The sequence below is a fragment of the Arvicanthis niloticus genome, chromosome 22, assembly GCF_011762505.2.
Source record: "Arvicanthis niloticus isolate mArvNil1 chromosome 22, mArvNil1.pat.X, whole genome shotgun sequence".
Lineage (NCBI taxonomy): Eukaryota > Metazoa > Chordata > Mammalia > Rodentia > Muridae > Arvicanthis > Arvicanthis niloticus.
This window is the reverse complement of record NC_133429.1, coordinates 49,564,458-49,635,661: the sequence shown is the minus strand read 5'-3', so window position 1 is coordinate 49,635,661 and position 71,204 is coordinate 49,564,458. Positions and strand designations below refer to the sequence as shown.

Here is a 71,204-nt window from a genome sequence, read left to right as displayed (position 1 = left end):
AAACTACAATAGTGATTCCCCACACCCACCCCCCATCTTTCTAGTTCAGAATCACTGATGTCAAAGCCGTCATGTCCTGAAGCCCTGCAAGCTGCTTGGTGATGGATGAAGACTTACAAGAAATAACCGTGAGCTTTGCTGGCCTTCCTATTGCTGTTTAGGCCTCTCAGGAGGCTTGGAAATCATCCTTCGACAGGAAACATTGTTGCTGAATGTGCTGGAACCCAAATAGGAACGTCTCCACCAGTCTACGACTGAAAAACAGAGCTCACAGTTTGTCTTGGCTCCTTGTTTTCTTTTGGGTCTATAGAAACAAAATTGGAGACCTGCTGGGTTGAGCGCTGCAGAGGTCTCCTCTTGATGGAGCCATCTGCACACAGTGCCCTGAGAGGAGACATGCAGCTATGGATTGGGTGACTGCACTGGCCTGTTTTGGGGAATTTGGTCCAATGTTGGCTTAAAGGGGTAGGGGAGTGGATTTCAGATTAGAGAATGCCGATGTTCAGAAACTGACACCTCAGAGTGAAGGACTCCGAGGCAAGGTTTCTCCCTGACCCCCTCCTGCCCTCTTGCCTCTCCCATCCCTTGTTCTTTCCCAAGGTGAGCCACCAAAACCACAGTGTGTCTTCTTCCAGGCTGTCATCAAAACCAGAGCTTTGCCTTTCCCCAGGACCAGCCATAAAACCTCTGCCTTCCTGCTGATGGGTTGGCTAGAAAGGGATGAATGAAACCCTGAACCCTGGAGGGTCCTGCCCTATCCCTAAGAATGAGATGCTACAAGAAGGGGTCAAGAAGAATCAGAACAGACGTGCCTTGCAGGGTCCCCTCTGTCTGTCTTCAGTGGCACATACATATGTACATGGCTGACCCTGCTCCATTGGTCCCAAGCATCGAAACACCATTCAACTTGTAAGTTTTTGGGTCTTCAATCTGCTGGCTCCTTGTTGTCTATTGTCATAGTTGTCAACTGTCTTTTGTTATAGGGATGTCAGTTATGACTTTTATAATAGGCAGGGAAGGTGTCACCTCTCTCCACCCTTACAGTATTTAAAGTCATTTGGCAGCTGACAAAAAATTTTAAACCACATAAAATAATCCCATTCATTAGAATCCTATTTTAATAATTCTTTATTAGATCTATGAGGCCAGGAGGGGGCTCTGTGGTTAACGGCACTGGCTGCTCTTCCAGAGAATCTAGGTCTGAGTCCCAGCAACCACATGGAGGCTCACAGCTGCCAGTAACTCCAGTCCTAGGAGACCTGAGGCACTCTTCTGGCCTCAGTGAGTACTAGGCACACATGTGGCACACAGACATATATTCAGGGAAAACAGCTAAACACATTAGATTAAAAAAATAAGACTAGAACATGATTCTGCAGAGGAGGAAAGAAGGGAAGATATATAATAGTCAAAAAGTGTCCCTTGCTGTCTAGAGACACATCTGGCTTGCTTCAGTCAGTAGTACTTGTGAGTGGATTATTGGATGTTCAGAATGCTTTCTGTAGCCACATGGATGAAAGAGGATAAAGTAAGCCTGAGAGAGATGCCAGAGATGACAAGACCCCAGTTCTATTCCTAAATTCTGCCCAGGAGCTAAGCATGGTAGCACATGCCTGAGACTCCAGTACCTGGGACACAGAGGCCAGAAAAAGCAGTCATTATCAAGGTCACCCTCAACTGTTTGGTGAGTTTGGGGGCCAGTGTGGGCTCCCCGGCACGTTTTATAAAGTCTCATTCATTTTAGTGAGGATCTGAGCTTGCTATCTGTGGCATCTCCCATTCAAGAATCACTTCCACTTGGTTTTGAATTAAAAAAAAAAGATTCCTTTTATCATACTAGAGGAAAGACAATTACAGGCTGGTGTACCTCTTCTTGCCACTACTGCCGCTATTAACATATATAATTATATATATAATATATATAAAGACATGAAACAGAGACAGAATGTGCCTTATTTACTCTGTAGTTTGACCAGGAACTAGAAGTTAGGATTCTAAATCCTGTCCCATGAGGTGTATGCTTATCTAGAGAAACCCAGACAGCTGGTTTAACATGTTACACTTGGAAACTGCCAGGAATTTCAGGGTTTTCCTCCATCATCAGGTCTAGTGTTACTGGTGTTACCACATGCCCAACTGTCTAAATCCATCTGGCTCAAACGTGTCTGAAAATGAGCCAGGGATGGCGGCACAGGCCTGTAATCCAGAGTGTAGGCTGGAGCTTCCTCAGTTACATAGTTCCATAGTTACTCAGTTCCATAGTTACTGAGGCCAGCTTGGGCTACTGAAAACAAACCAATAAAGAGCTATTGTTTCTAGAGGGTCATACCAATTCCCAAAGGTGGGGGAGGTGAGGAAGCTGATGGAAGGAGGAACAAGTAGGTGAGGGGTCAAGCTGAATCCTCCCTGCTTTGAGCAGCCATCTTTAACATGCAGTGCAAGCCTGCTAGCTTTCTGGTCAGTGCTGACTCCCTTTCAGTCTTAGTCCAGACTGTGATTCTTCTAAGGGTCCTTTGATCCCCTAGTCTAGGCTACCTACCTGTCCTGCTGTGCACCAGCTCCTGTAACATCCTGTTCGCTTTGTTCCATGATACTTACCGAGTGAGTAACTAACTGCTCATTCAACTGTGTCCTTCCCTAGTATCCGAAGTTTCTCCAGTGTGAGAGCTGTGGCAGGTTCAGCATAGGTCCCTGGCCCCAGGCAGGCTGCTGGCTCCTGTCAGATGTTGCTACATAAGTCAGCTGAACAACTGAGTATGGAATGGCTTCTAATTTTTGACATGGAGAATATTTTCAGTAGGTTCATCTAGAGCCTTCACTGGAGCGCCTCAGATATGGGTTACTGGTCTCACAGAAGCTAGAGATGGATTGCTTTAGAAAGTAAACTGCCAGTATACCTGTGTATGCACTTAGGCGTGTACAATGCATATGCACATAGACACACAGAGACACACACACACAGACACAGATACACATACAGGCACACGTACATAGACATGCACACACATATAGATACACAGAGACACAGATACACATATAGGCACACACATACACACATAGACACACAAAGAGAGACACACATAGACACACAAACACACACACATACACACACATAGACACACATGCACACACACATAGACATACACACATAGACACAGAGAGGCACATACAGAGACACAGATGCACATACAGGCACACACATAGACATGCATACACACATAGACACACACACAGAGACACACACACAGACACACATAGGCATACACACATAGACATAGAGAGACACATACAGAGACACAGATGCACATACAGGCACACACACATAGACATGCACACACACATACACACATACACATGCACACACAGACACATAGAAAGACACACATAGAGACACACACACACATAGACACACACAGAGAGACACACATAGAGACACATATACACAGACACACACATAGACACACACATAGACACACACAGAGAGACACACATAGACACACACACACACACACACACAGAGAGACACACATAGACACACATACACACACATAGACACACACAGAGAGACACACATAGACACACATACATAAACACACACAGAGAGATACACATAGACACACATACACACACATAGACACACACAGAGAGACACACATAGACACATACACACACATAGGCACACAGAGAGAGACACACAGACACACATGCACACACTGAAATTAGGAGATAAACTGAATAAAAATGAAAGCATGATACATAATAATTTGTCAGTTGAAACCAAGGCAGTGTTTCAATGGGATCTCACAGCTTGTTATGTGCTCAGTATTGTTTCTCAGTAGGGAAATGCAAATTAAAACCATCATAGGATGACACAACTCTCTTACTGGGGTGACTGTAACCCAAGAGATTAACAATGCCTGGTGCAGATGAGGACACAGAGAAGATAGGGTTGGTGTACGTTGCTGGTGGGAACATAAAATTCACCTGGAAAAGTTTTAAGAAGTTAGGGACACTCCATGACCCAGTTAGGTAACTTCTGGGTGCCTACTTTAGAGAAATGAAAGCTGTGTTCACACAGAGATAGAGCACACACACACACACACACACACACACACACACACACACACACACTATAGACTTTCATGTAGCCCAGGCTGGCCTCAAACTTGCGATGTAGCTAAGGTTAGCCTTGGACTACTAATCCTTTTTATATGCACTTCCCAAGTGCTGGGATTACAGCTGTGCGTTACTGCTCCCTGACACAGGAAGTAGATTTAGGTTTAGATACAGTTATACAATTGCATACGTTTAATTAAAATCATCAAACTAAACACTTGCATCAAATTCAGAGAATTTAATGCTACCAAAATTATACCTCAACAAGACTACTAAAAAAAGAAACCAAGGAATCATGAAGGAAGATACTTTTCCTGACCACACACCCAAAGGCCTGGAATCATCTCCTGGGCAGCGACTGCCACCCTCTTCCTTGTAATTATGCAACTTCTAGTTGAGAACATGGCTGTCTAGAAGGCAGACCAGCTTTAGCCTTTCTCAAGGTGTGACTGAGGTCTGGCCAGTGCACGTGAGTGTGAGTGAGTTGTGCAAAGCATACGGTGCCCTAAGGGAGCAGAAACGTATCCTCCATCTCCTTATTCCGTCTGGCTAGTGCCATCTTAGCCCATGGACCGGCAGAGAGAAAAGACACAAGACATCAGGCCCTCTGGCACATTCATAGAATTTTTTTCTATTTTCAAGTGAAAGAAGAAATGAATGTTATATATGTTTTCATTGGTTGTTTTGGTGCTGTAACATGCAACTTGGGAACCTCATGCTTTACACTGTGGGCTAGAAACACCATTTGCATCTCTGTCTGTCTTTCTGGGAAATTCTCTTACCACATCATCTAAGTGGTAGATGCTGTCAGTTTGGAAATTCCCTCTGCTCTTAAACTGAGGTGATTAATCAGCCTCTCATCCAGGAGAGGCCAGTCCCAGGGGCCTGAACCACTGTGTATTGATCAGGATCAATGGCGTTAGGTATTGATACAAGATAATATTTTTTTGGAGCTTGGTTCTAATGGGGGCAGGTCTGGGCTCCAGGGTGATGAAAATTATGAGGTCCGAGCTGGAAACTACTGTGGATTGTCCCGCCCTGAGCCTCATGGTGGATTTTTCCCATATGAAACATTAAGAGGTCAGACAAGGGAACCTCTTCTTGGTGACTAGAGTACCTGCTCTCCTGAACGGGTTGATCCATCCAGTGACTAATGGGTGAGTGGATTAAGGATTAAATGGGCTACCTGGAAAGTGGGCCTGCTACTAAAACCAGTTTGATTAGTCTCTTGCCATGACAAACACAGCACCACCTCAGGATTCTGAGGCCATCAGGGTCCTGACCTTTGACCTTGGATTGGAATTGTGAGCCAAAATAAATGTCTTTCTTTGTAACGTATCCAGTCTTTGCTTGTCTTAGTTAGGGGTTCTCCTGCTGTAATAAAACACCATGACCAAAAGCAACTTGAGAAGGAAGGGCTTACTTCAGCTTATACTTCCAGGTAAGTCTATCTGAAAGAAATCAGGGCAGCAATTAAGGTGGGAGAAAGCTGGAGGCAGGGACTGAAGTAGAAGCCAGGGAGGGGTATTGATAAATGGCTTGCTGGGTTTGCTCTCTTTTCTTTTGTTTTTTTGTTTTTTGTTTTTTTTTTTTAAAATTTAATGTATTTTAATAGCAAACTTACAGAAACAGCATAGAAGACAGACAACATTAAAAACACGTACTTGTATGTAGGACAACTCAGAAAAGTATAGTGAATGGATGGAATCTACTGTATGATAAAAATGCTACAAACACCATTTAGTTTCTGTCAATAAGAAATTTACTTATTTAAAAAAAATCCAAATGATGGCATCGTCCTTAAAATTTTAATAGGTTTATTTATAATTGTTATAAAGTTGAACTGTTGAAATGTGTTCACTGAAACACTTTGCGTGCATTTATGCTTTACATCTTGCATTTATATTAAAAATTCACACACAAATGAACGTGGGGAAACTGCTAATACTTGGAATCATATATTCAGGTACCTTTGACCCCATGGAAAAAAATATCTAACATCCAGAACTACTGACAACTGGAAGAAGAGGAAAAAGACTTTTTTTTTTTTTTTTTTTTGAGAATGAAATGTTTCCCTTCATAGTGGACTCTTAAGCGCGTTCTCCGCTTGCGCGGCATGCTAGCTGGATGTCTTTTGACATGATTGTTACACGTTTGGCATGAATAGCACACAGGTTGGTGTCTTCAAAAAGGCCAACCAGATAGGCCTCACTTGCCTCCTGCAAAGCATCAATAGCTGCACTCTGGAAGCGCAGATCTGTTTTGAAGTCCTGAGCAATTTCTCGCACCAGACGCTGAAAGGGGAGCTTGCGAATCAGAAGTTCAGTGGACTGATTTCACATGAGTGCCACAGTATCAGGCCTGTAAGATAAGGTTTCTTCACTCTTCCAGTAGAGGGCGCACTCTTGTGAGCCGCATTTGTAGCCAGTTGTTTCCTGGGTGCTTTACCACCGGTGGATTTTCTGGCAGTACGCTTTGTATGAGCCATGGTATGGGCACCTCCTTACTTACCCCCTTTCTTTAGCTAGAACTCAGCAAGTGCTTTCTTACACACCCCAGGACCACCTGCCCTAGAGGCCACACCACACACAGCTAGGCCCTCCATTATTAATCACTAATCAAGAAAATGCCCTACAGATTTGCCTATAAGCAATTTGATATTTTTTTCTTCCTCAACTAAGGTTCCTTTTCCTAAATGACTCTAGCACATGCCAAGTTGATAAAAACCAAACCCCAAACCCAAACAAAAACAAAACAAAAAAAACTCAACTAGGACAATGATTTGTTATTAGCAACAGAAAATAGATAAAGATGGAACCTGCTGGCCAGTGCCTCTGTGAAGAGGCACTCAGTCTTAGGAGGAGGATAAGGGGTGGACAGAAGCCAAAAGCCCTCACTTGTGACATTCTTTTTTCTACTTAAGTATTTTCTCTCATCTTTACAATAAATGGACTCTGTCTCTCTGCATCCATACATCTGTTGGTCTATCCATCAGTCAGTCTGTCTGTCTGTCTGTCTGTCTCCCTCCCTCTCTCTCAGTCTCTCTCGTATGTCTGTTCTGCATCTTCGTGTGTGCATGTACATGAGCAGAGGCTAGAAGACAACTTTGGGTGCTGTTCGTCAGAAACCACCCACTTTGTCTTTTGAAACAATGTTTCTATGTCTCATATCAGCCTAGAACTCATCAAATGGGCTGACCAGCAAGCCCCAGGGAACCACCTGTCACCCCCTCCCCAGCACTGGGCTTATAATCAAGAACGATCACACCTACATTTTTAATTAAAAAAAATTGTTCTTAAGACAGGGTCTCTTGACATAGCCCTGGCTGTCCTGGAATCACTGTGTAGACCAGGCTCTCCTTGGATTCACAGAGCCCCACCTGCCTCTGCCTCCTGACCGCTGGAGTTAAAAGTGAGGAGCACCATGCTGGGTTCATGCAGCTTTGTAAGCTGTGGGTTCTGGAGCTTGAACTTGGGTCCCCATGCTGTCAAAACAGACAGCAGTATCTCCTCAGCCCCGGTGGGTGGATTCTCTTGACTCTACTTCTCTGTTTCTTGTCAGAGAAGATCTCCTTGAAGGAACTTTCAATTCTCAGGAACTCCAGTTCTCCCACCTGTTGGAGCAGGGGATAGGCAACAAGGAGGGACACAGAACAGAAATGATCTCACGATGAAGAGAGATGAAACCTGGAGCCTCAGCTGGGCAGAAGCAAGCGGTGCAGGTGCAGCGGTGTCTGCGTCACTGAGGGGAGGGTCTGTCCATCACAGCCCTCCTCAGTGTCTTCTCAGCCACCCTGAGGCAATCCAGCAACACTTCAGGGTAAGACATAACATTGCTGACTGCAGGCTGTGCCCTGTTCTGTGTACTTTACTTATTACTCGCTTTAATCTTTATAATAACCCCGTGAAATTGATACTATCATTACCCTTGATTTGTGTGAGAGAAAAATGAAGCGCAGAGCGGTTAATACTTTGTTCAAGGTCACAGCGAATAAATGACAGAGGGAGATTTAACCCCAGGAAGTCTTCTTCCATGACTGTGATGTTAAGGTATCCTTTGAAAGGCAAGCGTGGCCTGCTCTGAGGAAGAGGTTTCAAGTGTTTAGTCACATAATCCTTCCTAATTATTCTTACACCTTCCTCCTGTGAAGTCTGGGGCCATCACCACTGCTCACTGCCTTCTTCCTTTTCTAATTGCCCAACTAACATGCTGGATGCTGATCCAGGTATCAGACAACTTTAGGATGGACAAGGGAAATTGTGGTGTGAGTGTGTGTGTGTGTATGTGTGTGTAAAGACAACAGCTTTCTCTCCACATAAACTGGCTCCCTATTGCACAGAAGACAAGGTGCTGATCCTGGCCTGTGAGTTCCAACCCCATTCTCTCTTTCTCTGCCTCTTTCTCTGCCTCTCTCTGTCTCTCTGTCTCTCTGTCTCTCTGTCTCTCTGTCTCTGTCTCTCTGTCTCTCTCTCTGTCTCCCTGTCTCTCTCTGTCTCTCTCTGTCTCTCTCTCTCTCTCTCTCTCTCTGCACGCACACATGCACATGTGCATGGAGTCAAAGGTTGATGTCTAGTGTCTTCCTTCATTACTCATTTGAAACGGAGTTTCTCACTGGACCAGGGCACTCACTGAATTGCCCAGAGCTCTGGAGAGCTGCCTGCTCAGGTCCACCTCTGAGTGTACATTACACACACATGTAGCCCGATGCAGCCTTTGATGTGGGTTTGGAGGATCTGAATTCAGGCTCATGCACTTGCCTAAATGGAGCCGTCTCCCCTCTTCTTTTACAAAGTTTTTTCTGTGATGTGTTATATCACATGGGCTCTACCATTGCCTCCTGGGGAGACACTGTTATTCCTATTTCACTGAGAAGGGCACTGACTCAGGAGGAATTAATAACTTGACCAAGAGCACGCAGGAATCTGGATTTCAACTCTCATATATGATTGCAACAGCATGTGTCAGAGCTATGAGCAAAGACCTGGGATGGGGAGGTAAATCCCATTCAAAAAATGCTCACATTAACTGGGTGTGGCAACTCACGCCTATAATCATAGCACTTGGGAGGCCAAGATGGGAGGTTTGCCTTAGGGTTGAGGCCAGCCTGGGTTACACAGTGAGTTTCAGGTTACCATAGGCTACAGAGTGAAATTCTGTCTCATAAAACAAACAACAGAATACTAAAAAGATCTAGCATGAAGTCAAGTTCCTTTCAATAAGACATGGATGCCGTATACAAAGGTGCTTGATTAAACCATGATGTTCTGCAGATGTATATAGCTTGTACTTATATATGGCACACAATTGTGGCCACATCCCAAAGATAACAGCTATCTGGAATTACATCTCTTCTTGGATCCAAAGCATGCAGTAAGAGCAAAACTCATGGGCAGAGACTGTAGGTCGGTGATAGAAAACTTGTCTAGCATGTACAAGGTGCGGGGTTCAACACTAAGAATGGGGCAGGAACCAAATTACTATTTTGATGCCTCTTTCTTATTATGAACATTGGTGCTATCTCCTTGAGGGGCTGTTTGGAATAAAGGGGGCATGCAGATTAGGAGAAAACAAACCAACATCAGATCTAGTTCTCTCCTCTGTGCTTCAGTCTCTGGACAGCTACAAGTGCCTGCTGCTCGTTGTCTTGGTGACATTCACGGGTCACCATTTCCCAGTCAGCAGCTACAAGCCTTACACGCTCAGCTGTCTGTCCAGCAGGCTCTCAAAAGCTGAGTTGCATCTCACCATTAAACCATCAGTGTCTCCGTGGTGGCTCTCCGGCACCTGCCTCGACACCCAATGTGCTAGAGCATCATGCTAGGCTGCTTCTCCTTCAGTAGTGAGATCCACAAATGGGCTGGTGAGGCAGTTCAGTGGGTAAATGCATTTGCCACCAAACATTCAGATCTGGGTTTAATATCTGAGACCCACATGGTAGGAGAAAACCATCGCCTGGAAGTTGTCCTCTGGCCCCCCGAGGGTGATCCAGTATGTGTGTGTGTGTGCATATGCACGCACACGTGCAAGTATACTCAATACATAAATTGTTTTTAATTTTAAAGAAATAAAGATAAAAAATTTAGATCTTTCTTTCCCAGCAAAATTAAAGAGAATTACTTTCAGAGATTAGTCACCGCTCCTCATGTACAAAGTCATTTGGTAGGTTGTCAGTACCTCATATACAAAGCCCTCTGATAGGCTGTCAGTTAGCGCTCATGTACAAAGCCCTTTGATAGGCTGTCAGTCAACTCCTCATGTACAAAGCCCTCTGATAGGCTGTCAGTCAGCGCCTCATGTACAAAGCCCTCTGATAGGCTGTCAATCAGCTCCTCATGTACAAAGCCCTCTCTGATAGGTTGTCAGTAGGGTCTCAGCTCTGCTTCTGAAATTGTTTTCTTGAAGCTCATTTTCATCTCCTGCATCACATGAGAAATTCCAAAGGGAACATTTTGCTCGCTATTCTGAGTTTGCTGTATGTGTTTGATTGAGTGCAGAGGCAGTGAGTACTCTGTCCTTGTGTAGAAGTATCTAACAAGCTGACCAGGCAGGAGCAGCAGCTTTGGAGCACTTGGGCTTTTATTTTTTCCTTCCACCTTGATGTTGGGGAAGAGTCTGGGAACCTACTGAAGTTCCAAAGGGACCTCATAAACCCCAGAAAAGAGAAGTCCCTGGAGGGTCAGGGGCTCCTAAAGAGTGAGCGGGAAGAACGGCTCAAGAAAAGCTATAAGGGGAAGCATTGTGGAAATAGAAGCGAGCCCCATTACTCCCTGCTGGCCTTAAATGGTTGGACAAAGAAGAAATAAAGCAAGGTATGTGGTAAAGAACGGTGGGCTAGAACTGAGAGTTTGCTCTGCTCGACCTTGTAGGGTAGCTAATGACACTCTCTCTCTGGGCCTAGGCTCTTTCTCATCAAAGCTAGAACATTAACCCTTCCTGGCATGGGATCAGCACTCTGGGGGGACTTGCTGTTGGAGAGTGTCGGGACTTCAAACTCCACAGGGCTAGAGGTGTGACTATGCTCACCAACTCTAAACATGTGCAGATTGCTTAACGACCCTGAGCCTCGGTTTCTTCCTCTGTAAATTATGAGCAACATCCGGGTACTTGTTGCAGAGATTTAAACAATTTTTTTTTAAATGGGTTTTGTGGGAAACAACCTGGTGCTTGAGACCAGCTCTGTCCAATGAATGCTAATTATTATTTATTTTTCTAATTGTGACATATCTCTCATTAGCTCTGGATTTGCTTGTCTCTATAGTTCATTCCAATTCATCCACTCTGTGTGGACCTTCCTAATGGTAAGGTGGTGCAGAGCAAACCTGGAAGGACTAGGGTGGGGAGGATGGAGATCAGAGCTCTAGGTGGACAGGAGAATTTTCTAGAACGACAGAATCAGCCTGCATTCCCATAGGTGCTATTGCTAGGTGTTTTTATATTGCAAGACTTGGGAGCTGGGGTGTAGTTCAATGGTGGAACATGAGTGCAAGGATCTGGGTTTGACCCCCAGCACTGAAAAAGAAAAACAAAAAACCAAACAACAACCCCCCCCAAAATCTTCATTAAATTGTACACTTAAATAAATATATTTGTTTTTATGTAATTTTTTCCTGTATGGATTTTTTTTTGTGTGTGTGAAAATGTCACAATGAAACCTTTTATGCTGTACAACAAACCAAGGGTAGTAAACACATTAATTTAAATATATGTAAATCAGATTACATCACTCTCTGCTTTAAACGCTTGAGAGGTGCAGTGATGTGAACACTGAGTAAGTGATGGGAATGTTAAGTGATGAGAATGCTGAGTAAGTGATGAGAATGCTGAGTAAGTGATGAAAGTGTTGAATAAGTGATGAGAATGCTGAGTAAGTGATGAAAATGCTGAGTAAGTGATGAGAATGCTGAGTAAGTGATGAGAATGCTGAGTAAGTGATGAGAATGCTGAGTAAATGATGAGAATACTGAGTAAGTGTTGAGAATGCTAAGTGAAGAAAGTGCTGAGTAAGTGAAGAAAGTGCTGAGTAAGTGATGAAAGTGCTGAGTAAGTGAAGAAAGTGCTGAGTAAGTGATGAAAGTGCTGAGTAAGTGATGAAAGTGCTGAGTAAGTAATGAGAATGCTGAGTAAGTGATGAAAGTGCTGAGTAAGTGATGAAAGTGCTGAGTAAGTGAAGAAAATGCTGAGTAGGTGAAGAAAGTGCTGAGTAAGTGATGAAAGTGCTGAGTAAGTAATGAGAATGCTGAGTAAGTGATGAAAGTGTTGAGTATGTGACAAAGTGCTGAGTATGTGAACTTTTAAGACAGGATCATGGAAGAGCATTTTTAGGGAGGACTGAGGCTAGCAGGTGAGAATGATGTAAAATGCACTTCTAACATGTATGAAAGTGTCAAAGAACAAAGTTAAAATTAGTAAAAATGAGCCTGAGGAAGGGATAACTAGCACTAAGGGCCTTTGAAAAAGAGCCATATGGAATCTTACTGCTGTAAATGCTTCTTAATATACATTTATAACATTTATTATATGTAATCAAACAACTTGGAGTGGAGTTACACTACTCAGGGAGGATGTGATGCTTAGTCCAGGGAAGCTATTAGGAGGTATGGCCTTGTTGGAGTAGGTGTGTCACTGTGGGCGTGGGCTTTAAGACCTTGTTAGCTGCCTGGAAGACAGTATTTTCCTAGAAGCCTCCAGATGAAGATATAGAACTCTCAGCTCCTCCATGCTTGCCTGGATGCTGCCATGCTCCTGTCTTGATAATGAACTGAACCTCTGAACCTGTAAGCCAGCCCCAATTAAGTGTTGTCCTTATAAGAGTTGCCTTGGTCATGGTGTCTGTTCACAGCAGTAAAACCCTACAGAGGACGATACCTCAACTAGACTCTAGACATTACCAAATAAAACCTCCAGTATACAGAATGGGTTATCGCTTTTTGAGTTGTTGGTCAGCAGGTTCCCAGAGAACCCTGCCTCAGATATTACAGTTAGTGCCAGTGCTATTGGTCACCTCCAGAACCTGATGGCAGGACCCTGTTGCTGAAGACACCACCTACTTGAATCATAAAACGTGAAGAAATCTAGCTGGTACCTACTGGCAAGTATTCACAGTGCTGGAAAGTGCTGTGTAGGTGGCCAGAGGAGAAAAGTCAGCTCTAAATTTCACTCAGCTCTGAACCCTACAGGTTATAATGGCAGCCTGCCTGGTGAGATATGCCCCAATGAAATAGTGGTACAAATGTCATTTTCAAACGGGCTTGAAGGCCTGCATATCTGACGCTGTCAATGAGGCCACGAATCTGTGACTAGATATGTCATGGTCCCTAGGGGAAATCTACTACTATTATTCTGCTAAGTGGACAAAGCCAATAAAACATCTCTTAATAATTTAATGCAATAACCATAAATCATTGCATCATTTAACCCTTATCTTCCTTCAGGAGAAGACAATTCACAGAAACTCACAACTGGTCAATATACAGAGAAAAGACATGGAAATGCCCAGTCCTCCAAGGTTCAGGGATCTACAAGGAAGAGCAGGCAGAATTAAGAGCCAGAGGTGTAGACGACTTCAGGGAAACTTTTCCAGACAGCAGGGTAGGTGCACGTGTGAACTAACAGAGCTTGTGAGAGCACACACAAGACCTGCACAAGCTCAAGCCAGGTGAAATTCCAGTGTGGGCAAGGGGAAGTGGGCATGGCTCACTGAGGAGCTGTCAGCATCTCATCACTGCTGGGACAGGGAGTCAGCTTTCTTCAAGGAGTGACATCTGGCATATTGACCAGTCTCCAGGGCAAATCCTATCCCATGAGTAGTCTGCTAACACAAACTGAATTCCTGTTTTGTTTTAAGATAGAGAAAGAATATGAAGTTGGCTAGGAAGATGGAGAATGATCTGGGAGGAACTGAGGGACGAGATGAGTATGACAGAAATACATTGTATGACACTCTCAAAGATTAAATAAAAACATTAGTTTTTTTTTTCCTAAGACAGGGTCTCACTATGTAGCTCTGTCTGTCCTATATTCACTATGTAGACCAGGCTAGCCTTGAACACACAGAGATCCACCTGCCTCTGTCTCCTGACTTGTTAGGATTAAAGACATGAAGGCTGGGCCACTACACCCAGCCTAAAAATATGTTTAAAAGAAATAATATTTCTTTTAAATGGAAAAACCTGTTCCTTTGTATTCTGATTTAACAATTAGTAAAAATTATACTAAGCACCAAGAAGAAGAAAAGCCACTTAAAACTAGAAAAATAGCTACAAAAAAGATCATAGTCCTAACATGAGATGAAGTAAAATATAACATTGAAGCAGGTAAGTGCCACAAAGTTCAAAGCAATACTTCAACCCTGAGGTGGACATGTATCTTTTCCAGCACTACTTGGTCCTGGAAACTTGTCTGGGGCATGAGAAAGAAGAAAAAGAAACAGAGACAGAAGTACAGAAAAGCTGGTGTTGGACACGAGTGGCACCTGCTATAACGTAACAATCCCAGAATGGAAATCATTTATTTTGTAGTGCACAGGGAGCTAGCTAGCTGTTAGCTAGTCTTGGTGGAGGTTTCTGTAGGGGAGAAGTCTCAGACTGTAAACATTGGAGAAGGAAGCTGAGGTCCCCAGATTTTACACAAGCTTTCAACGTTCATGTGGATCAGAAGAAGACTTTGAGTTACCATTGTTCTTACGCATTGGTCCCCATCAATGATACATGTTCGCTTGGGACTTCATTCACACCGTTAACATTCACTGGGGGCATCCTCTGATCCTCACAGAGGGGTAGCTTTTAGACTAAAACACTGAACTGTTTTTTTCTTGCTGAAGTGCTTGAGGTTGAGCCCTGGATTGCTTGCATTCGAGGCAGGTGCTCTACCACTGAGCTACAGTCTCAGCTTCTACAATGAAATCTCCTACCTACACAGGTTGTTCAGGCCTTGCATATTCCCTCTGCTGAGTTATTCCTGCTGCCTTCCTGCAGTGTAGAATGGGACATATGAATATTTTCTGACGCTACCCAGGCTGTCATATACCTGAACATAGGCACTCAGCAAGCAGCGATTCTCTCTAGGCTCTACACTTCCCAAAGTGCTTCCAGAAACTCCCCCAGAAGCCTTAACCCTCTTTTCTTACCAGCCATGTTTTTGGAGGAAGAACAGCTTCCTGGAGATAAGGCCCTGTCTAGAAATAATATTATTTGTACTTCATTCTCCAAAGTCTATAATTTCTCTAACAACCTCAGAGTTGGGGAAAAGAAAAGCCAAGGAAGGACATCTCCGTGTTTTGTCAAGCATCTCGCTCTAAGTAAAGTCTCACTTTACCTACTTACTTGAGTGGGGAACGGAAAGGAACCTGGGAGAGTATACTCATGAACATCTCAGAATATTGTCGAACAGTTTCCTTACAGTGCAATTGTTGTGTCATTTGTTTGTGACAGGGTGGTCTCATGTGATCCAAGCTGGCCTCAAACACACGTAACAGAGGGTGACTTAAAACTCCAGATCTTCTTGTCTCTACCTTCTCAGAGATGCAGTTAAAGGTATTGCACCATTACCCAGGCTTGAATTTGGTGCTAGGAATAGATGTAACAGATTGTAGTAGATTATACAGTGTGTCCCTTTTCCAGGTCAGATGTATCTATGTGTTAACTCCTAGAAACTGTGACAGTTGCCTTATTTGCAAAGGCTTTGTAGAAAGAAACAACTAAGTCATATTTATCTTCAACCTCAGCCAGAAGTTGATGACATAAATTAAAGACATTTTGATTTTAAATAATCACATTTGACCTTTATTACACAAACAGCAACATTTTGAACTATTTATTTATTTATTTTGAACTATTTATTTACTTTTTTGTTTGTGTCCTGGGGTTTGTTTCTTGAGGCAGTGTCTCATTTTGTAATCTCACAAAAATCCTCCTCTCTCAGTCCCGCAAGTGCTGGGATGACAGGCATGAGGTGCCGTGCTCAGCCTCGTTACACACTCATTTTTAAAAGATTTATCTTCTTATGTGTATGCATGTTTTTGCCTGCATGCGTCTATACACATTACATGCATTTATTTATTTACAGTTATTGTTGGGACTGGTGGCACATGTCTGTAATCATAGCACTCTGGGAGCAGAGGCAGGAGAATCATGAGTTTGAGGGAATATTGAAAGTTATAGCAAGTTCAAGGCCAGCCTGAGCTTCTGAGTAAGCTAATTGAAAATCCGAGGGCTGGGGTATAGCTCAGTGGCGGGTGCTTGCCTAGAATGCTCTGGGTTCGATACTCAGTATATCAGCTTGATCAAAAAAGTAGTTTTTCATCAAAAGCTCATATAATCCAGAAGGTTGTTGTTGTTGTTGTTTTTTTGCTATTTTTAAAGATATGAATTATTTAGTTCTATGGCTTATTTGAAGATGTTACAAACAGTTCATCCCCTGCTGCTGGAAAAGGGTTCTGTTTGGCCACTTAGCTGGGGGCCTTTGGGAAAATGACTTCTCACTCTGAGCCTATTGGCTGCTTCTCCTGCAGGACTATCATTGGCTCCCAGGTGTGCAGGGACATTTAGGTCATTGGTACACAATTCATAGTTCTGGGCTCTGCCTTAGGTCTTTTGAATCAGATTTTCTAACATTGGGGTTCCTATGACTTTTTTGTTTGTGTCCTGGGGTTTGTTTCTTGAGGCAGTGTCTCATTTTGTAATCTCACAAAAATCCTCCTCTCTCAGTCCCGCAAGTGCTGGGATGACAGGCATGAGGTGCCGTGCTCAGCCTCGTTACACACTCATTTTTAAAAGATTTATCTTCTTATGTGTATGCATGTTTTTGCCTGCATGCGTCTATACACATTACATGCATGCTTGGTACCTGTGGAGGTCAGAAGAGGGCATCAGATCCCCTGGAACTGGAATTCCAGAGGCTGTAAGACACCGTGTGGATACTGGGAATCTAACCCAGATTTTGTGAGGCACAAGTGCTCTTAACCTCTGAGCCATCTCTCCAGCCTCCATCTGCATTTTAAGGAACTGAGTGATCATGATAAACATCTGAGTTTGGGAACTATTGAACTCCAGGGTCCTTCAAAAATTTTTTTTTCCTGATTTTTGTCCCTTCTGTCACTGTCCTATTTCTGCTGCTAGCTATTGTAACAAAGTAAACCACAAGATAAACAATAAAAAAAAGTTCATGCTTTCATCATCCTCACATACCCCCCAGAGCTTTGGTGCTGGTAGTAAGTGCTCAATAAATACTCAAAACATTAATCAATGGTGATTAAAGAAGCAAGCGTTATATGGATCCCAATCACCTACAGACAGAGAAATGCAAAGAAAAGAAAACTACTTAAAACCTTCTCTGAATATGCTCTGGCAGGCCTTGCGGCCATGTTACACATTTCATGTATACACAGATCAGCGCCTACTCAGAGGACCTGTGAGGAGGGAGAGTCTCCTGTGGGCTAGATTGTCCCGTGGTGCTTTACGGAGGTGGTGACAGCTTGTCATTCAACAGAAGCCAGCTTTCTTCTCTTTGACCTTTCCAGGGCCAGGACCATTATTAGTACCTGCCTGGGGAGGTGTCTTGGATGCCACTACTCTCTAAATCAGCAGGAGCCACATCAGGTTTCTGGCGACCCCAGCAGATGGGAGGAGACATCAGCCTGCAGTGGAACTGATCCAAGCATGCTGTTCTCTGCCCACAATATAAATATAATAACACCTTGCGATTCCTCAGTCTTTTGCTGTCTCCCCTACTCCCCACTGGCTACCCCTTGAGCTCACCCACTCAAACACTGTCTGCTGGCTTTGGCAGGTATCTGCTGAGGATGAAATCTGTTATAGGGGTGGGCAACTTAGCCAGGGGGATATAGAGAAACTTGACATCCAGGCCAGGGTTGTAGCGGATTCGGGGGCTCCGGGAGACAATGGCATGTTCCATGCTGTTGGTGACATCGCTGATTCTCCGCTCTGCCGACCGCATCAGGTTAACCAACTTTTCAGTATCTGTTTGAGACATTGGGGGTGAAAGGAGGATAGAACAAAAGCCTTTGTTATTATTTTTTAAAATGTGCTTCCCTCACCCCCCCCCTCAATTTTATCCAAGGAACCTGTCTATCAGAAGATCAATTCAGTGTTTAAAGCAAGTCTCCCACACAATTCACAGTATCCCGTACCTAAACACCTATCTACAGGACTATTATAATATCTTATTTTTCTCTCTAAACACTAGAATTGTGTCCTGAAATTTTACTGCTTTATTAGATGATCAACAAAAAGATTCTGCCCAATTCTTCTACAATAAATCACTTAGTAGCTGTCTGACCTGGGGCATAAGCTTTGATTATCTGTAATAACGTGGTCCTTAGAGAACAGCAAAGATGATTGTCATCTTTCTGTCCCTGAGAGGAAAACATAAAGAGAAAGGTTATTTTGACTCAGTCCTGCTGTTCTGCGCCTGCCATGAAGTCAGACATCAGGGCATAATGTGAAAATGCTCTCCTCATGGTGTCCAAGAAGGAGCAAGGGATGGAAAAGAGATGGAGAAGGAGGGATGGAGGGATGGAGAGAATGGGGGCAAGGGCAACATACAGTCCCCAAGTGCATGTTCCTAAGGACACACTCACTGTTTCAAGTAGGGCCCAGATAAGGTCTGCATTATTTCCCACAGGCTGGGGAAGTATGAGCCACCAGAAGATTAATCCTTTGTTTGCTTGGTTTTGTTTTGAAGACAAAATCTCACTCTGTATCTTAAGCTGGCCTGGAACTCACTATATAGCCTAGGCTGATCTCAAAACTCATGGCAATCCTCCTGCCTCAGTCTTTCAAATACTGGAATTACAAGTGTGAGCCTTCACACCTGTCTTCCCCAATTTTTCCTAGTGTGTGTGTGTGTGTGTGTGTGTGTGGTCCTGGGGATTGAGCACAGAGTCCCAGACAATCTAAAGGAATAGAATGACCATAACCACAAAGTTTGAATTCAGATTATTCTTACAGGGACCAGGTGTTTCTACAAGTCTCTGTTTCTGTGTATGTCTGTGTCTGTGTGTATGTATGTGTGTGTGTCTGTGTGTGTCTGTGTATATGTATGTGTGTGTGTCTCTGTGTGTCTTGTGTATGTATGTGTGTGTTTGTGGGTGTATGTGTGTGTCTGTGTGAGTATGTCTCCTTCTGTGTGTGTCTTGTGTATGTATGTGTGTGTCTGTCTGTGGGTGTATGTGTGTGTCTGTGTGTGTATGTCTCTCTGTGTGTGTGTCTTGTGTATGTATGTGTGTGTGTGTGTATGTGTGTGTCTGTGTGTGTATGTCTCTCTCTGTGTGTGTCTGTGTGTGTCTGTGTGTGTATGTCTCTGTGTGTCTGTGTCTGTGTGTGTATATGTGTGTCTTGTGTATGTGTATGTCTGTGTGTGTCTGTGTGTACGTACATGTGTCTGTGTTTATGTCTCTGTGTGTGTCAGTGTGTATGTATGTGTGTGTGTCTTGTGTATATATGTGTGTATGTATGTGTCTGTGTGTCTGTGGGTGTATGTGTGTCTGTGTGTGTCTTGTGTATGTGTGTATCTGTGTGTGTGAACTGAATTCTCACCATAACTCATTATAAATGAAAACAAACTGAGAGGTTAATTAACTTTCCAGCAGACAGTTGAAACCTGCACCTGGATAACTTAGATCTGACCTAAATAGCACAAAAATTACCTCTCAGCCACAGGGACCCAAGCTAATGACATTTAGAAGGAGTGGAATAGGGCTGGGCACATGGCTGCTTCCCTCAAGAACATGCATAGGGCCAGCTCAGCCTTCCTTGGCAGGCAGCCAGAGGACTCATGCCAGCTAACTGTGTCATAGTGTGTTAACATCAAGAGTTGCCCACACAAAGGGCAGTTATGGAGGAGTCTTCCCAGGAGACTTCTCCCCCAAGGCCCTAGTAGTTACAACAGAAACGCCACAGAAGGAAGTCTCATGGCACCTGCCCCTTTTGAAACCTCTGCTTCAGAATGCTCCAAGGGGACATTGGGCCCTCCGATCCTCAGACTGGCTTTCTCCCTCATATTAGGATATGCCTACCACTGGCATTTCTTTCTCCACTGCCACTTCACCATGCCCACTCACGTGCCCTACTGGTTCATATGTCCCTGGACTAGACAAACTACTGAGATTGCCTTCTGCCACCCTCCAGGTTCCAAAGGTCAGAGACGCCTGTTAACTTGGTGAGAGAATGCGAGCCGTCTAGGCTCAGTTCCACACACTTACCATCCTCTTTAGCAAGCTATGTTTACACAGTAATACACACAGCATCTTGAAACAGAGGCATGTGGAGGCCTGCCTGGGATGACACGCCCAGTGGTTTCCTCAACTCTTGTTTCTTTTTGTTTTTTGAGGCAGTTTCTCACTGGGCCTGGAGCTCACTGGCAGCAGACCTTATGGACCCTCCTTTTCTGCTCTCTGGGATTTGAGTTATGTGCTATTGTGTCCTGCTTTTTATGTGAGTGTCAGGGATACAAACTCAGGTTCTCAGTATGCATCTTACTGACTGGGATATCTCAGTCCCATAGGCTCTATGTACAGATGAAAAACTGAGGCATAAGATGACCAGTGGTTTGGAGCGGAGCCTGGTGGACTCCTGTGATTATAGCATTTGGGAAGCAGAGGTAGAAATGTTCAGAATTCAAGGTCATCCTGAGCTACATCCATATGAGGTTTTAAGACAGCTTGCAGGCAGGCAGTCTGGCTTTGGCACACACACTCTTTGTCACTTTGCTAATTCTCTTCTCAGTGCAAGATCTACCTGCACCTGATGGTTGGAGGACAAGTGGCAGGAGCAGGCAGTATCCCTCCACACACCCTACCTTTCCCCACACTGTGGCTTTGCTATGTGGGCTCTGATCTCAAAACTCCGGCTTTGCTACTAACTGCATGTATGATCCCTGGGGCTGGACCTCATCACCTATAAACTTGAAATCCAGCCAGTGACCCCAAACCTTCGTATCTTCAGAGAACCCGCTTCTGCCTGGAGACTCACAGGTTTGGAAATACTCCTCTCCATAGCTATCCCGGGTCTCCTGTGGCAGCCGATCCCACAGCTTCTTCATGCGTGATTCCAGAGCTTCTTGGCCCAGAATGGATGTCTTGTAGTTCCCTGGCTCGATGATGCTGACCTTCACCCCGAAGAAATGAAGCTCGCGCCTGTGAGATTAGGAGTTGCATTTGGTTTGGTCTCATAACAAGCATCAGAGACACATTCGGAAGGACCTGTCTCTCTGGGAACCTGGAAGTTTCATCCTGTCATAAAAGCTAATTTCAATACTGCCTTCATGCAAGTAAGCCTTCCTTAGGGCTTCTGTCCTTTCCCCAACTGATCAGTAGTCTGTGGTAATTTGCATTAGGCAAAAACAACAGGAAGCCAGTGAAGAATCTAGGCCAAGGCCTTCCCTCCTCCAGGGTTCTTCCCACTCAGCCCTCCATCACCCATGTGACGAAGGAATAGGGGATCTGTAAAAGGCCTGCATCTTCTGAGGGCTTCCAGATGCACCTCTGCTCCAGGCCTCCCTCTGTTTGGAAAGTCTGTCTGTCTGTCTGTCTGTCTTCCTCCTTCTTTCTCTTTTCTTCTCTCTCTCCCCCTCTCCTTCCCTCCCTCTTCTTCCTTTCCTTTCTCTCTCCTCTTTCATTCTTTCCCCCTCTTTCTCCTTCCCCTTCTCCTTCCCTCCCTCTCTCTCCTCCTTCCTCCATCCTTCCCTCGCTACTGCTATCTCTCCCTTACAGGACTATCAGGGTTTTCCTCACTCTGGGTCCACCCAAGGGAAGACCCACCTGGTGTCTTCTATCCTCACCCCACACAGTTTTCACTTCTTCTCTTGATCTTTGAAGAAGGCACCAGCCACTGCTTGAGGTTCCTCCCTCCCCCCGAACTACTCTGCCCACACACTGTCACTCTTGGGCCTCCATTACTGTGGTAAAGCCCAAAGATCCCCACCTGGCTTGGTACCAGGACCCAGTCACCTGATGCTATCAGAGAAGGCCTCAACACCAAACTTGGAGACACAGTAACCACCACCGATGACAGCCACAATGCCACCAGAGCTGGACATGTTGACCACCCTGCCCCGGGCTTTTTTGATCATCGGCAGCATGTTCAGGGTGACATCAATCAACCCCACCAGGTTTATGTTGATCACTTTCACAAAGTCTTCCTTGGTCAACCATTCATTGGGACCACTGGGCAGGCCCACTCCAGCGTTGTTCACCAGGGCCCAGAGGCCTAGGGTAAGAGAGATAGGTAGACAGAATCACACAGGGATCAGCAAAATCTCTGAGAAAGTTCCAGGGGCCACTACCTAACATCTCAGCCCAAGGATGGCTGAGCAGGTGAACAGTACACAAGGACAGTGAGCAGATACGCTCAAGGGTGCTGTGGCTTGGGATTCTTATGGTCTGCCAACTAAACCAGGCTCTGTTGTAGCTGTAACCCAGGCTGTGCAAACGGAAAGCATAGGATACAGAGTATGAAATATAGCACTTTTGTACAAACCGATTAATGCATGAATTCTATCACCATGTATTCTTTTTCTCTATTCTTCTAAGTAGAAAAAAGTTCCAGTTCACTATTACCAAATCAGTTCATCTGTGCATTTATCTAGCAAACTTCATTCATTCATTTATTCATTCATTCATTCATTCATGTGTCTGCTCTGGGCCAGTTACTAAGCAAAGGAGGCATAGAATGAGTAAGTCCAGCTTGTACACCTCCAGAGGCTCAGACACCAGAAAGAAAAGTGTGGTAAGAATATTTATAGATAAATGCAAAAGAGTATTTAATAACCACTTGTGGAAAGTGTTATCTCTTCAAGTTAGGTAGATAGGACTGGAGAAAAACAGTGTGGTTACCCAGCTCTTACAGAGCCTCAGGGTTGAAGAACTTCAGGTTCTAGGTTTGGTTCTAGCTCCAGCCTTGGTTAGATTCCTTCTCTCCCTGGACCTCGAGTCCCACACCAAACAAGGCTGGTGAAGTTATTCCCACAAGCCAGCTCAGGGAGGGAGCCATGGGAGAAGGTTCTCTTCACTTGTTTTACATACTGAGCTTTTGAGTGAAATTCCTCCAGGAGAGATTATGGTAAAGACAGTGGAAACTTTTCCCTTCCTCAGGGATCCATGAACCCACCATCCCCTGATCCCTCTGTTCCTTTCCCTGGTGCAGTCCCATTGATTCACACAGACTCTCTTGGTGCCACTGTGCACCCTCTCCTGATCAGGGCAGATCAGGATGCATGCTTCCATTCTGACCTGTCTTTCCCCTAGCTCTGGGGTCTTCACCTAAGCCACACCTCTCCCCATTTTATCCCTTTTTAAAATTAGAGCAGCTACAGGGAGATAACAGGCTGGCAGGACTTAGATCCTTCCCAGCTAAGGGAACTCTCTTGCCTTACAGAAGAGAAAACGAGGCTTTTGAGCCTCAGACCCTAACCCATCAGTAGTCTGTGCTCCAAAGAGGGCTACGTACCACCGGTCTCTCTGATAGTGTGCTGGTTAAGTGTAATGTATTATCTTTGCTTGTTTCCCTATAAAGAAAGATATTCAGAGCTCTAGGGCTGTGCTTACCAGAGCCTCTCTATCCTCCTGCATCAGTTTCCCTGCTCTGAGATGCAGATGTGAATCACCTCACACAATCCCTACGTTGTGCATGAAGAATAACGGTCCTCCAAAGATGTCACCTTCTCAGAACCTGGGAATTTGTTAGATTGTATGGGAAAGAGCTATAGGTGGAAGGAAGGCAGCTAATCAACTGATCTTGAGCTGGGAGACTTTATCCCAAGTTCACTGGGTAAGCCCATATAACCACAGGACACCTAAGCAGAAAAAGAATGCAGGAGCCAAAGAACCAGAGAAATGAAAAACCTTTAAGAGAAAATGTCCTAAGCTTACTGGGAGAGAGAATGAGCCATGAGCTAAGAAATGATAATGTGTTTCTCCATCACACTCTTGGAGGCACCAGTGATATGTGGCCCTCTCTAGAGCACAGACCACTGACTTGTTAGGATCTGAGGCTCGAGAGCCTCATATTCTCCTCTGTCAGAATGTAGGTAGCCTCTGAAGGTTGAAGATCTGGATGTGAGTTCTGCCCTAGAATCCCCCTAGATGAGCAAAGCTCTGTTGGGACCTTGGGGATGTTGTATTTGCTTCCTCAGGAATTATGAGGTAATGCATGTGTGTCCTTTAACCTATTCATTTGCATGAGCTTGTTGCAGCAGCAACAGGAGACTGATACACCCAATGAGTAACAAACAGAGCACAAAAGGTTGGAGGAGGCAGGATTCAGGAAACAGGCTGGGACAGTGTGGTGGAAGAGACTCACTGCCGCTGAATTATTCATTAAGTAACTCATTCACAAAATATCTGCCGAGCACCTTCATAGGTGCTAGGTTTCATCCTCAGGACATGGGGTGGGTAAAAAAGACACAAAGCCCACTCTCAGGAGACTTTCTTTACCCCAGCAGAGAAAACACGATAAAGAAAGAGAGACAGCAGGATAGCTCAGCAGAAAGTCCTGCAGCACAAGCCTGAAGGCCTGAGTTCCATCCAGGGCTCACATGGTGGAAAGAGAGAAATGACTTCCAAAAGTTATTCTTTGGCCTATATACACAGACACAGACACACACACACATTTTTTTTTTTCCTTCTGGCTTCTTTTTCTGTGTCTCCAGATCCACAGAACAAATGCTTTCTTCTGACCTCCTCGTGCATGGTACACACACACACACATACACACACACACACACACCCTAATCATAACAATAACAACATATGTTTTTAAAAGTAAAATGCATTTTGTACTAGATAGGGCTAAAGAGAAAACCAGCAGAGAGCTAGAAGGGTTGGCCGGACCTGGGCAGAGGTCTAGCCTTGACTCTTCAGGAGCCAGCACTTCTCCTAGTTTCTGCACTCCTAAGTAAGCAATCTTATGTCCACACCCTGCAGGCTACACATTCACCAGGCAAGTCCCCACACATTCTTGGTACAGCCCCCAGCACAGTTCATTTCCCCATGGGAGCAAGCCCCTGCTGAAGGCAACATCTATGGTGAGGTACAGAAGAAACCAGCCTGTCATACTCATAAAGTTCCACCTTTTGCCCCTTTATGATTGTTCCTAGCCTGAGCCTCCCAAGAAACATAGAGCCACTAGTGGAACTCCTGAAGACTAAACCACTCCAGAGATTTGGGCATTCAGGGCTTTCCAGCTGCTGCCTTGGAGGGAAGAAATTTCCTCAGGGTGTTTCTTCCTCACTTCAGCTGGCCAAACCATGCAGCAATTCCAGATTCTACTGGATCAGAACCTCCCAGCCTGTTCCTACTTCATCTCTCCAACCCCATTTGGACATGAGGGCCCCAAAGAGAGAAAGAGAGAGAGAGAGAGAGAGAGAGAGAGAGAGAGAGAGAGAGGAAAAAGAGAATGTTGAAGAACACAGTTCACCCCACCTTGCTCGCCCACTTGGTCCCTCACCCACTGGGCTGCTGCCTTGATGCTCTCCGACTTGGTGACATCTAGGAGGAAAATCTGTAGCTGGTAGGAGGTATCCTGCAGGAGTTTCTGAGCACCCTCCTCAGTGAGGCAGGCAGCAAGCACTTTCATGCCCCTATCAACCAGCTGTCTGGCCAGCAGGTTCCCAAAGCCGGAGTCACAGCCGGTGATGAAGACATACTTCTCTGAGAGGTTTTTAACCAGATTGCAATTTTTGAACCAGCGGTACATAAAAGCAAAGTCTGTGAGGGCCGCCATAGGAGCTGATGTCCGAGGATGGGCCCAGGAGATGGTAGGATAGGCTGATCCTCAGAGCTCAGCAGGCAGCCCGGAACCCACAGGAAAGGACAGCTTCTGAGACTTGCAATAGATACGGGCATCTGGGTGAGCCTGTCTGTAATTTTATAGGTGGTTGCACTGCCACAGCAATTAGCTCAGATGCAAGAAATTCAAGTCCAACCTGCAGTGTGTCACTCTGACAAAGTCACTGCCCTGGCCTCCTCATCTCTCCTCTCCACATTTCAGGGAGGGATCCAAAAATGGGGAGATTCATAGTTGTGGGAACTCAAGTGCATTCTGGGAAGGGGCAGAGGAGACACAGAGTGGCTCAGATCTGATCCAAGCTCTCGTAAAAAGACCCCACCCTGGTTTTACCTCCTGCCTAGGGATCAAAACCATCTGCCATGCATTCAGGCATGTCAACAAATTTAATTTTTATTATCTGAAAAAAGAAGACAAAATCATTAATACAAAGCAAACAAGAGCTGAATTCAAGTACTGAGTCCCAGTACGGATGAACACCAGCTTGTCAGCCATTAGGGATCTTTAATTAATTTAGTTTAGTTTAGTTGTTGAGACACTCTCCCTAACAGCCCTGGCTGGCCTAGCCTGAACTTGCCAAGTCGACTTAAAATGGGTGACAGTTCTCCTGCCTCTACCAGGCGCTGGGATTTCAGGCAGGTGCCACCATGACCGAGTTCTCTGGAGATGGCGAGTCTCCATCATGAGAGATGATAAAAAAAACACAGGGTTTTCCCAGGCTGGGTGTGACTCCACTGTGCTGACTTTAGAGTTGTCTAAGGGAGGGGAGGCTGGAGGTATGAGCTTCAACTTCTAAGAAGTAGAAGACTCCAGCAGCCGGGTGTGGAATCACATTTGCTTCAGCTGCTTGGGAGGTAGAAATGGGAGGATCCAGAGTTCAAAGGTCATCCTTAGCTACATATCTAGCCAGAGGCCAATCTGGGCTACATGAGATCCTGTCTCAAACAAACAAAACACCCCAAACCAACCAGAACCTTGGTGGTGGTAGGGTGGGTGATATTCAAGTTACCAGCAAGGAACCTCCACAGTGGAAACCAACCCAGTATTTCACCCATCCTACCCGCTGGTGACCTGGGCATTATAAGAGCCCAATACTGAGCCCTTATCAGCTCTCTGAGGAAAGGGCTCTGGGGGAAGGTTCCTTTCCTTCTATCCCAAGGACCAAGCACATTTTATGTGGTTCAATGAGCTGGAGAGACTGAAGGCAGGGAAGGTAGACAGAGCAAGGGAGAGACTAACATGCCATGTGAGATGATTTGTAGGGAGACCGAGGCCAAGGCTTGGAAAGCATGAGGGGCAGCACTTACAGAGAGTGATTCCAAATGATAGAGACCTTGCAGAAAGTCAGGTGGGTGCTGCTGAAGCAAATGAAAGAAGGAAATCAGCTGGGCGTGAATCTCGATGGGCCACGCCTAGCACTGCGTAAATTGCAGGGATCTGGTAATGCTGTGAGCTTTCTTGGCTCGACATCTGAGGCCATCAGGATGAGAAAGGTCACTAGCTGACCTCGTCCTTGCTTAGAGGGTCTGATACAGAAATCGGGTGCAAAAGTTCCCTAAAGAGGGGGAGCAATGGGTAAATCTCTACTATTTACCAATGAAGGCAGATAAGGAGAGCATCACACCAACCATCCATCTCCCTGGGTGAGAATAACTACTATAATTTTGGAGCCAAATTTGAAGCACGTTTTATTAAATACAGGCCAGGACGATAACAATGCCTGGGTTGACACCTATGGTTCTTGGAGACCAGCCATGAATTACCTTAGTTGCTTGTAAAGGCAAAATCCACAAGGCTGCATACTTCCCACCTTTGTCCAATTGGGAGCAAGCATACACCTGGACATACCTCCCACCTACGTGGGATGAAGAACATCCTGTGCAACTGGGGCAATCAACCTTGCTAACAGAAGTGAGAACAAGTGTCCTGTTGTCTTACGTGAGCAACAGACCCCAACACTCCAGAAAGTTCTCTGTCCTTGGGCAAGTGAGGATTACAGAGTAGAGGTGCTTTTGTTTTATAGATCTCTTGAGCACAGTAATTTAAACTTAAAAAATAACTTTAGTCTTCACACAACAAGGCTGGGTCATTCTGTACCAAAGGTATAGGTGAGAAATAAACTCATCAACCCATCTCTGAGAGGCAGACCCAAAGCCCATGGGTGATGGAGGTAGGCAGTGGTAGGTGACAAACCTACATGCATCATATTTTCCCTGAGTCCGTGGCATATCCTGTGCAGGTCTGGAAGACATCCCTCCATCTCTGTTGGCCTCCTGGGTAAGTCAGTGATCAAGAACCTCATGCCTGGGAGAAGGCAACATTCCTTAAGTGCTGAGCAGGCTGAGGGGCAGCGAGCTCTCTACCTCTCTATGTCTGCCCCAGGGTTTTCCTGAGATAGTAATCTCAATCCTCGGGAATACGAGGAATACAAACTATGTTTTTCAGATGAGGAATTGTATATGTATATGATGTATATGTATACATATACACAAATATACATACACACATATGTATACTCTATATAATATATACACATATACTATATATATAAACATACACATATACACATATATGCCTACTCCCGGTCAGTTCTTGGGGACACAGGTACGTCTGAGGCACCTGGCACCAGAAGAGAATAATTCAGAATTGACCTGGAGTAGGCCTACCCTGGATCCAGTCACCTTCTAGACTTCTCTACTGACTCTTGCCAAGGCAGTGGCTGCCTGGTCTCAAATACAAAAATGTAGGCTTGAGAGCTGTAGTGCCCCATACAAGAGTGGCTCTGCTTTCAAACTCTGGCTTTGCTCACACAGCTGTGCCTGTGAGGCCTGAGATTTCAGGTGGCTGTGTGCTTTTTCAAGCTCACTCAGTGTCCACAGGAGTCTGCAGATGTAAACTGGCCTCATTTCCATCCTGTGAGAGGGCAAGGACTGGTCACACTGAAACATACCCTAAGGAGGTAGGAGGGAGACAGAACATGGTAAATGGCGTTTAGTTCCTTTACCCCTGCTCGTGCCCCAAAAGCAAAGTGCTTGGGGGCAGATGCAGAACGGGACCTCAGAGCCTTGAACCATGGCTTACTATGCGCGCGTGTGTGCACACACACACACACACACACACACACACACACACACACACACACACACAGTCTTGTGTGTGTGTGTTTCCTCATCTGAAAAACATATTTTTTGTTTCTTATATTTCCCTGGATTGAGATTACTATCTCAGGACTTCCCTGGAGCAGACATGGAGAGGTAGAGAGACCGCCTGATCCTGGAAGGCTGCTTTTACCTTTTTGTTCCCCACCCACATATTACTTATCACAGCAACCCACCAGCGTGGATACAAGAGAATGTCTTAAAATGTTATTTTTTTTATTATTTTTTATTAATCATTCCATTTGTTTACATCTCAAATGATATCCCACTTTCCGGTTATTCCCTCTACCAATCTCCTTTCCCATGATATCCCACTTGCTGGTTACCCCTCCACTAATCCCCCCTCCCACAACTGCCCCCCTCCCAAGGTTGGGGGGGAGAGAAAAGACACATCACACACACACACACACACACACACACACACACACACACTTGTAAGAAGGACATAACACTTTCAAAGAATTTGAGGAGAACACAGGTAGACAGGTAGAAGCCCTTAAAAAGGAAACACAAAAATCCCTTAAAGAATTGCAAGAAAACACAACCAAACAGGTGAAGGAATTAAACAAAACCATCCAGGATCTAAAAATGGAAGTAGAAACAATAAAGAAATCACAAAGGGAGACTACCCTAGAGGTAGCAAACCTAGGAAAAAGATCAGGAGTCATAGATGCAAGTATCACCAACAGAATGCAAGAGATAGAAGAGAGAATCTCATGTGCAGAAGATACCATGGAAAACATTGACACAACTGTCAAAGAAAATGCAAAACACAAAAAAAGCTACTAACCCAAAACATCCAGGAAATTCAGGACACAATGAAAAGGCCAAACCTAAGGATAATAGGTATAGATGAGAGTGAAGACTCCCAACTTAAAAAATGAGTAAATATCTTCAACAAAATTATAGAGGAAACCTTTCCTAACCTACAGAAAGAGATGTCCATAAATATACAAGAAGCTTACAGAACTTTAAATAGTCTAGACCAGAAAAGAAATACCTTCCGCCACATAATAATCAAAACATCAAATGTACAAAACAAAGAAAAAATACTAAAAGCAGTAAGGGAAAAAGATAAAGTAACATAAAGGCGGATCTATAAGAATTACACCACACTTCTCACCAGAGACTATAAAAGCCAGAGATCCTGGACTGATATCATACACACCCAAAGAGAACACAAATGCCAGCCCAGACTACTATACCCAGCAAAACTCTCAATCACTACTGATGGAGAAACCAAGATATTCCATGACAAAACCAAATTTACACAATATCTTACCACAAATCCAGCAGTTCAAAGGATAATTGGTGGAAAACTCCAACACAATAAGGGAAACTACAACCTAGAAAAAGCAAGAAAGTAATCTTCCAACAACCCCAAAAGAAGATAGCTACACAAACATAATTTCACCTCTAATAACGAAAATAACAGGAAGCAACAATCATTTTTCCTTAATATCTCTTAATATCAATGGACTCAATTCTCCAATAAAAAGACATAGACTATAAGACTGGATACATAAGCAGGACCCAGCATTTTGCTGCATACAGGAAACACACCTCTGTGAAAAAGACAAACACTACCTCAGAGTAAAAGGATGGAAAACAATCTTCCAAGCAAATGGTCCCAAGAAACAAGTTGGAATAGAGATTCTAATATCAAATAAAATCGATTTTCAACCAAAAGAAATCAAAAAAGATAAGGACACTTCATATTCATCAAAGGAAAAATGTACCAAGATGAACTCTCAATCCTGAACATCTATGCCCCAAATGCAAGGGCACCCACATACATAAAAGAAACTTTACTAAAGCTCAAAGCATACACTGCACCTCACACAATAATAGTGGGAGATTTCAACACCCCACTCTCAGCAATGGACAGATCATGGAAACAGAAACTAAACAGAGACACAATGAAACTAACAGAAGTTGTGAACCAATTGGATTTAACTGATATCTATAGAACATTTCATCCTAAAACAAAAGAATATACCCTTTTCTCAGCATCTCAGGGTACCTTTTCCAAAATAGACCATATAATTGGTTACAAAACAGGTCTCAACAAACACAAAAAAATTGAAATAATCCCTTGTACACTATCAGACCACCATGGACTAAGGCTGGTCTTTAATAATGACAAAAACAATGGAAAGCCCACATACACATGGAAACTGAACAATGCTCTACTCAATGATAACTTGGTCAAGGAAGAAATAAAGAAAGAAATTAAAGACATTTTAGAATTTAATGAAAATGAAAACATATCATATAAAACCTATGGGACTCCATGAGAGCAGTACTAAGAGGAAAACTCATAGCTCTAAGTGGCCACAAAAAGAAACTGGAGAGAGCATACACTAACAACTTGACAGTACACCTGAAAGCTCTAGAACAAAAAGAAGCTAATATACCCAAGAGGAGTAGACAGCAGGAAATAATCAAACTCAGGGCTGAAATCAGCCAAGTAGAAACACAAAGAACTATACAAAATATCAACAAAACCAGGAGCTGGTTCTTTGAGAAAATCAACAAGATAGACAAACCCTTAGCCAGACTAACCAAAAGGCACAGAGACAGTATCCAAATTAATAAAATCAGAACTGAAAAGGGAGACATAACAACAGAAACTGAGGAAATTAAAAAAAAAATCATCAGATCCTACTACAAAGGCCTCTACTCAACCAAATTGGAAAATCTGGATGAAATGGACAATTTTGTAGACAGATACAAGATATCAAAATTAAATCAGGAGCAGATAAACCATCTAAAAAGTCCCATAACCCCTAAAGAAATAGAAGCAGTCATTAAAAGTCTCCCCACCAAAAAAAATTCCGGGACCGCCCTTTCCTCAGCTGCTGCCAAGGTGCTCGGTTCTTCCGAGGAAGCTAAGCTAAGTGAGGGTGAGGCCTTCACTTCATCTGGCGACTAGCATCGTGCCAGCAGTCTACAACATGGCTTCTGTCTCTGAGCTTGCCTGCATCTACTCTGCCCTCATCCTGCACGATGACGAGGTGACGGTCACGGAGGATAAGATCTATGCCCTCATTAAAGCAGCTGGTGTCAGTGTTGAACCTTTCTGGCCTGGCTTGTTTGCAAAGGCTCTGGCCAATGTCAACATTGGGAGCCTTATCTGCAATGTAGGGGCTGGTGGGCTTGCTCCAGCAGCTGGAGCTGCACCTGCTGGTGGGCCTACTCCATCCACCGCTGCTGCCCCAGCTGAGGAGAAGAAAGTGGAAGCAAAGAAGGAAGAATCTGAGGAGTCAGAGGATGACATGGGCTTTGGTCTTTTTGACTAAAATGCTTTTGTTGACATGTCCAATAAAGAGCTGAACCTGTAAAAAAAAATAGTCTGGGACCAGATGGTTTTAGTGCAGAATTCTATCAGACCTTCCAGTAAGAACTAATATCAATTCACTTCAAAATATCCTACAGAATAGAAACAGAACGAACAATATCCAATTCATTCTATGAAGCTACAATTATGCTCATACCTAAACCTCACAAAGACCCAACAAAGAAAGAGAACTACAGACCAATCTCTCTTATAAATATTGATGCAAAAATACTCAATAAAATCCTCACAAACCGAATCCAAGAACACATTCATCATGATCAAGTAGGCTTTATCCCAGGAATGCAGGGATGGTTCAATATTCAGAAATCCATCAATGTAATCCACTATGTAAACAAACTCAAAGAAAAAAACCACATGATCATCTCACTAGACGCTGAGAAAGCATTTGACAAAATTCAACATCCCTTCATGTTAAAACTCTTGGAAAGATCAGGAATTCAAGGCCCATACCTAAACATAGTCAAAGCAATATACAGCAAACCAGTAGCCAACATCAAACTAAATGGAGAGAAACTTGAAGCAATCTCACTAAGATCAGGGACTAGACAAGGCTGCCCACTCTCACCCTACCTATTCAATACAGTACTGGAAGTCCTAGCTAGAGCAATCAGACAACAAAAGGAAGTCAAAGGGATACAAATAGGAAAGGAAGAAGTCAAAATTTCACTATTTGCAGATGATATGATAGTATACTTAAGTGATTCTATAACTTCCACCAGAGAACTCCTAAACCTGATACACAACTTCAGTAAAGTGGCTGGATATAAAATCAACTCAAACAAATCAGTAGCCTTCCTCTACTCAAAGGATAAACAGACTGAGAAAGAAATTATGGAAATGACACCCTTTACAATAGTCACAAATAATATAAAATATCTTGGAGTGGATCTAACTAGGCAAGTGAAAGATCTGTATGACAAGAACTTCAAGTCTATGAAGAAAGAAATAGAAGAAGATCTCAGAAGATGAAAAGATCTCCCATGTTCCTGGATAGGCAGGATTAATTTAGTAAAAATGGCCATCTTGCCAAAAAGCAATCTATAGATTCAATGCAATCCCATCAAAATTCTAAATCAATTCTTTATAGAGATAGAAAGAGCAATTTGCAAATTCATTTGAAATAGACAAAACAAAAAACAAACAAACAAACAAACAAACAAACAAACAAACCCAGGACAGTGAGAACTATTCTCAGTAATATAAGAACTTCTGGTGGAATCACCATCCCTGACCTCAAACTGTACTACAGAGTAATAGAGATAAAAACTGCATGGTATTGGTACAGAGACAGGCAGGAAGATCAATGGAATAGAGTTAAGATCCAAAAATGAATCCACACACCTATGGTCACTTGATTTTTGACAAAGGAGCTAAAACCACCCAGTGGACAAAGGTCAGCATTTTCAACAAATGGTGTTGGTTCAACTGGAGGTCAGCATGTAGAAGAATGCAAATCAATCCATTCTTATCCCCTTGTACAAAGTTCAAGTCCAAGTGGATAAAAGACCTTCACATAAAACCAGATACGCTGAAACTAATAAAGGAGAAGGTAGGGAAGTCCCTTGAATACCCAGGCACAGGGGAAAAGTTCCTGAACAGAACACCAATGGCATATGCTCTAAGATCAAGAATTGACAAATGGGACCTCACAAAAATTACAAAGCTTCTGAAAGGCAAAGGACATTGTCAATAGGACAAAATGGCAACCAACAGATTGGGAAAAGATCATTACCAATCCTACATCCGATAGAGGACTAATATCCAAGATATACAAAGAACTCAAGAAATTAGACTCCAGACAACCAAATAACCCCATTAAAAATGGGGTACAGAGATAAACAAAGAATTCTCAACTGAGGAAACTCGAATGGCCGAGAAGCACCTAAAGAAATGTTCAGCATCTTTAGTCATCAGGGAAATGCAAATCAAAACTACCCTGAGATTCCACTTCACACCAGTCAGAATGGGCAAGATCAAAAACTCAGGTGATAGTAGATGCTGGTGAGGATGTGAAGAAAGAGGAACACTCCCCCATTGTTGGTGGGATTGCAAGCTGGTATAACCATTCTGGAATTCAGTCTGGCAGTTCCTCAGAAAATTGGACATAGCATTACCTGAGAATCCAGCTATACCACTCCTGGGCATATATCCAGAAGATGTTCCAACATATAAAAAAGACATATGCTCCACTATGTCATAGCAGCCTTATTTATAATAGCCAGAAGCTGGAAAGAACCCAGATGTCCTTCAACAGAGCAATGGATACAAAAAATATGGTACATTTATATAACGGAGTATTACTCAGCTATCAAAAATAATGAATTCTAGAAATTGTTAGGTAAATGGATGGAACTAGAAAATATCACCCTGAGTGAGTTAACCTAATCACAAAAGAACACACATGGTATTTACTCACTGATAAGTGGATATTAGCCCAAAAGCTTGAAATAGCCAAGATTCAACTCACAGACCTCATGAAGCTGATGAACAAGGAAGACCAAGTGTGGATGCCTTGGTTCTACTTAGAAGGAGTAACAAAAATACTCAAGGGAGCAAATATGGCGACAAAGTGTGAGACAGAAACTTAAAGAGGGGGTGTTTGGAGGCCATTCCACCTGGATATCCATCCCATGTGCTGTCACCAAAGGTAGACACTGATGTGGAAGGCAGGAAGTGCATGCTGACAAGAGTCTGATATAGCTGTCTCCTTAGAGATCTGCCAGAGTCTGACATATTCAGAGGCAGATGCTCACAGGAACCATTGATCTGGTCAAGGGGTTCCCAATAGAGGAGTTACAGAGAAGACTGAAGAAGCTGAAAGGGTTTGTGGCCCCATGAGGAGAACAATACCAACCAACCAGAGCTCCTCAGGGTCTAAACCACCAGCCTGGGAGCACATAGGGAGGGATCCATGTCTCCATCTGTACATGTAGAGGAGGATGGCCTTGTTGGGCATACGTGGGAGAGGAGATCCTTGGTCCCATGAAGGCTGAGCACTGAGTGGAGGGGGAATTCGAGGGTGGGGAGGTGGGAGTGGGGGTATAGTTAGGGGCACATGAGAAGCGGAGATGGGATAGGAGGTTCCTGGGTGGTTTGGGGAATGGGGTAAGGGGATAAAACCTGAAATGTAAATATAATATCTAATAAAAAAAAAAGCTACTTTAATTCATGCAAGCTGGGTTAGAAAGTGGTAACCATCATATGAGCAGTAGACCTACATCCAGTCCACGGATGCCCTTTGGTTGGTGTTTCAGTCTCTGAGTGCCCCCAAGGGTCCAGATTAGTTGTCTCTGTTGATCTTCCTGTGAAGTTCCTATTCCCTCTGGGGCCATCTGGTTGATCCTTCCCCCAATTCTTCCATAAGAGTCCCCAAGCTCTGTCCTGTTTTCTTTTGGACCTCTGTAGCTGTTTCAGTCAGCTTCAGTCTACTTTTTTACACAGCCCAGGATCACCTGTCCAGGGGTGACCTGGGAATTACAAATGTTATTCCCACATAGGGGATTGGACCTTCCTTTGTCCATTAACGATCAAGAAGTTGGCCCCATGGATGAGTTGTCTATGTGCAATCCAGTGCAAGCATGTTCTCAGGAGAGGTTCTTTCTCACTTGTGTTAGTGGACAAGAACAAACAATGGTAACAACTTACAAGTAGGGCCTCTTGAGGGGAAAGTCATTTCCTTCCCCATATCAACTCTGGAAGTCCCCCTTTTTAATATTTTTTTTTTTAAAAGGGAAGGCTGGGAAAACTTACAGAAACCGTGCCTGTCCTAGGTTGGAACAAAGGACCCCAGCCTCCCTTTCCTGTCCTTGGATACTCAACAGCCATTGGTTGAGCTCCTGTCTTAGGATAGTGAGGCCTCCCTTCTTTTAGGGGCAAGGGTCTCGGTATGCTCTCTTACCCGTCATTGACTATCCAGCTTAGCGCGTAAGTTAGGAGATATACCTCATTAGTCTTGATGACAGAGGTTTTACAATCCCCTACTTCCATCCTGTAATAATGGACCTGTGTGGGTTTCATTTGAATAGCATATATCTGTTGTCTTACAAAAGCCATCAGTCAGTTGAACCACATCAACCCAAGAGACAAGAGACTTAACAATGCCTGAACTGTCACTATGACAGCAACACTCTTTTTAAGGGCAACACATAACTCCCTCTATCAGAGGAGTAAAAAGTGTAAGCTTCTTCTATTCTGTTTATAAATGTCTTATATCAGAGTCTAAATCTATAGAAATACAAAACTGACCATAGCTTTGATCTAAAGAAAACAAGTAAGGAAATCCCTGTTCCTGCTCTAGCCAATCTCAAACCCAAAAAACAACTATAGTAACTGTGGTAGTGGATTTTCTCCTGGGTCTAAACAATCTAAATTCTCACTAAATCTAAAACAATCTAGTTCCCCACTAAATCATAAGTCAGGGAATCAAGAGTCCAATAGAGCCACCCTGGAGATTCAGGTGGTGATGTCTCCTTCGGCACTGATAACTTCCCAAGTCAGGTTTACTTGTTGATCTGTTCCAGTTTAAAGGCAATTGTGAAGCATCTTCATGTTTCCTGAGAAGAAAAAATATGCTTCTCAGGGTTTTTTTTCCTCCCTGGATTTGTTATTGTTGTCTATTTGTTTAATCAGTCTCTCTGGCAGCCAACGTGCAGCATCTGCAGTTTGGGAATATATGCAAACAGAACCTCTTCCCCAGATAAGCACTGGATCTGGCCCATTCCAGGTTCCAGTTAATGGGTCTTTCCAGAGGACTGTCACAAAATTCTTTTTGGTATCAGGATGCCAGAATCTATCTGCAGCAGATTTTCCTTCAGAATCCAAAGTTAAAAAATTTAAAATGAACAGTGCATGATGAAGGATATTTCTGGGGGATCCCTTGGTAGGGTACCATTCCCCCTTTTTAATTTTTTCAAATTGACATTTAATGGTTTGATGTGCCCCTTCTACCATACCTTGGCCCTGTGGATTATATGGAATACCCGTTTTATGTAGTATTCCCAATGTTTCACAAAATTGGTGGAAACTGGAGCTTGTATAACCTGGGCCATTGTCAGTTTTTATCTGTTTAGGCACACCCAATACAGCGATTGTAGCAAGCATATGAGTGATCACATGCTTGCTTGCTTCTCTAGTTTGTAATGTTGCATAAATGAAACCACTGCATGTATCTACACATACATGTATATATTTTTGCTTGCCAAATTCATTATAATGAGTAACATCCATTTGCCAGATACTGTTTGGTATCAGTCCCTTTGGATTTACACCCAAATGAGGAACTGGTAAAAGTTTAACACATGATTGACATTGTTTGACAATTTGTCTAGCTTGTTATCTTAATTTTAAACATAATTTTTAAAGTTTTAGAATTAAGGTGATGTAACTCATGAGCCTTTATGGCCTGATCCAAGTTAGATAATCCCTTCTTTACTTTTTCCTAATCCTTTTCCTGGGGGAACGTCCAGAGTTTATCATTTGAGCCATGATTACTTCATTAGGGCTGCACATAATCAATCCCAACTGGGATAACAGATCTCTGCCCCAGAGATTAATGGGAAGGCCTGAGATGACATAGGGTTGTATATTTCCTGTATTTCCTTCTTTATCCTTCCACGTCAGCACCTTAGAGCTTTGTAGTGGGTTTGACTTTGGCCAATACCCCTTAAATTGGTTAAGGTTGGGGTAAGAGGCCAGGTGGCAGGCCAATCACTTTGTTTTAGGATAGTCACATAAGCTCCTGTGTCAACCAAGCCTTGGAATGCCTTTCCATCTAGCCAAATAGTCATCATAGGTTTTTGTTGAACTATAGGCTGTACCCAGTATGCATCAGAGGAACCAAAACCTTGATCCCCTCTTTTAGGATTCTTATATTTGTGATTAGTAGGGTACAATGGAAGTAACAATAGTTGAGCTATCATCTTTCCTGTAGGAATGGTGACTATACTCTGAATTGCATGTGCCATTACCTTAATCTCACCCTGATAATTATTATCTATAACTCCAGGAAAAATTTGTAGTCCCTGCATAGTAGCACTGCTTTTTCCCACTATCAGGCCAAACACATTTGGATAGAGCGGTCCAAACACTCCAGTGGGTAAGGCCTGAGGTCCCATTTCTGGGCTTAATAATGTGTGGGTGGCAGAACTGAGGTCCAGTCCTGCGCTTCCTGGTGTTGCTCGACTGAATTCAGAAAGGGATTGGTGTTTGCTGGTAGGACACTGACTGCTCCATAAGCCTGTTTTGGCTTGCGTTGGTTCGGGGCCTGGAGCTAGCCCCTGTTCCCATTTCCCTGATTATGGGAAAGGGTGTTACCTTGTGCGTCTTGTTTAGACCTACAATCACTAGCCCAATGCCTTCCATGTTTACAATGTGGGCAGAGCCTAGGCTGTTTTCTGGGCTGTCTCTGGCTTAACTCATTTTCTACCTTGCAATCTCTTGCACAGTGTCCAGGCTTGCCACATTTAAAACATGCCTTTCTGTCTTTACTTGCCAAAAAATCTCTTACTGATTTTCCTTGCATAGCAGCCACCATAGCTAACCCTGTTGGTAAGAGGGACCTATGTCAGAACAAAGTCTGATATACACTGTAAGGTCTGTCTTTTTTCCTGTAGGGTCTAATGGCCGCTTGGCAGGCAGGATTAGCATTTTCATATGCAAGTTGTTTCACATAATCTACACCTGCCTCTGAATTACCAAAAATCCTCCCTGCTGTTGTCATTAATCAATGAACAAAGTCAGAAAATCGTTCATCAGGCCCTTGCCTGACTGTTGTTAAAGATGCACCAGGGTCTCCCTTTACCGGAAGTTTACGCCAAGCCTTCATGGCTGCATTTTGAATTTGAGCATATAAACCTGGGTCATATTGCATTTGGTTATCACTAGAAGCAAATTGCCCTTCTCCTACTAAGGCATCAAAGGACCAACCATTGCCTGCTTGAATGTTTCTCCTAGCTGTCTCTTTACAATTCTCATCGTACTCTGATTTCCAAATAAGATAATCACCACCACTAAGAACTGCTCTCACTAACGCATTCCAATCACTAGGAGTCAGCCACTCCTCTTTGGCAGAGTCTAAAATTGCAAGAGTAAAAGGAGCAGTGGCACCGTATTGAGATATTGCATTTTTAATTCTTTAATAATTTGAAAATTAAACCCTGTGTGATGTCTCCAAGCAACCCCTTGATCATCTCTGGTCTCTGATACAGGAAAAGCCTCAGCGTTTCCCTTCTCTGGATGATCTGTGGCTAATCTTAAGCTAGACGACAGAGACTGTCTTTGGACTCCTGGTTGAGGAACACAAGGAGCCAGGGGATTTTCGCAGTTTACCTCTTGAGACATCTTTCCTGTCTTTAATTTTTGTAGCTGATTAATTAAGTCCTGATACTCTTTTTCTAACTCTATTTGTTGTTTAAGAACAGATATTTTTTCCTGTAACTCCCTTATGGGATCTATAACCACCATCTCCATTGTGGTAGCATTTGGAGGTGGAGGTGCATAGGGAGGGGGCATTTTAGCGTCATAAAATTCGACTTCCTCTTCCTCTTGGTCAGCACAATCTGTCTCTGACAAATTGTCAACCTTTGGTTGTATTTTGGATTCTAACTTACGCTTCCTTTTATTTTGAACAAAAAAGACAGCATTCAAGAACAAAAGCAGAAAGTTAACACATGTGAGCAGCAAACAAAACCAAAACAGAGAGTTGGATTCAGGCTGACTAATTTCTTGTCCCATTTTCCTTACCGTTCTCCATGCCAGATTCCTGCGACAAACAGCAGATCCTTCTTCCGGTAACGTCTCTCACTGGGTCTCTCGTTCTCGCTGCCTCTCGTTGAGCTGCAAAAAATGTTGAGGCCTGAGCTGCCCCATGTTGGGTGCCAAAAAATGTTGAGGCCTGAGCTGGCCCACTTTGGGTGGCCAAAAAATGTTGGGAGCCGCACTAGCCCCACGTTCGGGTGGACAAAAATGTTGGGACCTAAGCTCGAGTCCCTGTTCGGGCGCCAAAAATGTCATGGCCTGAGCAAAATGTTGAGGCCCTGGCTGCCCCGTGTTTGGCAGCCACTCTATCCCGGTCCAAGCTGCCACTCTGGTCCATGGGTCGGGGTTCAGCAAGAGAGAGGGTGAGGGTGGACTCGAAGAATGGAGACCAGACAGAGTGTGTTTCAATCCCGTTTATTCTTCAGTCTCTCTTCTTTGAAGTGTCTCCTAAAAGTGTCTCCTACCTAATGTCAAGTAATCTGTTACTTTCTCTGTCTGCCTCTATCCTTTTATATGTCTCACTTCTAAGCCATGCCTTTTGGTCACACCTATAATCATGCCCTTAGGTCTTATCTCTAAATCTGATCTCTACACTTCTAAGTCAAACTCTTAAGTTACACACCTTTAACCTCACACACCTTTAATCTCACACACCCAAGGTATCTAAACCAAGATTATCAGAGTGTGCTCAGCTGTTGTAGGCTATTGTAATCCAAGTCTCATATCAGGGTATATGGCTCAAGATGGCTGCAAAGCTGATAGCCGCTTTCTGCTAAAAGTCGGCCCCCAACATGGAAGTCATGATGTCTCTGGGATCCCAGCCCCATAACCTTGTGTTCCTTTGAGGTCAGCCTTCCATGTTTGGGGCTGACCCTTCTACTTTCCCAGGAGCTGCTGTATTAGGAGGACACCAGCTCTCCCTGTCCTTTCTTGTAGTTGTCCTGAGTCTAAGTGCAGGTGTCCTAAGATTCTCATTATGTTCACAATGTCCTGGTTTGTGGCTCTAGAGTGCAAGATGCAGAGATACAAGGGGAACCTTGGACTGGACCATGAGACCCCTGTAATGACATATGCCTGTATTCCCACATGGGTCCAGGATAAAAAATCTTAAGGGAATAGAATTGAACGGCCAGAGGTGTTTTCTTTGGCAGCAAGATAGGGAGAGCCAAAGGGCACTGAGATATCAGAAAACACAGAAACAGTGGTCAGAGATGAACATGGTATAAGCCTACTGACCGAGTGCCTACATCTTCCTGTGTGAGGCTTCCAGGCTCACTTTGACTCAGAGTATTTCTCTCTCTGCTTGTCTTCTATAAGACATGTGGCTTTACCTGGTGGCAATTGTAGGCCTGTGGACGCTCCTGCGCTTTTTCAGGGAGAGGAAGGTGGTGAGCCATCTCCATGATAAGTATGTCTTCATTACGGGCTGTGACTCGGGCTTTGGGAACCTGCTGGCCAGACAGCTGGACAGGAGAGGAATGAAGGTGCTGGCTGCATGTCTGATGGAGGAGGGAGCTGAGAAGCTGAGGAGCAGGACATCTGAGAGGCTGGAGACAGTGATTCTTGATGTCACCAAGACAGAAAGTATTGTGGCAGCCACTCAGTGGGTGAAGGAGCGTGTTGGGAACAGAGGTACCATTGAGATTCATGTTTGTATTGTTGGTTTATCTCCCTGTTCGAAAGGAGCCCCCTGTTTTTACTCCCTGGCCAGATCCCTAGTGGTGTTTGGGGGCCTTGAAGTAACCCAGCATGTCATTTGAGCACTCTCTCTTCTCTCTCCATCCCCTTCCTTCTGTCTCCCCAGTCCTGTGACCTTGGTAAGAAGGTGCCCTGGTGAGGACTTACCCTCTCACATTCCTGTCTCTGCTCTGTCATCTTTTCTATACAGAAAATCTAGATTACTGGATGCCAAGAGCCAGGTTAGCACAGGGTCCCTTCCTGAGCAGAGGATGGGACTTGGCCCTGGGCTGTGTGTGCAGGACCTCTGGAGCCATGCTGCAGTGGATCTCCTGAGTCAGCAGCATACCTGCTCTTACCTGTCAGCTGCATCCTCTGTGAATGGAGACATGATTGTTCTGTGTACAGAGCAGGCAAGACCAGCTTAAGGACTGACTTGGGAGACTAAATATTAGGAAGGGGGTTGCTATTACTTCATTAATTATTATGGGGCAAAAGTAGAACCTTGGTTTAAAAAAAACCCTAAAGAACAAATTGAAAATATGATTATTATTCACAAAATGGGGAAACATAAGGTTAAAACAAAAGTAACCTATATTCTCAGTATCCTGACATAAAATCTGTAAACATTTTGATTCTATACAGGGTTAAAAATATGTAAATTCTTTTCGCTTAAAAAAATGATCAACTTTATTACCTCAAGAACATTTTTCAAATAATGATATTCAGTGATTTCGGAACAACCCTTAACAAACCTTCAAGGATTTAAATGTATCTTGGGGCTGTGTCCTGGCATCCTTGCCACATTCTTCTTTCTTTTTTTCATTATTATTATTTTGTGTAAAAGTGTCTTCCCAGCCAGTCGTCCTGTCCTTGTGTTTTGCAAGCACCTCAGGAAAGTTGCTCAATATATTTTGAAAACCTTTTATTTAAATTTTGGTAATTTCATACACCAGTACAATATATCTGTGATACAACCACCCAGCCCCACCTTCCCCCCAGGCCTGCCTTCTCCCCATCCACGCCTCCTTTCCAGCCATGCCAAGTCCCCAGCCACACATTCTCCTGTCTCTTTCCTCTATCACCCTTCTTTCACACCCTTCTCTCAGCTTCTTCTTTTTAGAATATAAGGCGTCATGTTTGATAGACCATTCAGTGTTGATGCTGAGCCTGCCAAGGCCGACTTTCCTCAAAGTACAAATGCAGCAGGACCTTTAGTTCATGAGTCTCAAGTTCCATTAGAATACTAGCTTCGCCTTTCGTCTTTTATCCACCCTTCACCTCGTTTTCATTCGTCTTCTCTTCTGCTTCCTCTTCTGCAAAAATATTATTAATCTGTAAGATGTAAACATACTTTCCACATCTCCCTCTTAACAGAGGCATAACATGTCTTGGACTTCCATCCTTGCTATTGGCAAACATGAGGTCGGTGGTTCCTGAGCAGGTAACTGATCTGTCAAGAATCAAAGAAGAGGAAGGTATCCAGGCTGTGAGCCATTTCTTCCTGGATGGGATGCACCAACCCTGCTGACAATATGCTGTTATTTGTCCACTCTCCATCCAATGTCTGTATGAATGGTCTCACCTTACCCCGTGGAATGTAAATTTTAGTCAAAATTAGTCCTGTGATTCTTTCTTCTTCCCACTGTTTCCAGGACTCTGGGGCCTAGTCAACAATGCTGGCATCTCCATCCCCTCTGGTCCTAATGAGTGGATGAAGAAACAGGACTTTGCAACTGTATTGGATGTGAACCTGTTGGGCATGATAGAGGTGACTCTGAACATGCTGCCCTTAGTGAGGAAGGCGAGGGGCCGAGTGGTCAATGTCTCCAGCATCGTGGGTCGAGTGTCCTCTATTGGTGGTGGTTACTGCATCTCCAAGTATGGTGTAGAGGCCTTCTCGGACTCCCTCAGGTATTAGATGATTATGAGGTCCCATGTCAACACTTCAGCAAGGTGTTTTGTTTTAATTGCAACCTTTGGGAACCCTTCATGAACAATCTTTTTCTCCTGGTTTGGATTACTCTCCTACCTTCTTCTCTTTGTAGTAAAGTGGTCAGTAGCTGGGCAACCACTCTCCATACCTTTGTCATGTGACTGAGGCCTGAGTTCACTTAAACTTGTCCTGCTCTGGAGGCCTGCCCTGTGGAAGCACCTGGGGCATTACTGGCCTTGGCCAAGAGCATAGTTCCCACCTTCTTTGATGCTCAGGTTGGGGATACCCTGGGGGAGCGATATCACACTCATCCCACCTCCTAGTGTTTAGCAAGTTCTTGTTTAAAGTCCACAATTCGCATATTCTGGCACAACAAAGAGATTTTTGACCCTAATTAACAAAGAAAAAGACCAACAGCAGCAACAAAAATCCTAACAACCGAGAGTGTGAAGAGAAAAGAGAGAGAGAAGAGAGAGAGAGAGTGTGACCAAGACTCAGAGATTGTTAGCAGTAGTGACAGTGTAGTTTGTCAGATTTCTGGAGGGCTTTGCAGCAGGGGTCTGAGGTAAGGGTTAAACAGAACAGAACAGGACATCCTAGGTTAAAATGTTAGCAGCCTGTGCCCAGTGTGATTATTTGTAGAGTGCTGTTAGTGCTGTGTAATTCTGGAGCAAAGGGCAGGTCAGCCCTGGCAGCTGGGTATATTGTCACAGAGTCACTTTTGGAGAGTCTGAGGGTTCTAGACAAGTTTGTATAGCATACTGATGTCAGGTCAATCTGTGTCTTTTACATTTTACCTTATACATTGTTATACAGTTTACAGCATACCTATGCATTATACCACTGTAGCAAACTGAGTTAGATTTCCTGCTAGCTGCAAGGCAAAATGGTATCTAAATGTGGTTCCATGACTGCCTACACAGAATAGCCTCTGAAGACATCCGAGGAAGCCAAAAAGGAACTGACTTGAGATTTCTTTAAGTAGTAGTAGGAAAAGGTGAGGTTCAAGAGTGAGGGGGAACTGACTTAGGCAAGTCTAGTGAGCCCTGTGTACAGTATATGGACAACCTACCTGTGTCACAGAACTGAATATTTAGATTTTGACCAGTAAGCCACTTTTGTGTGACATTGGAGTGACATTCAAAAACACAGAGATGATGCCCTTGCCACAGGTGACATCCCCATCTGCTGCACATCCCAGACCCCAAAACTTGTGAACTTTTCTCTCCAGTGAATCATTGTGTTGTCAATTGTATTACTTTGTGCAAAAGACCTCTGATGTCTTAGATGACCTTTGACTGCTGTCTTACAGGAGGGAGCTCTCCTATTTTGGGGTGAAGGTGGCTATCATAGAGCCTGGTGGTTTCAAGACCAACATCTCTGATGTCAAGAGACTAGCAGACAACATAGAGAAGCTGTGGGACCAGGCCACCTCAGAGGTCAAGGAGATCTATGGCGAGAAGTTTAAGGACTCCTGTAAGTGACCTGTAGGAACCAAAGGCAAGCCTCATCCTACACTGAGTCTTCTGTGCTTTTCTGCTACTGGTACAAAGTCTGGCCTAGGCTATTTTTCTTCATTAATCCCCTTTCCTTGGGAGCCTATGGGATTCTGGTCACATAAAGAGGTTCTGGTTTCTAGAACTTTGTTTCCTCTTAACCTGTCAATATCTTAATGATGAAGGTAAAACCAAGGATGGAGCTATCAGATCACCACTTTCCATGAGCTTGGCCTTGTTCTCACTAATAGGAGAGAATGTCTGGCTATTTTGCCATATCATTCTCTGACACAGGCAGCTGAGTGTGCCTGGCTCTTCCTTGAAGCTGATGGTTTGGGTTGTGGCCTGTTCTGAGGAACTGGGACAGTCTAGTCTTAGGCATGGCTTCTGAATGTGGGAGACAAAAATTTTCGAGAAGCTCTCTTTGGTTGGTCACATAATAGCCATGGTGGGATGTGGAGTCAACTGGAATAATCTCTCATTCTACACAGATGTGAAAACAATAACATCATTGACAGATACATGCTCAGAGGACCTGTCTGTGGTGACGGACTGCATGGAGCACGCTCTGACTGCCTGTCACCCTCGCACTCGATACTCAGCCGGTTGGGATGCCAAGTTCTTATATATCCCCTTGAGTTACCTGCCCACATTTCTTGTGGATACCCTTTATTATTGGAGTTTTCCAAAGCCTGCCCAAGCCCTCTGAATCTTCATGTGTGTGCAGACTTGGGGAAGTATGTGGAGGGAGATAATGATACCGGGGCACATTGTTCACAATACTCTCTAAAATAATTCTGCTTCCATACTACTCAAAACCAGTAAAGTTCAGAGGAAAGAGCCAAAGAATTCTGACAAGGGGTAGTGATACAAAGGGGCTGGCAATAGCCTGTGAAGTTAGGCAGCTTCCTAAGGCTTGTTTCATCCTAGCCTAGTCTGAGAATCTACAGAACTGCAGAGGTTGTAAACACCTAGGACATGCTTTGCCTCTGGCCCCCTTCCTCATGATGTGCATGGGCCTGGCTACTCATGACGACATGGAAGATTGAGAGAATCCACTTCACAATCATCTTTCTCCATGGTGTCAGGTGGAAGGGCCACCACCAGCACTTCATGCCCTACTGCTGCATCAGCAGGCTGTGGTTAGGAGGTGGTTTTGCTGGTGGGATAGAATCTGGCTAGGATAGAAAACACAAAACAACAACCACAGCATTTTTATTTGTCTTAAATCCAGGCTTTCTTTGTATTCCTTTCATTTCAGAATAAAAATTGAACAATTACTTGTGTCCTGTGCCTTGATTTAGTTGAGCAGTGTGGAACACTGGGAGATAAAGATAAAGGGAGAGAGGGGACAGCCCTAGGGAGGTCTAGCAAGAATGAGCTGGACTGTTAACCACTCACTGTACCTGCTCAGCTCTTCCCACCAGAGAGGACAGTGGCCACTGCTTCTCCCCCAGGATTTTGAAGTATCCTGGCTCACAGGATAAAGCAGAAGAATGGGCAACCAGGAGATGCCTTGGGAGATACTGGCTGAACCCGGGTCTTGTTCTGTAGTCTCACTAGCTGACTGTCTCAATTTTCTGTGTACTACTCCTCATGGCCTCTGAACTCTGTTCCCCTCCTACAGCCCCTTGGTGGATGATGTCAGTACCATGTCTGGATTCTAGTCTTTCGTTTTCTGCTCAGCATTTGCCTTGCTGGGTCACAGAGGCTCTTGGACTTGTCTTCCCAAGACATTGCTCTGTATGCTTGTAGGTTTGTGGTGATTCTCTCAAGTAAGGGATAAGCACAGAAAACATTTCCAAGAAGTGACAAAGTCCTGGCTGGGTTCAACCCCAAAATGCCATTGTGAGCAACTTCTTCAGATGTTCTAATGTCTTCCCTAAGAATGAAAATGGGACGATGTTATCATCAGCAAATCTAGTTTAAGTGTTAAAGGATCTTTGAATTGGTTTCTAGTTAGGGTGTGACTCAGCCCTTATAACACACTCTAATCCCTCTGGCTGGAATACAGACTCACCCTTAGTACTCACCTTTCATCCCAAACAGTGAAGGTGAAAGTAATTTGTAGAAGGAAGCACCCATGTTTGAAAGTGATGTCTAAATGAGTGGCAGACAAAGTGATGAATCAGAGAGATTTGGTAGAATAGGATACGCCCACCTGCCATGAGAAGAGAGACAAAAGGGAAGCTACTTAATGGAGAGAAAGACAGGACAGAAGAAGAGAGTACAGAACAGGAAGGCAGTAGAGTTCATGGAGACAGTTCAGTGGCGTTGAGAGGGTGAGTGGAGCAGCACAGAGAGGGAGGAGAAGGCAGTTTTACTGGGACAGTTATACAGGTTGCAGAGAGAAAGCAAGAGACAGAGACAGAGACAGAGACAGAGAGAGACAGAGGGAACAGAATGAGCTGGAGAATGAGGAGTTTGAATATTAGAAACAGACTGACAGAGATAGTTTGAGGCCTAACAGAGCAATTCAGAAGAAGCCCAGAGATGCCTGATTGGATCAGTCATCTTAGAAAGGAGTTTGAGCCAGAACAGGTGAGTTGAACCAGCCAGCCAATGTTCAGTAAGCATCAGAGGCTGAAAACATTCTAGGCCTAGATTAGATTGTATGGATGCTAGCAGCTTCTAGGACTAGTCTTAGGTTAGTAGATGGAGACAGTAAGCCTCAGAGACTACAATTCCAATGGGCCAATAAAAAGTACTTTTACACAGGAGAAAATAGTGATTGAGACCCTGTGTTACAGGGCCATTCCTTGTGTTTGTTTTATAATTTTACTTGTTTTGGTTTTGAGACAGAATCTGGGTACATGAGTTTGGCTGAGCTTGACTTTCTTATCCTCCTGCCCCAGCCTCTGAGTGGCTGGCATTATTGTTATATAGCACTACACTCAATGTAGCTTGTTATTTGTAAGTGTTTTGTTTGTGTTGGGTTTTTTGAGACAGGGTTTCTCTGTGCAGCCCTGGCTGTCCTGGAACTCACTATATAGATTAGGCTGACCTCAAACTCATAGAGAGCTGCCTGCCTCTGCCTCCTGGGTGCTGGTGTAAAGGTGTGTGTCACTACCTCATGTGCTACTACTGCCCAGCTATTTGTTCATATGCTTGTTTTTGAGACCTTGTCTCTTATTATATTAGTGCTCACCAGTAGGGTGTGCTGCCTGATTAGTGAGTCCCTAAAGTCTGGTCATCCTCACCTTACCAGAACAGCAACAACAGTGCTCTTAGCTTCTCCAATCTGGAGATTGCAGTCAGGTTTTTATTTTTGGGCATACAGTAGTTTATTCACTCAGGCATCTTCCTAGCCTCTTCTTCCTTTCCCTCCTCTTCCTCATCCTCTTCTTCCTCCTCATTTTCCTCCTCTCCTGTCACCCCACTGACCTGTTCCTAACACCCTCCTCATTGGCCTTTAGGTGACACCCTTCTTCCTACTCCTTCCCCTCTTCCTCCTCCTCCTCTTCCTCCTCTTCTTATTCCTCCTCCTCTTTCTCCTCCACTTCATCATCAGCTTCTACAAGAACCTACCTTACTTCTTTCATTTGTTGTGGCCCTCTGTGAGATGTGCACCTTTTTAAGTCCCAACACCTAGTCTAGTGGTTCACTGTCATGGACCAGTCTGTTGAGGACCGCTCTGCCAAATGTTGGAACCCACACTGCCAAAAGCTTGGGGGTCAAAATTGTTAAAGCCCACACTGCTCCAAACTTTGGGGGCTAAATTGTCAGAGCCTGCAGTGCCCTAAGCTTTGGGGGTTAAATTGTCCCAGCTCATACTGCTGCTCTGGTCCACAGGTCAGGGTTTAGCAAGAGAGAGAGTGAGGGTGGACACGAAGAATGGAGACCAGACAGACTGTGATTCAGTCCTGTTTATTCTCAAGGCTCTCTTCTCTTTTTCCAAGTTTCTTTTTTTAATTTTTTATTGGGTATTATATTTACATTTCAGATTTTATCCTCTTACCCCACTTCCCCCCACCACCCAGAAACCTCCTATCCCATCCCCCCTCCTCATGCTTCTATGAGGCTGTGCCCCCAACTACCCCTTTCTACTCCCACCTCCCTTCCCTCACATTCCCCCCCCCCCCCAACTCGGTGTTCGTCCTGCATAGGACCAAGAATCTTCTCTCCCACCTATGCCTGACAAGGCCATCTCCCCTCCATATACTGCTGGAGTCATGGGCCCCTCCCTATGTGCTCCCAGGCTGGTGGTTTAGACCCTGGGGAGCTCTGGTTGGTTGGTATTGTTGCTCTCCTCATGGGGTCACAAACCCTTTCAGCTCCTTCAGTCTTCTCTCTAACTTCTCTATTGGGAAACCTTTGATCAGTTCAATGGTTAGCTGTGAGCATCTGCCTCTAAATATGTCAGTCTCTGGCAGACCTCTAAGAAGACAGCTATATCAGTTTCTTGTCATCATGTACTTACAGCCATCCACATCAGTGTCTAGCTTAGGTGACTGCACATGGGATGAATACCCAGGTAGAATGGTCTCCAGATGGCCCCTCCTTCAGTTTCTGCCTCACGTTTTGTTTCCATATTTGCTCCCTTGAGTATTTTTGTTACTTCTTTTAAGTAGGACTGAGGCATCCCCAATTCGTCTTCCTTCTTCATGAGCTTCATGTGGTCTGTGAGTTGAGTCTTCACTATTCCAAGCTTTTGGCTAACATCCACTTATCAGTGAGTAAATACCATGTGTGTTCTTTTGTGATTGGGTTAACTCACACAGGATGATAATTTCTAGTTCCATCCATTTACCTAACACTTTCTCGAATTCATTATTTTTAATAGCTGAGTAATACTCCATTGTGTAAATGTGCCACATTTTTTTGTATCTATTCCTCTGTTGAGGGACATCTTGGTTCTTTCCAGCTTCTGGCTATTATAAATAAGACTGCTATGAACAGAGTGGAGAATATGTCTTTGTTATATGTTGGAGCATCTTCTGGGTATATGCCCAGGAGTGGTAGAGCTGGATCCTCAGGTAATGCTATGTCCAGTTTTCTGAGGAACCACCAGACTGATTTCCAGAGTGGTTGTACCAGCTTGCAATCCCACCAACAATGGAGGAGTGTTCCTCTTTCTCCACATCCTCACCAGCATCTACTATCACCTGAGTTTTTGATCTTAGCCATTCTGACTGGTGTGAGGTGGTATCTCAGGGTTGTTTTGATTTGCATTTCCCTGATGACTAAGGATATTGAGCATTTCTTAAGGTGCTTCTAGGCCATTTGAGTTTCCTCTGTTGAGAATTCTTTGTTTAGCTTTGTACCCCATTTTTAAATAGGGTTATTTGGTTGTCTGGAGTATAATTTCTTGAGTTCTTTGTATATCTTGGATATTAGTCCTCTATCGGATGTAGGATTGGTAAAAATCTTTTCCCAATCTGTTGGTTGCCATTTTATCCTATTGACAATGTCCTTTGCCTTACAGAAGCTTTGCAATTTCATGAGGTCCCATTTGTCAATTCTTGATCTTAGAGCATATGCCATTGGTGTTCTGGTCAGGAACTTTTCCTCTGTGCCTAGGAATTTGAGTGTCTTCCCCACCTTCTTTTCTATTAGTTTCATCATATCTGGTTTTATGTGAAGGTCTTTTATCCACTTGGACTTGAACTTTGTACAAGGAGATAAGAAAGGATTGATTTGCATTCTTCTACATGTTGACCTCCAGTTGAACCAGCACCATTTGCTGAAAATGGTGTCCTTTTTCCACTGGATGATTTTGCTCCTTTGTCAAAGATCAAGAGATCTTAGGTGTGTGGGCTCATTTCTGGATCTTCAGTTCTATTCGATTGATCTTACTGTCTGTTTCTATTCCAATATCATGGAGTTTTCATTACTATTGCCGTATAGTAAAGTTTGAGGTCACGGATGGTGATTCCCCCAGAAGTTCTTTTATTGTTGAGAATAGTTCTCGCTATCCTGGGTTTTTTGTTACTTCAAGTGAATGTGCAAATTGCTCTTTCTATCTCTATGAAGAATTGATTTGGAACTTTGATGGGATTGCATTGAATTTATAGATTGCTTTTGGCAAGATGGCCATTTTTTTTTTACTAAATTAATCCTGCCAATCCAAGAGCATGGCAGATCTTTCCATCTTCTGAGATCTTCTTCAATTTCTTTCTTCAGAGACTTGAAGTTCTTGTTACACAGACCTTTTCTTGCTTGGTTAGATTCACTCCAAGATATTTTATTTTATTTGTGGCTATTGTGAAGGGTGTCATTTCCATAATTTCTTTCCCAGCCTGTTTATCCTTTGAATAGAGGAAGGCTACTGATTTATTTGAGTTTATTTTATATCCAGCCACTTTGCTGAGGTTGTTTATCAGGTTTAGGAGTTCTCTGGTGGAAGTTTTAGGGTCACTTATGCATACTACCTATCATATCATCTTCAAATAGTGAAATTTTGACTTCTTCCTTTTCTATTTGTATCCCCTTGACTTCAGTTTGTTGTCTAATTGCTCTGGCTAGGACTTCCAGTACTATATTGAATAAGTAGTGGGACCTCCCAGCCTCCCACCTCCCAGGTTCATCACATCTTGTGGGTGAGGAAAGGAAGCAGTTTTCATTTTGTTTTATTTTTTTTCTGTTGTGCTCCCCCTCCCAACCTCCCAGATCTTTGAGAAATCTTGCCAGTAAAGATTGTATCCTTCACACAGAGACAAGATGCAGACAGGTATGTGGGTAGTACCTCTGACTCCCTCTACCCCCAACCCTACACTCATTCCTTCACTCTTTACAGACTATAGCCATGCTCACAGTCTCCAGTACTTCTGAGGTCCGGTTCCTCTACTGCTCAGCTGCTTTCTCATCAGATTAGATGTTCAGCCCACACCCTCATGTAGCTGTCTGGTCAGCAGACCCCAGAGTTGGGTCCCAGCCCACGATGAAGTCTTGCTTGTTTAGGTGTGGCTCACCAACACCTGCATCTCCCTGTATGAATTCCACAGGCCCACTATGGCCACCAGCTACAGCCAGAAGGTTTCAAAGAGAACAGTCTCCAAACTCTGAATCAAAATGTACCTGACTGCTGCTCAGACTTGAAAAACTGTGGGCAGTGAGGGCTGTGGTTGGCAGGGCATCCTGTAGGCTTTGGCATGGCATCCTCAGTTTCCTCCCTGAATACTGGCCTTCTGGAATTTATTTTTGTCCCACCTTAGTTCTTTGAATTGCTTTACTATTCTGATAGACAAATGTTCTTGGCTATTTCCTGTCCTGCTCCCAAAGGAAACACAGCTCATTATTCAGCAAAACCATCTTGATTTTTTACACCTCCTCTGCCCACCTGAGAACCTATACCTACATAATTCACAACAAGTTCTCTGCCCTAACCAAGTTACAGGCTCCGATTAAAGTCTCAGGGGCCAGGGAGCAGCATGGAAACAGGGACTTTCTGAACAAAGGCAGTTGCTATTAATAACCAGGAGAATGTATAAATATGCATTTACAGCCACCTGTGCCTAGTGGGGCACAGCTATACTGTGAGCTCCTTCAGAGCTGGATCCAGAAAACCACAAAGCTAAGGCCAGCCTGCAGGACAACAGGGCCTTGTCTCATAATGAAGTTTTTTTTCCTTTCTTCTCTAAAAATCCAGTGATATAGCTCATCAGTAACATTCTGGACTCCGTTCCCAGTTCCCTTCCCCCACCCTACCCCAAACTCACATTTAAGAGAAAAACATCCTCTCTGAATGTAGATTTTTCTCATTAGGCTTAGAATTCTTCTCCGAAACAGGTCATTTCCCCCTTGAGCTGCAGGAGAGACAAAGGAGAAGGCAAGAAGGCTTTGGTGACCTAGAGGCAGATTAACTTCAGAGAAAGAGGAAGTAGAGTCTCTAGAGAGGAAGTCTGACTCTGTTAGCAAGGGAAGGGGAAAGGAAGGGAAGAATAGATACTTTCATCTTCTCAAGATGCCCTTTCGCCTGGTAGAATCAGACTGTCATAACTACAGCCATCTTGAGTTGTTTGTTTTCTTGAAATTTTATGTCTATGAGCAGTGCCTATGACTAGCTTTCTTAAGACACAGTAGAAAAGGGAATCAGATTCCATTAGAGATCCCATTAGCCATTTTGCCAGCCCTCCATCTTGAGTTGTAATCACCATAAATAAATTTGACTAACCCTTGTCAGATTTTTTTTTCAACACAGATTCTCAGAAAGCAAAATTATTAAATGAAATTTGGGAAACATTTCCCTGCCATGAAATGACAGGCTTGACACCTTGAACCTGACTAGTGCAGGTGAAGGAGTGGAGAAAGAACATACACACAGACACATACAGAAAAGATGGCATCGGGCGCCTTGTGTCAGCACTGAGAGTCCTCAGCTACCTCAGCTGCAACCTCAGCTCCTAAATCATGAACAGCAAGGGGGAGGGGCCAGCTAGTCCTGTCTGAAGAAAGCTGTCTCAGGCTGGAAACTTCCAGAAGGTGGAAGCTGCAGTTGCTAGTATTTACACACTGGTCAATCATCCACCAACCCCTGAACTTTGGCCAGTGGAAGAAGGCTTTGCCAATTCTGATCCTGGCCCATATAGAGAAAAGCTGTACCAGTATCCAGGGGTCTGAGGCCTCTACATTGTCATCGCAGTGTCTGGCCAACAGTACACATTCACAGAGGAAAACACTCATGCAGGGCTTCCTCCTTCCCTATGTTTCTTCAGTGTCTCTTGTGCTTGTATCATGAGGGTGTGCCATCATGCCTTGCTGTCAGTTTTTATTTGAACACTAGATACAAATGATAACATTACACATGATAATGGAATACACTGCAACACTTCAAGCAGTTCATTGTAAAACTTACAATGGGTGTTAGTTCCAACATCGGAGTCATAAAGGAACAGGATGACCAAGAAAAGATGTAAAGGAGGCAAGAGTCTCCAAATGCTCCTGTGGAGTTCATTCGAAGAACATTGTCCATGCTGTTCTTTCAAACAGAGCAAGAGCTGTTCATGACAGCTCACTCCTGTAACAGGAATTCTGGAAAGCTGATGCAGGTGGAACCCTATGAACTCAAGGCAAGCCTGGACTACTAAAAATGAGGTCCTGGGTTACAAGAGAGGGAGACGGAGGTTGGGGTAGGGGGAGAAAGACCTCTCTCTCTCTCTCTCTCTCTCTCTCTCTCTCTCTCTCTCTGTTTCTCTCTCTCTCTCTCTCTCACACACACACACACACACACACACGCTTGTTATCTTCCTACCCTGGAATATAAAGTCATTTCTGGACTTGAGAGCAATAAGACTACTTTGATTCATGCAAGCTGGGTTAGAAAGTGGTAACCATCATATGAGCAGCGGACCTACATCCAGTCCATGGATGCCCTTCGGTTGGTGTTTCAGTCTCTAAGAGCCCCCAGGGTCCAGGTTAGTTGTCTCTGTTGATCTTCCTGTGGAGTTCTTATCCCCTCTGGGGCCATCTGGTTGATCCCTCCCCCAACTCTTCCATAAGAGTCCCTAAGCTCTGTCCAATGTTTTCTTTTGGACCTCTGTAGCTGTTTCAGTCAGCTTCAGTCTACTTTTTACACGGCCCAGGATCACCTGTCCAGGGGTGACCTGGGAATTACGAATGTTATTCCCACACAGGAGATTGGACCTTCCTCTGTCCATTAGCGACCAAGAAGTTGGCCCCATGGATGAGTTGTCTATGTGCAATCCAGTGCAAGCATGTTCTCAGGAGAGATTCTTCCTCACTTGTGTTAGTGGACAAGAACAAACAATGGTAACAACTTCCAAGGAGGGCCTCTTGAGGGGAAAGTCATTTTCTTCCCCATATCAACTCTGGGAGTCATGATGTGTCTGGGATCCCAGCCCCATCACCTTGTGTTCCTTTGAGGTCAGCTTTCCATGTTTGGGGCTGACCCTTCTACCTTCCCAGGAGCTGCTGTATTAGGAGGGCACCAGCTCTCCCTGTCCTCTCCTGTAGTTGTCCTGAGTCTAAGTGCAGGTGTCCTAAGATTCTCATGTTCACAGTGTCCTGGTTTGTGACTCCAGTGTGCAAGATGCAGAGATACAAGGGGAACCTGGGACTGGCCATTGGGCCTGAGCAATGACATACATCTGTATTCCCACATGGGTCCAGGATCAAAAGCTTAAGGGAACAGACCTGTGTTATTGAACTGTTAGAGGAGTTTCTTTTGGCAGCAAGATAGAGAGGGCCAAAGGGCATTGAGATATCAGAAAACCCAGAAACAGTGGTCAGAGAGGAACATGATACAAACTTGCCGACCTCAGTGCCTACATCTTTCTGTGTGAGGCTTCCAGGCTCATTTTGACTCAGAGTATTTCTCTTTCTGCTTGTCTTCTACAAGCCATGTGGCTCTACCTGGTGGCACTGGTGGGCCTGTGGATGCTCCTGCGCTTGTTCAGGGAGAGGAAGGTGGTGAGTGATCTCCACAACAAGTATGTCTTCATCACGGGCTGTGACTCAGGGTTTGGGAACCTGCTGGCCAGACAGCTGGACAGAAGAGGCCTGAGGGTGCTGGCTGCATGTCTGACAGTGGAGGGAGCTGAGCAGCTGAGGAGCAAGACATCTGAGAGGCTGGAGACAGTGATCCTTGATGTCACCAAGACAGAGAGTATTGTGGCAGCCACTCAGTGGGTGAAGGAGCGTGTTGGGAACAGAGGTACCATTGAGATTTATTTTTGTGTTGATGGTTTATTTCCCTTCTTGAAAGAAGCCCCCACTCCCATTCGTACTTTCTGGCCAAATCCCTAGTGGTGTTTCGGGGCCCTGAAGTAACCCAGCATGTCACCTGAGTACTCTCTCCTCTCTCCAGGCTCTACCTTCTTCCTCCCAAGTACTCTGGCCCTGGCAAGAAGGTTCCCTGGTGTGGACTCATGCTCTCACATCCCTGTCTCCTCTCTGTCCTCTTTTCTACACAGATAATCTAGATTGTTAAATGCTAAGTGCCAGGTTAGAGCAGAGTCTCTTCTGAAGCAGAGGATGATCCTGTGCTGTGTGTGCAGGACCTCTGGAGCCATGCTGCAGTGGATCTCCTGAGTCAGCAGCATACCTGCTCTTACCTGTCAGCTGTGTCCTCTGTGAAGGGAGACATGATTGTTCTCTGTGCAGAGCAGGCCAGACCAGCTTAAGGTCTAAATTTGGAGTCTAAATACTAGGAAGGGGGTTGCTATTTCTTCTTTAATTATTATGGGGCAAAAGAAGAACCTTGGTTTAAAAGAAATCTTAAGAAAAATTTGAAAGTATGATTATTGTTCAGAACACTGGGGAACATAAAGTTAAAACAAAATTAACCTATATTCTCACTATCCTGACATAAAATCTGTACACATTTTGATTTTATACAGGGCTAAAAATATGTGAATTGTTTTCATTTAAAAAATGATCACTTTTACTGCCTCAAGAACATTTCTTCAAACAATGATATTCAATGATTTTGGTACAACCAGTAACAAACATTCAAGAATTTAAATGTGTGGGGAGGTGGGAGTGGAGGGGGTAGCTGGGGGCACATTGTCATAGAAGCAGGAGGAGGGTGGATGAGATAGGGGGTTCCTAGGTGGAGAGGGGAAATGGGGTAAGGGGATAACATCTGAAATGTAAATAAAATATTCAATAAAAAATAAAAAAAAAATGAATTTAAATATATCCTGGGGCTGTGTCCAGGCATCCTCGTCACATTCTTCTTTCTTTTCATTACTATTACTGTTTGTAAAAGTATCTCCCCTGTCCATTATCTTGTCCTTGTGTTTGCAAGCACCTCAGGAAAGTTGCTCAATATATTTTGAAAACTTTTAAGTAAATTTTTGGTAATTTCATACAGAAGTATAGTGTATGTGTGTTACAACCACCCAGCCCCACCTTCTCCCCAGACCTGCCTTTTCCTCAGCCACGCCTTCTCCCCAGGCACACATTCTTCTGTCTGGTTTCTCTATCACCCTTCTTTCACACCCTTCTCTCAGTTTCTTCTTTTTAGAATATAAGGCATCATGTTTGATAGACCATTCAGTGTTGATGCTGAGCCTGCCAAGGCCGACTTTCTTCAAAGTACAAATGCAGCAGGACCTTTAGTTCATGCATCTCAAGTTCCATTAGAATAATAGCTTCACCTTTCTTCTTTTATCCACCCCTCACCTTGTCCTGGCCAGCAGGGCATTAAACAGGGTTCCGGGGAGGTCACCTGAAAGAGAAGATGGGGGACAGGCAAACACAAAGAATGGCGATCTGTCTATAGGCTGATCAAACTGCAATTTTTACTTTTTCACACAGGGGTTATATACACAAAAAGGCAGGATGAGGAATAGGATAACGCAGGAGCATAAGTGTTTAGAGGAAGTACAGATACCTTCCAGAACATAGTATCAGCTGGGTGACGCTTCAGGGGACAGGTCACTCTGACTTCATGTATGATTCACCTGTCCCTATTTAAGTTAGTATTATCCATCAAGGTTACTTATCTGCAAGGTTTATGATTGAAACCTGGCAGCTTTCCACTTAACTGCTTGTTTACAATAGCTTCTAGCCATCTGTTTCAAGGTTTTTTTTTCACAGAGACTCAAGACTTTGCGCTAGCAGGCTGGCTTTAAGCCTATGGCTGATTCCAGGCCTTCTGTGTACAAGCAGAGATGCCCTGACATCTCCCACCTTCTTTAAGTGTAGAAGGACCATGGTGATTCTAATTTTGCAAAGGTGTGGATAGAGGCCTGACCTCTAGTAATTAAAGGAGATCTTGTAATGGCTCTGGTCCTCCTGTTGTTCAGTGAGGCATGAGAGCCATACCCATCCCAATGTCTTTTTCCTGTAGAGGGGATATTTTTGACAGCACCCCTATGCAGTCATGCTTGTCCCTCAGGCATTTCAGAAAGATAATTTTAACTTTATATTCCCCTGCAGTGCTCAGCCTCGCAGCCTAAGCAAGAATTTAGATCGTCAGTCAGAGGGGGTTCTGGGTAGCTTCTCTCTGCTTGGTCTAGGGGCTGGAGTCCCCTCTTTTTGGTTGAGTGAAGACGTGTTTTGGGAACATCCTGAATAGAGTAACAACCTCATCTTGAGTCTCGTGGTCCTCCATAGCTAACTTATGATAATGTACCTGAATAGATTTTGCTCTCAAATAATCTATCTGTTGTTTCACAAATTTAGTAAGCCTATTTAAGGCTCAGGGACCAAAAGAAATAAGCAGAAGTAACCAAATTAATGGGTCCAAAATTGTAGAAAGTAGGGTTGACAACCGTGGAGAAGTTGAAGACCAATTCTTTTACTAGCTCTCATCTTTCTCTTTCTCTCTCTGTCTTCTTTCAAGGCCTTCTCTGACCTTTTTTTTATGCCCTTTTTAGCCATCCTTGTCTTGTCTATATAAAAGCAACATTCTTCTTTAAGGGCTGCACACAGTCTAGAACTGTACACAGTCTTTTCTATTGTAAAAGAGTAAATCAAGTCCAATAAAGTTCTTTGCATTTTTTGGAGATCACTTCAGACAGCAAAACAAGAGATTTTTTTCAGGTTAGTGATGTCAATCTCTAACTGTTTGATGTCCTTGTCAAGGGCCCATCGAAGGTTTGAGTAGTGTAAGTCTGGAGGCCAGCATCTGGATTAGAACTTCCAACCGCAAACACCACGGGTGATTCATTTTTACCTGGAAAGGAAAAAGAAGGGAATTCTCAGGAAGATTTCTCTTCCCTGGATGTCAATTGATATTCACCTTATTTATAATTGGGCCTTGTTTCATGGGGTATCTATTTATTTCATTAATCTTTCTGGCAGCCATTTAGCTGTGCCTTCTTTGGTATCAAACAGGCATATCAGTCCTTGGTCCCATATAAGAACTGGGTCCAGGCCATTTTATTTAAGAGTAAGATAGTCCTTCCACATACCTGTAGCATAGTTTTTATTGGTCTGAGCATGTCAATGGCAATCGGCAGCAGGTTTGCCATGAGCTTTCAGATTTAGAGAATTGAGAAGGAACAAGGCATGATGGAGAGTATTTCTGGGAGCCTCCTTCTGGGGTGTAGCTCCCCGTCTTTTAGTTTTTTTTAAAGTTTTTATTAAATATTTTATTTACACTTTAGATGCCACCCCCTTTCCCCATTCCCCCCTTAGAAAACCCCTATCCCATGCCCCCTTTTCCTTTTTGCATTTATACATTTTTAAAAAAATGTTAATCATAGGCTTTATAAGTTTGGTATTGCTCAATCAGAGGTGTAACCCACTACCTAACCTGAATATATCAACTATCTTTGACTGGTGGAGATACATGAACATCTGCCTCCCTGTCTCCTCCCTCTTTCTCTCTTTCATCACCTACCTTCTCCTCTCCTTCTCCTCCTCCTCTTCTTACTCCTTCTCTTCCTCTCAGTACTCTTCCCACCTTAGCTCCTCCTACATATCACCCTTCCTGTTAAAATGAAACTTTTCTCTCAAAATACAGTTAGAGCATAATTATGCCGATTTGTACCAGTGAGGTACAAGATAGTCCTAATACCCAGTCCATCATTTTGTTGACTAACCAGAACCTCTGTCATCTATCCTAACTAAAACATTTAGTTCTGAACCTGGCTTTAGGATGAATGTCAGCTGACGACCATCCACTCAAATCTTTTCTCTCAAGGTAAATAGCCAGGATTGGCTATGAGTCTATAAATTTTCAACCCCATCAGAAATCCAGAATGACTGAGTAAACTATAATTGTGGGAAGCAGAAAGTATAGCTTCTAAAACTTAGCCAATTTATAGAGACCTCTGAACACCTGGACACTCCCTCTACTTCAAAAGGTTGGAGCATCTGTTCTTCTGCCTTCTGGCCCAGGATCATCTGACAGACTTAGTGATGCAGAATTATTAAGGGCTGATTACTCTGTCTAGGCAGATATAATCAGTCAACTATTCTGTAAGTGTGTCCTTTTCTGGACAGTAATTTGTCTGTAGAAGGAAAGAGGCAATTTTTGCCTAGTGGCTGTCTCACCACAACTGGTGTAACTCCAAAGATGCTCAATTTCTTCTTAGAATTCAATATAGGAAGCTGTCAGGAGCAGACAGGTCTCTAATCAAAATGAACATTAATACAGAAATGTTTGTCATGTCAATTCTGTGGATTTCTGATGTTTTGAAAACCAACTATCCATGTAAGGTAATCTGGACTGTTGCCTGTTAACTCCACTCAGCTATTTCTAAATAAAACATAGAAAACACCCTAACAATAAACTCCAAGCCATGAATTTGCTATAGTCCCTTAACTCACAGGCTGACCATCTCAAATCAGTTAAAAAAAGTTAAAGAAGGACTGGGTCTAAGCCTTGTATTCCTAAGTGTGTTATACTGGTACAATGCCTATGAGAGTAACAATATTCATCTCACTCTTATATCAATAAGAAGCTCATACCAATGAAAACCTTAAAATTTGTAAACAAAGTAAATTGGTGGTGTTTAAGAATTTATATCTTCATCTTGTTACTAATTATACAGATTTCTACTAATAGATTATGGCTATGCAATAAACCCTAGCTAATCCTCTCTATTCCCACAAAACCAGTACTTTTCCCTAGAAAGACAGCCCAACATTTACCACCTTAGTCCTCAAGCCTAGGGAATAGGGGCACTAACTCTTCATTAGCTTCTTCAAGCTGATTATGGGCTTTGAGATATTAGAAGAGGAGTGGGGGAAGAGCAAATTGACAAGCCTCTGATGCTGTGTCTTCACTGCCTCCAGATGGAATTCCCGGACCTCAGAGGTTTGAGCAGGTCTGCCCAGCTTGCTTGTTGAATAAATACACCAAGGCTGATCATTCTGCAATATAAAATTCTCAAAACAAATTTTAGTATCAAGATAGTTTTTTTTTTTAAGAGGGCTGACATTTTATTAAGGATGTTGGTTCTAACCGCTTTTCTTTTCCCCCCCTCTTTTATTGGATATAATATTTACATTTCAAATTTTATCCCCTTACCGCATTACCCCCACCACCCAGGAACCCCTTATCCCATCCCCCCTCCTCCTGCTTCTATGAGGGTGTTTACCACCTACCCTCTAATCCCCCTCCCCACCTCGAGATTCCTCCCCCCCCCCCAGTGCTCAGCCTTCAAGGTACCAATGACCTCGTCTCCCACCTATGCCCAACAAGGCCATCCTCCCCTACATATACACCTGGAGTCATGTGTCTCTCTATATGTGCTCCTAGGCTGGTGGTTTAGACCCTGGGGAGCTCTGGCTGGTTGGTATTGTTGCTTTCCTCATGGCGCCACCAACCCTTAAGGCTCCTTCAGTTTACTCTCTAACTTCTCCATTGGGAACCTTTGATCAGATTAATGGTTAGCTGCGAGTATCTTTCTCTGGGTATGTCAGACTCTGGGGGACCTCTAAGGAGACAGCCTTGTTGGGCTGCTGTCAGCTTTCCCTTCCTGACATCCATATCAGTGTCTATTTTTGGTGACTACACATGGAATAAATACCCAGGTGGAATGGTCTCCATACAACCTCTCCTTCAGATTCTGTCCCACACGTTGTCTCCATATTTGCTCCCTTGGGTATTTAGTCACTCCTTCTAAGAAAGACCTAGGCATCCTCACTTGTTCTTTCTTCTTCATGAGCTTCATGTTGTCTGTTAGTTGAATCTTTGTTGTTTGAAACTTTTGGGCTAATCTCCCCTTATCAGTGAGTAAATACCATGTGTGTTCTTTTGTGATTGGGTTACCTCACTCAGGATGATATTTTCTAGTTCCATTCATTTACCTAAGAATTTCTCGAATTCATTATTTTTAATAGCTGGGTAATATTCTATTGTGTAAATGTACCACATTTTTTGTATCCATTCCTCTGTTGAAGGGCATCTGGGTTCTTTCCAGCTTCTGGCTATTATAAATAAGGCTGCTATGAATTTACCTAAGAATTTCTCGAATTCATTATTTTTAATAGCTGGGTAATATTCTATTGTGTAAATGTACCACATTTTTTGTATCCATTCCTCTGTTGAAGTGCATCTGGGTTCTTTCCAGCTTCTGGCTATTATAAATAAGGCTGCTATGAACATAGTGGAGCATATGTCTTTGTTATATGTTGGGGCATCATCTGGTTATATGCCCAGGAGTCGTATAGCTGGGTCCTCAGTGCTATGTCCAATTTTCTGAGGAACCACAAGACTGACTTCCAGAGTGGTTGTACCATCTTGCAACCCCACCAACAATGAAGGAGTGTTCCTCTTTCTTCACATCCTCGCCAGCATCTACTATCACCTGAGTTTTTGACCTTAGCCATTCTGACTGGTGTGAGGTGGTATCTCAGGGTTGTTTTGATTTGCATTTCCCTTATGACTAAGGATGTTGAGCATTTCTTAAGGTGCTTCTTGGCCATTCGTGTTTCCTCAGTTGAGAATTCTTTGTTTAGCTCTACCCCATTTTTTTAATGGGGTTATTTTGTTGTTTGGTGTCTAATTTCTTGAGTTCTTTGTATATATTCAATATTAGCTGTCTATCGGATGTAGGATTGGTAATGATCTTTCCCCAATCTGTTGGTTGCTGTTTTGTCCTATTGACAGTATCCTTTGCCTTACAGAAGCTTTGCAATTTTATTAGGTCCCATTTGTCAATTCTTGATCTTAGAGCATAAGCCATTGGTGTTCTGTTCAGGAACTTTTCCCCTGTGCCTAGGTATTCTAGGGTCTTCCCCAACTTCTCTTCTATTAGTTTCAGTGTATCTGGCTTTATGTGAAGGTTCTTTATCCACTTGGAGTTGAACTTTGTACAAGGGGATAAGAATGGATTAACTTGCATTCTTCTACATGTTGACCTCCAGTTGAGCCAGCACCACTTGTTGCAAATGCTGTCCTTTTTCCACTGGATGGTTTTAGCTCCCTTGTCAAAGATCAAGTGACCATAGGTGTGCAGGTTCATTTCTGGGTCTTCAATTCTATTCCATTAATCATCCTGTCTGTGTCTGTACCAATACCATGCAGTTTTTATCACTACTGCTCTGTAGTACAGTTTGAGGTCTGGGACGGTGATTCCCCCAGAAGTTCTTTTATTGTTGAGAATAGTTCTCGCTATCCTAGGTTTTTTGTTATTCCAAATGAATTTGTAAATTGCTCTTTCTATCTCTATGAAGAATTGATTTGGAATTTTGTTGGGTATTGCATTGAATCTGTAGATTGCTTTTGGCAGGATAGCCATTTTTACGAAGTTAATCCTGCCAATCCAGGAGCATGGGAGATCTTTCCATCTTCCGAGATCTTCTTCAATTTCTTTCTTCAGAGACTTGAAGTTCTTGTCATACAGATCTTTCACTTGCTTGTTAGATTCACTCCAAGATATTTTATATTATTTGTGGCTATTGTGAAGGGTGTCATTTCCCTAATTTCTTTCTCAGCCTGTTTATCCTTTGAATAGAGGAAGGCTACTGATTTGTTTGAGTTGAGTTTATATTCAGCCACATTGCTAAAGTTGTTTATCAGGTTTAGGAGTTCTCTGGTGGAAGTTTTAGGTTCACTTAAGTATACTATCATATCATCTGCAAATAGTGAAATTTTGAGTTCTTCCTTTCCTGTCTGTATCCCTTTGACTTCCTTTTGTTGTCTAATTGCTCTAGCTAGGACTTCCAGTATTATATTGAATAGGTAAGGTGAGCATGGGCAGCCTTGCCTAGTCCCTGATCTTAGTGGGATTGCTTCAAGTTTCTCTCCATTTAGTTTGATGTTGGCTACTGGCTTGCTGTATATTGTTTTTACTATGTTTAGGTATGGGCTTTGAATTCCTGATCTTTCCAAGACTTTTTACATGAAGGGATGTTGAATTTTGTCAAATGCTTTCTCAGCGTCTAGTGAGATGACCATGTGGTTTTTTCTTTGAGTTTATTTATATAGTGGATTACATTGATGGATTTCCAAATATTGAACCATCCCTGCATTCCTGGGATAAAGCCTCCTTGATCTTGATGGATAATTGTTTGACTAGACAAGTTTGTACAAAATACTGATGTCAGGTCAATCTGTAGCCTTTACCTTATACCTTATATATCATTACACAGTATACAGCATACGTATGCATTATACTACTGTATCAAACTGAGTTAGATTTCCTGCTAGCTGCAAGGCAAAATGGTCCCTAAATGTGAGGTACCATGACTGCCTACACAGAGTAGTCCCTGAAACATCTGAGTAAGCAAAAAAGGAACTGGCTTGAGATTTCCTTAGGCAGTAGTTGGAGAAGGTGGGGTCCAAGAGTGAGGGAGAACTGACTTAGGCAAGTCTAGTGAGCCCTGTGTACAGTATATGGGCAACCTACCTGTGTCACAGAACTGAATATTTATATTTAGACCTGTGAGCCACATCTGTGTGACATTGGAGTGACATTCAAATGCACAGATACAATGCCCTTGCCACAGGTGACATCCCCATCTGCTGCACATCCCAGACCCCAAAACTTGTGAACTTTTCTCTCCAGTGGATCATTGTGTTGCCAATTGTATTACTTTGTGCAAAAGACCTCTGATATCTTAGATGACCTTTGACTGTTGTCTTACAGGAGGGAGCTCTCCTATTTTGGGGTGAAGGTGGCTATCATAGAGCCTGGTGGTTTCAAGACCAACATCTCTAATGTCAAGAGACTAACAGACAACGTAGAGAAGCTGTGGGACCAGGCCACCCCAGAGGTCAAGGAGATCTATGGCGAGAAGTATAAGGACTCCTGTAAGTGACCTGTAGGAACCAAAGGCAAGCCTCATCCTACACTGAGCCTTCTGTGCTTTTCTACTACTGGTACAAAGTCTGTCCCAGGCTATTTTTCTTCATTAGTCCCCTTTCCTTGGGAGCCTATGGGATTCTGGTCACATAAAGAGGTTCTGGTTTCTAGAACTTTGTTTCCTCTTAACCTGTCATTGTCTTAATGATGAAGGTAAAACCAGGGATGGAGCTATCAGATAACCACTTTCCATGAGCTTGGCCTTGTTCTCACCAGGAGGAGAGAATGTCTGGCTATTCTGCTAGATTGACCTCTAACACAGGCAGCTGAGTGTGCCTGGCCCTTCCTTGAAGCTGATGGTTTGGGTTGTGGCCTGTTCTGAGGAACTGGGACAGTCTAGTCTTAGGCATGGCTTCTGAATGTGGGAGACAAAAATTTTCGAGAAGCTCTCTTTTGTTGGTCACATAATAGCCGTGGTGGGATGTGGAGTCAACTGGAATAATCTCTCATTCTACACAGATGTGAAAACAATAACGTCATTGACAGATACATGCTCAGAGGACCTGTCTGTGGTGACGGACTGCATGGAGCACGCTCTGACTGCCTGTCACCCTCGCACTCGATACTCAGCCGGTTGGGATGCCAAGTTATATATCCCCTTGAGCTACCTGCCTACATTTCTTTTGGATACCCATTATTATTGGAATTTTCCAAAGCCTGCCCAAGCTCTCTGAATCTTTATGTGTGTGCAGACTTGGGGATGTATGTGGAGGGAGATAATGATACCAGGGCACATTGTTCACAATACTCTCTAAAATAATTCTGCTTCCATACTACTCAAAACCAGTAAAGTTCAGAGGAAAGAGCCAAAGAATTCTGACAAGGGGTAGTGATACAAAGGGGCTGACAATAGCCTGTGAAGTTAGGCAGCTTCCTAAGGCTTGTTTCATCATAGTCTAGTCTGTGAATCCACAGAACTGCAGAGGTTGTAAACACCTAGGACATGCTGTGCCTCTGGCCCCCTTCCTCATGATGTGCATGGGCCTGGCTACTCATGACGACATGGAAGATTGAGAGAATCCACTTCACAATCATCTTTCTCCATGGTGTCAGGTGGAAGGGCCACCACCAGCACTTCATGCCCTACTGCTGCATCAGCAGGCTGTGGTTAGGAGGTGGTTTTGCTGGTGGGATAGAATCTGGCTAGGATAGAAAACACAAAACAACAACCACAACATTTTTATTTGTCTTAAATCCAGGCTTTCTTTGTATTCTTTTCATTTCAGAATAAAAATTGAACAATTACTTGTGTCCTGTGCCTTGATTTAGTTGAGCAGTGTGGAATATTGGGAGATAAAGATAGGAGAGAGGGGACTGCCCTAGGGAGGTCTAGCAAGAATGAGCTGGACTGTTAACCACTGTACCTGCTTAGCTCTTCCCACCAGAGAGGACAGTGGCCACTGCTTCTCCCCCAGGATTTTGAAGTATCCTGGCTCACAGGATAAAGCAGAAGAATGGGCAACCAGGAGATGCCTTGGGAGATACTGGCTGAACCCGGGTCCTGTTCTGTAGTCTCACTAGCTGACTGTCTCAATTTTCTGTGTACTACTCCTCATGCTCTCTGAACTCTGTTCCCTTCCTACAGCCCCTTGGTGAATGATGTCAGTACCATGTCTGGATTCTACTCTTTCGTGTTCTGCTCAGCATTTGTCTTGCTGGGTCAGAGAGGCTCTTGGACTTGTCTTCCCAAGACGTTGCTCTGTATGCTTGTAGGTTTGTGGTGATTCTCTCAAGTAAGGGCTAAGCACAGAAAACATTTCCAGGAAGTGACATAGTCCTGGGTTCAACCCCAAAATGCCATTTTGAGCAATTTCTTCAGATGTTCTAATGTCTTCCCTAAGAATGAAAATGGGATGATGTTATCATCAGCAAATCTAGTTTAAGTGTTAAAGGATCTTTGAATTGGTTTCTAGTTAGGGTATGACTCAGCCCTTAGAACACACTTTAATCCCTCTGGCTGGAATACAGACTCACCCTTCGTACCACCTTTCATCCCAAACAATGAAGGTGAAAGTAATTTGTAGAAGGAAGCACCCATGTTTGAAAGTGATGTCTAAATGAGTGGCAGACAAAGTGATGAATCAGAGAGATTTGGTAGAATAGGATACGCCCACCTGCCATGAGAAGAGAGACAAAAGGGAAGCTACTTAATGGAGAGAAAGACAGGACAGAAGAAGAGAGTATAGAACAGGAAGGCAGTAGAGTTCATGGAGACAGTTCAGTGGCGTTGAGAGGGTGAGTGGAGCAGCACAGAGAGGGAGGAGAAGGCAGTTTTACTGGGACAGTTGTACAGGTTGCAGAGAGAAAGCAAGAGACAGAGACAGAGACAGAGAGAGACAGAGGGAACAGAATGAGCTGGAGAATGAGGAGTTTGAATATTAGAAACAGACTGACAGAGATAGTTTGAGGCCTAACAGAGCAATTCAGAAGAAGCCCAGAGATGCCTGATTGGATCAGTCATCTTAGAAAGGAGTTTGAGCCAGAACAGGTGAGTTGAACCAGCCAGCCAGTGTTCAGTAAGCATCAGAGGCTGAAAACATTCTAGGCCTAGATTAGATTGTATGGATGCTAGCAGCTTCTAGGACTAGTCTTAGGTTAGTAGATGGAGACAGTAAGCCTCAGAGACTACAATTCCAATGGGCCAATAAAAAGTACTTTTACACAGGAGAAAATAGTGATTGAGACCCTGTGTTACAGGGCCATTCATTGTGTTTGTTTTATAATTTTACTTGTTTTGGTTTTGAGACAGAATCTGGGTACATGAGTTTGGCTGAGCTTGACTTTCTTGTCCTCCTGCCCTAGCCTCTGAGTGGCTGGCATTATTGTTATATAGCACCACACTCAATGTAGCTTGTTATTTGTAAGTGTTTTGTTTGTGTTGGGTTTTTTGAGACAGGGTTTCTCTGTGCAGCCCTGGCTGTCCTGGAACTCACTATACAGATTAGGCTGACCTCAAACTCATAGAGAGCTGCCTGCCTCTGCCTCCTGGGTGCTGGTGTAAAGGTGTGTGTCACTATCTCATGTGCTACTACTGCCCAGCTATTTGTTCATATGCTTGTTTTTGAGACCTTGTCTCTTATTATATTAGTGCTCACCAGTAGGGTGTGCTGCCTGATTAGTGAGTCCCTAAATTCTGCTCATCCCCACCTTACCAGAGCAGCAACAACAGTGCTCTTAGCTTCTCTAATCTGGAGATTGCAGTCAGGTTTTTATTTTTGGGCATACAGTAGTTTACTCACTCAGGCATCTTCCTAGCCTCTTCTTCCTTTCCCTCCTCTTCCTCATCCTCTTCTTCCTCCTCATTTTCCTCCTCTCCTGTCACCCCACTGACCTGTTCCTAACACCCTCCTCATTGGCCTTTAGGTGACACCCTTCTTCCTACTCCTTCCCCTCCTCCTCCTCCTCTTCCTCCTCTTTTTATTCCTCCTCCTCTTTCTCCTCCACTTCATCATCAGCTTCTACAAGAACCTACCTTACTTCTTTCATTTGTTGTGGCCCTCTGTGAGATGTGCACCTTTTTAAGTCCCAACACCTAGTCTAGTGGTTCACTGTCATGGACCAGTCTGTTGAGGACCGCTCTGCCAAATGTTGGAACCCACACTGCCAAAAGCTTGGGGGTCAAAATTGTTAAAGCCCACACTGCTCCAAACTTTGGGGGCTAAATTGTCAGAGCCTGCAGTGCCCTAAGCTTTGGGGGTTAAATTGTCCCAGCTCATACTGCTGCTCTGGTCCACAGGTCAGGGTTTAGCAAGAGAGAGAGTGAGGGTGGACACGAAGAATGGAGACCAGACAGACTGTGATTCAGTCCTGTTTATTCTCAAGGCTCTCTTCTCTTTTTCCAAGTTTCTTTTTTTAATTTTTTATTGGGTATTATATTTACATTTCAGATTTTATCCTCTTACCCCACTTCCCCCCACCACCCAGAAACCTCCTATCCCATCCCCCCTCCTCATGCTTCTATGAGGCTGTGCCCCCAACTACCCCTTTCTACTCCCACCTCCCTTCCCTCACATTCCCCCTCCCCCAACTCGGTGTTCGTCCTGCATAGGACCAAGAATCTTCTCTCCCACCTATGCCTGACAAGGCCATCTCCCCTCCATATACTGCTGGAGTCATGGGCCCCTCCCTATGTGCTCCCAGGCTGGTGGTTTAGACCCTGGGGAGCTCTGGTTGGTTGGTATTGTTGCTCTCCTCATGGGGTCACAAACCCTTTCAGCTCCTTCAGTCTTCTCTCTAACTTCTCTATTGGGAAACCTTTGATCAGTTCAATGGTTAGCTGTGAGCATCTGCCTCTAAATATGTCAGTCTCTGGCAGACCTCTAAGAAGACAGCTATATCAGTTTCTTGTCATCATGTACTTACAGCCATCCACATCAGTGTCTAGCTTAGGTGACTGCACATGGGATGAATACCCAGGTAGAATGGTCTCCAGATGGCCCCTCCTTCAGTTTCTGCCCCACGTTTTGTTTCCATATTTGCTCCCTTGAGTATTTTTGTTACTTCTTTTAAGTAGGACTGAGGCATCCCCAATTCGTCTTCCTTCTTCATGAGCTTCATGTGGTCTGTGAGTTGAGTCTTCACTATTCCAAGCTTTTGGCTAACATCCACTTATCAGTGAGTAAATACCATGTGTGTTCTTTTGTGATTGGGTTAACTCACACAGGATGATAATTTCTAGTTCCATCCATTTACCTAACACTTTCTCGAATTCATTATTTTTAATAGCTGAGTAATACTCCATTGTGTAAATGTGCCACATTTTTTTGTATCTATTCCTCTGTTGAGGGACATCTTGGTTCTTTCCAGCTTCTGGCTATTATAAATAAGACTGCTATGAACAGAGTGGAGAATATGTCTTTGTTATATGTTGGAGCATCTTCTGGGTATATGCCCAGGAGTGGTAGAGCTGGATCCTCAGGTAATGCTATGTCCAGTTTTCTGAGGAACCACCAGACTGATTTCCAGAGTGGTTGTACCAGCTTGCAATCCCACCAACAATGGAGGAGTGTTCCTCTTTCTCCACATCCTCACCAGCATCTACTATCACCTGAGTTTTTGATCTTAGCCATTCTGACTGGTGTGAGGTGGTATCTCAGGGTTGTTTTGATTTGCATTTCCCTGATGACTAAGGATATTGAGCATTTCTTAAGGTGCTTCTAGGCCATTTGAGTTTCCTCTGTTGAGAATTCTTTGTTTAGCTTTGTACCCCATTTTTAAATAGGGTTATTTGGTTGTCTGGAGTATAATTTCTTGAGTTCTTTGTATATCTTGGATATTAGTCCTCTATCGGATGTAGGATTGGTAAAAATCTTATCCCAATCTGTTGGTTGCCATTTTATCCTTTTACAATGTCCTTTGCCTTACAGAAGCTTTGCAATTTTATGAGGTCCCATTTGTCAATTCTTGATCTTAGAGCATATACCATTGGTGTTCTGGTCAGGAACTTTTCCTCTGTGCCTAGGTATTCAAGGGTCTTTCTCACCTTCTCTTCTATTAGTTTCAGCGTATCTGGTTTTATGTGAAGGTCTTTTATCCACTTGGACTTGAGTTTTGTACAAGGGGATAAGAAAGGATTGATTTGCATCCTTCTACATGCTAACCTTTAGTTGAACCAGCACCATTTGCTGAAAATGGTGTCCTTTTTCCACTGGATGATTTTGCTCCTTTGTCAAAGATCAAGAGATCTTAGGTGTGTGGGTTAATTTCTGGATCTTCAGTTCTATTCGATTGATCTTACTGCCTGTTTCTATTCCAATATCATGCAGTTTTCATTACTATTGCCGTATAGTAAAGTTTGAGGTCACGGATGGTGATTCCCCCAGAAGTTCTTTTATTGTTGAGAATAGTTCTCGCTATCCTGGGTTTTTTGTTACTTCAAATGAATGTGCAAATTGCTCTTTCTATCTCTATGAAGAATTGATTTGGAACTTTGATGGGATTGCATTGAATTTATAGATTGCTTTTGGCAAGATGGCCATTTTTTTTTAGTAAATTAATCCTGCCAATCCAAGAGCATGGCAGATCTTTCCATCTTCTGAGATCTTCTTCAATTTCTTTCTTCAGAGACTTGAAGTTCTTGTTACACAGACCTTTTCTTGCTTGGTTAGATTCACTCCAAGATATTTTATTTTATTTGTGGCTATTGTGAAGGGTGTCATTTCCATAATTTCTTTCCCAGCCTGTTTATCCTTTGAATAGAGGAAGGCTACTGATTTATTTGAGTTTATTTTATATCCAG

The 71,204-nt window shown here is 43.7% G+C and overlaps 2 protein-coding genes and 3 pseudogenes across 4 annotated transcripts; 3 read left to right on the top strand and 2 right to left on the bottom strand.

Moving 5' to 3' along the window:
- Window positions 1–6,153: 6,153 nt before the first annotated feature.
- LOC143436341 (histone H3.3A-like) lies at window positions 6,154–6,619 on the bottom strand (annotated as a pseudogene).
- Window positions 6,620–15,883: 9,264 nt separating this feature from the next.
- Sdr9c7 (short chain dehydrogenase/reductase family 9C member 7) lies at window positions 15,884–53,433 on the bottom strand. 2 transcript variants are annotated; one of them, XM_076920555.1, is made up of 5 exons: window positions 52,958–53,433; window positions 40,176–40,268; window positions 22,082–22,340; window positions 21,105–21,268; window positions 15,884–18,092 (listed from the first exon to the last, which is right to left on the bottom strand). In XM_076920555.1, exons 1-5 carry the CDS (start codon window positions 52,998–53,000, stop codon window positions 17,875–17,877), a joined length of 777 nt encoding a protein of 258 aa, XP_076776670.1. In that variant the 5' UTR covers window positions 53,001–53,433; the 3' UTR covers window positions 15,884–17,874. The 2 variants fall into 2 exon arrangements, with proteins under 2 accessions (XP_076776670.1, XP_076776669.1); XM_076920554.1 differs by lacking the exons at window positions 40,176–40,268; window positions 52,958–53,433 and adding an exon at window positions 25,553–25,959.
- Window positions 31,987–32,423, top strand: LOC143435736 (large ribosomal subunit protein P1 pseudogene; annotated as a pseudogene).
- LOC143436339 (retinol dehydrogenase 7) lies at window positions 41,368–46,579 on the top strand. Its single transcript, XM_076920553.1, has 4 exons — window positions 41,368–41,822; window positions 43,523–43,781; window positions 45,116–45,279; window positions 45,791–46,579. Exons 1-4 carry the CDS (start codon window positions 41,510–41,512, stop codon window positions 46,006–46,008), a joined length of 954 nt encoding a protein of 317 aa, XP_076776668.1. The 5' UTR covers window positions 41,368–41,509; the 3' UTR covers window positions 46,009–46,579.
- Window positions 53,434–55,759: 2,326 nt separating the features above from the next.
- LOC143436338 (retinol dehydrogenase 7-like) lies at window positions 55,760–66,211 on the top strand (annotated as a pseudogene). The gene is made up of 3 exons (XR_013106446.1): window positions 55,760–55,911; window positions 64,751–64,914; window positions 65,426–66,211. The product of XR_013106446.1 is annotated as a retinol dehydrogenase 7-like (transcript).
- Window positions 66,212–71,204: the final 4,993 nt, after the last annotated feature.

Excerpts from the sequence above, each read along its gene's own strand:
- Sdr9c7 (XM_076920554.1), bottom strand. The coding sequence starts at position 25,853 with ATGGCGGCCCTCACAGACTTTGCTTTTATGTACCGCTGGTTCAAAAAT. Across the intron at positions 21,269-22,081 it reads GCCTTCTCTGATAGCATCAG|GCGCGAGCTTCATTTCTTCG; the intron begins GTGACTGGGTCC and ends CTAATCTCACAG. Across the intron at positions 18,093-21,104 it reads AGAGGAGTATTTCCAAACCT|ATACTGAAAAGTTGGTTAAC; the intron begins GTGAGTCTCCAG and ends TGTCTCAAACAG.
- LOC143436339 (XM_076920553.1), top strand. The coding sequence starts at position 41,510 with ATGTGGCTTTACCTGGTGGCAATTGTAGGCCTGTGGACGCTCCTGCGC. Across the intron at positions 41,823-43,522 it reads GGAGCGTGTTGGGAACAGAG|GACTCTGGGGCCTAGTCAAC; the intron begins GTACCATTGAGA and ends CACTGTTTCCAG. Across the intron at positions 45,280-45,790 it reads CGAGAAGTTTAAGGACTCCT|ATGTGAAAACAATAACATCA; the intron begins GTAAGTGACCTG and ends CATTCTACACAG.